The sequence below is a fragment of the Hordeum vulgare genome, chromosome 7H, assembly GCF_904849725.1.
Source record: "Hordeum vulgare subsp. vulgare chromosome 7H, MorexV3_pseudomolecules_assembly, whole genome shotgun sequence".
Taxonomy (NCBI): Eukaryota; Viridiplantae; Streptophyta; class Magnoliopsida; order Poales; family Poaceae; genus Hordeum; species Hordeum vulgare.
In genome coordinates this window covers 25,496,673-25,568,761 of record NC_058524.1, presented here as the reverse complement: position 1 = coordinate 25,568,761, position 72,089 = coordinate 25,496,673, and the positions used below count along the sequence as shown (strand labels likewise).

The 72,089-nt window shown below is 43.7% G+C and overlaps 3 protein-coding genes across 6 annotated transcripts; all 3 read left to right on the top strand.

The window, feature by feature from the left end:
- Window positions 1-26,244: 26,244 nt before the first annotated feature.
- On the top strand, window positions 26,245-30,822 carry LOC123412126. Of its 2 annotated transcripts, XR_006613414.1 has the most exons (5): window positions 26,245-26,404; window positions 28,670-28,959; window positions 29,197-29,420; window positions 29,540-29,865; window positions 29,967-30,822. XR_006613414.1 is itself a non-coding variant. In XM_045105073.1 (4 exons), the coding sequence occupies exons 2-4, from the start codon at window positions 28,788-28,790 to the stop codon at window positions 30,576-30,578; spliced, it is 1,008 nt and encodes a 335-aa protein (XP_044961008.1). In that variant the 5' UTR covers window positions 26,288-26,404; window positions 28,670-28,787; the 3' UTR covers window positions 30,579-30,822. The 2 variants fall into 2 exon arrangements, 1 of the variants encoding a protein (XP_044961008.1); XM_045105073.1 differs by lacking the exon at window positions 29,540-29,865 and having other exon boundaries at window positions 26,288-26,404.
- Window positions 30,823-33,684: 2,862 nt separating this feature from the next.
- On the top strand, window positions 33,685-38,676 carry LOC123413516 (leucine carboxyl methyltransferase 1 homolog). Of its 3 annotated transcripts, XM_045106453.1 has the most exons (13): window positions 33,725-33,922; window positions 34,331-34,419; window positions 34,509-34,645; window positions 34,921-34,968; window positions 35,140-35,221; window positions 36,083-36,185; window positions 36,550-36,670; window positions 36,755-36,802; window positions 37,583-37,666; window positions 37,738-37,802; window positions 37,953-38,004; window positions 38,108-38,146; window positions 38,330-38,676. In XM_045106453.1, the coding sequence occupies exons 1-13, from the start codon at window positions 33,828-33,830 to the stop codon at window positions 38,360-38,362; spliced, it is 996 nt and encodes a 331-aa protein (XP_044962388.1). In that variant the 5' UTR covers window positions 33,725-33,827; the 3' UTR covers window positions 38,363-38,676. The 3 variants fall into 3 exon arrangements, with proteins under 3 accessions (XP_044962387.1, XP_044962386.1, XP_044962388.1); XM_045106452.1 differs by lacking the exon at window positions 38,330-38,676 and having other exon boundaries at window positions 33,685-33,922; window positions 38,108-38,329; XM_045106451.1 differs by lacking the exon at window positions 38,330-38,676 and having other exon boundaries at window positions 33,685-33,922; window positions 36,065-36,185; window positions 38,108-38,329.
- Window positions 38,677-40,038: 1,362 nt separating this feature from the next.
- Window positions 40,039-43,816, top strand: LOC123413517 (proteasome subunit beta type-6-like). The gene is made up of 8 exons (XM_045106454.1): window positions 40,039-40,349; window positions 41,295-41,371; window positions 41,787-41,842; window positions 42,003-42,075; window positions 42,159-42,270; window positions 42,517-42,590; window positions 42,987-43,061; window positions 43,553-43,816. Exons 1-8 carry the CDS (start codon window positions 40,208-40,210, stop codon window positions 43,682-43,684), a joined length of 741 nt encoding a protein of 246 aa, XP_044962389.1. The 5' UTR covers window positions 40,039-40,207; the 3' UTR covers window positions 43,685-43,816.
- The last annotated feature ends 28,273 nt before the right edge of the window (window positions 43,817-72,089 follow it).

The following is a 72,089-nucleotide window of genomic DNA, read 5'->3' as shown; positions in this document are numbered from 1 at the left end:
CTTAGCAAAGGAACCACGTTTTCACAAGAAGACCAGACACATCAAACGACGCTTCAACCTCATCCGCGACTACGTCGAGGAAGAAGACGTAAATATATGCAAAGTGCACACGGATCTGAATGTAGCAGACCCGCTGACTAAACCTCTTCCACGGCCAAAACATGATCGACACCAGAACTGTATGGGTGTTAGATTTATTACAATGTAATTCACATGGTGATGTGAGGGCTAGATTATTGACTCTAGTGCAAGTGGGAGACTGTTGGAATTATGCCCTAGAGGCAATAATAAATATAGTTATTATTATAATTTCTGTATCAAGATAATAGTTTATTATCCATGCTATAATTGTATTGAATGAAGACTCATTTACATGTGTGGATACATAGACAAAACACCGTCCCTAGCATGCCTCTAGTTGGCTAGCCAGTTGATTGATGATAGTCAGTGTCTTCTGATTATGAACAAGGTGTTGTTGCTTGATAACTGGATCACGTCATTAGGAGAATCACGTGATGGACTAGACCCAAACTAATAGACGTAGTATGTTGATCGTGTCATTTTGTTGCTACTGTTTTCTGCGTGTCAAGTATTTATTCCTATGACCATGAGATCATATAACTCACTGACACCGGAGGAATGCTTTGTGTGTATCAAACGTTGCAACGTAACTGGGTGACTATAAAGATGCTCTACAGGTATATCCAAAGGTGTTAGTTGAGTTAGTATGGATCAAGACTGGGATTTGTCACTCCGTGTGACGGAGAGGTATCTCGGGGCCCACTCGGTAATACAACATCACACACAAGCCTTGCAAGCAATGTAACTTAGTGTAAGTTGCGGGATCTTGTATTACGGAATGAGTAAAGAGACTTGCCGGTAAACGAGATTGAAATAGGTATGCGGATACTGACGATCGAATCTCGGGCAAGTAACATACCGAAGGACAAAGGGAATGACATACGGGATTATACGAATCCTTGGCACTGAGGTTCAGACGATAAGATCTTCGTAGAATATGTAGGATCCAATATGGGCATCCAGGTCCCGCTATTGGATATTGACCGAGGAGTCTCTCGGGTCATGTCTACATAGTTCTCGAACCCGCAGGGTCTGCACACTTAAGGTTCGACGTTGTTTTATGCGTATTTGAGTTATATGGTTGGTTACCGAATGTTGTTCGGAGTCCCGGATGAGATCACGGACGTCACGAGGGTTTCCGGAATGGTCCGGAAACGAAGATTGATATATAGGATGACCTCATTTGATTACCGGAAGGTTTTCGGAGTTACCGGGAATGTACCGGGAGTGACGAATGGGTTCCGGGAGTTCACCGGGGGCGGGGGGGGGGGCAACCCGCCCCGGGGAAGCCCATAGGCCATAAGGGTGGCGCACCAGCCCTTAGTGGGCTGGTGGGACAGCCCAAAAGGGCCCTATGCGCCAAGGATAAGAAATCAAAGGAAAAAGAAAAAAAAGGAGGAGGTGGGAAGGGAGGGGGACTCCCTCCCACCAAACCTAGTCCAACTCGGTTTGGGGGGGGAGAGTCCTCCCCCTTGGCTCAGCTGGCCCCCTTGAGGGTCCTTGGACACCAAGGCAAGGCCCCCCTCCCTCCACCTATATATACGGAGGTTTTAGGGCTGATTTGAGACGACTTTCCCACGGCAGCCCGACCACATACCTCCATGGTTTTTCCTCTAGATCGCGTTTCTGCGGAGCTCGGGCGGAGCCCTGCTGAGACAAGGTCATCACCAACCTCCGGAGCGCCATCACGCTACCGGAGAACTCTTCTACCTCTCCGTCTCTCTTGCTGGATCAAGAAGGCCGAGATCATCGTCGAGCTGTACGTGTGCTGAACGCGGAGGTGTCGTCCGTTCGGTACTAGATCGTGGGACTGATCGCGGGATTGTTCGCGGGGCGGATCGAGGGACGTGAGGACGTTCCACTACATCAACCGCGTTCTCTAACGCTTCTGCTGTACGATCTACAAGGGTACGTAGATCACTCATCCCCTCTCGTAGATGGACATCACCATGATAGGTCTTCGTGTGCGTAGGAAATTTTTTGTTTCCCATGCGAGGTTCCCCAACAACCTCCTCGGTCAAATCCGATTCAACTAAAGTTGGAGAAACCGACACTTGCCAGTCATCTTTGAGCAACGTGGTTACTCGTAGCGATGAAACCAGTCTCTCGTAAGCGTACGAGTAATGTCGGTCCAAGCCGCTTCAATCCAACAATACCGCGGAATCAAGAAAAGACTAACACTACAGGAATCACCTTCTTTGCCGTCTGCCATCACAGACGGCAAAGACAAATACCCGGACGGCAAAGACAGTACCACAGACGGCAAAGATTGTCACGGCCGGCAAATTTTCTGCGTCAGCCTACGACGGCATAGGACATTCTTTGCCGTCTGCCCCCCCAAAGCGGACGACAAAGCTCTTTGTCGTCAGCTTCCCTGAGGAGCAGTCGGCAAAGAGCTTGAGATGGCAGCCGAGAGGCGTTGCCTCCGTTAGGGGTTAACGGAGGCTCTTTGCCGTCTGCCTGCTGGTCAATCTTTGCCGTCTGCCCTGTTGAATATCTTTGCCATCTGCCGTGTCCTCCCCTCCCCCTCTCTCCACTCCTGCCCCTCCTTTGTGCCCTCTTCTTTGCCGTCTGCCCCCCCCCCCCAGCAGGCAGACGGCAAAGAGCCTATATGGCCAGCTGCTACTGCCCAGGAAGCACAGCTGGGTGCCATGTGGCACCTTTGCCGTCTGCTGGCTGATGGCAAAGGCCTTTGCCATCAGCCAGCAGACGGCAAAGAGCCCATATTGTCACTGTTTTGTTTATTTTATGTTATTTCACAGCAATAATATATATAATTCATAGCACATATATGATATATAGTTCACAACACATATATGATATACATATAAAGTTCACCAATGTCATTTGTTCATCAATGGACATCCATATATCGAAAGAAACCAACATATACAAAGTTTCATCCATATATATATACATATAGTTCCACATATATTGTTCATCAACACATTGTTCATCAACACATACAAAGAACCAACACATTGTTCATCAACTCAAATAAAAAAGGAAACTAAAGCACTCCAACGCCAGCTTCCATGCATGTAGTACATCCAATCTGCAAAATGGGAATAAGAAAGTAAGTAGAAGAAGAACAACAACATATATGACAAATAAGCTAAATTGAAGAAGAAAGAGAAGAAGCAATAAGAGAACAAGGAGAAGAAAAACAAGAAGGAGGAGGAGGAGGAGAAGGAGGGGAAGGGGAAGGAGAAGGAGAAGGAGGAGGAGAAGAAGAAAAAAGAAGAGAAGAAGAAGGAGAAGAAGGAGGAGAAGAAAGAGGAGAAGAAAGAGGAGGAGGATGAGGAGAAGAAGAAGAAATCAAGAAGAAGGAGGAGGAGGAGAAGGATAGAAGGTCCTTGGCCTTCTCCTCCTCCTCCTCCTCCTCCTCCTCCTTCTCCTTCTTCTCTTCTTCTTCATCTCTTCTTCTTCTTTCTTTTCATTTTGAGCTTATTATGGTAGAAGAAGAAGAAGAAAGAGGAGGAGAAGAAGAAGAACGAGGAGGAAGAGGAGAAGAAGAAGAAATCAAGAAGAAGGAGGAGGAGGAGGAGGAGGAGAAGGCCAGGGGCCTTCTCCTCCTCCTCCTCCTCCTCCTCCTTCTTCTCTTCTTCTTCATCTCTTCTTCTTCTTTCTTTTCATTTTGCCTATTTCTTCTCCTCTTCTCCTCTTGTTGGAGCTAAATTACCTAATTATGTCTTTTTGAGCTAAATATTCCAATTATGTCCTTTTAGAGGAAAAGAAGCTAAGTATATAATATTCATGAGCTAACCAAGGTTCTTATGCCATTTTGAGCTTATTACGGTATTTTGGAGCTAAATGGGCTAACTATGTCATTGTTGGGTTAATTAAAGCAAGGATAATATGAAAGAGGAGAAGAAAGAGGAGGAGGAGGAGGAGAAGAAGAAGAAATCAAGAAGAAGGAGGAGGAGGAGGAGAAGGATAGAAGGTCCTTGGCCTTCTCCTCCTCCTCCTCCTCCTCCTCCTCCTCCTCCTCCTCCTCCTTCTCCTTCTTCTCTTCTTCTTCATCTCTTCTTCTTCTTTCTTTTCATTTTGAGCTTATTATGGTAGAAGAAGAAGAAGAAAGAGGAGGAGAAGAAGAAGAAAGAGGAGGAAGAGGAGAAGAAGAAGAAATCAAGAAGAAGGAGGAGGAGGAGGAGGAGGAGGAGGAGAAGAAGAAGAAAGAGGAGGAGCTTATTATGGCATATTTTCTAATGTTTCTAATCTTCAAGTGCATTGCATTCATCTTGATCTTGTGATCGTCACGCACCTCGGCAACATCCAACTCCAATATCATCTTCTCCTCATCAAGGCTTTTATGGACCTTCGACAACTTATATATAAGCTAATAATAGATCTTTTGCGTCTTTCGATATGCGAAGAGAAGTAAGAAGGTTTACTATTGGGATAACGAAGATATGACCATATTTCTGATCAATTCAACAGACGAGATCGGATATTAGAATAGAGAGAAGGATCTTCTACTTTCTGAAAATGATAGAGAGTCAGGAGAGGGTCTATGTTAATAGTGCTCTTTAGATAGGGAGAGGAAAGACGTAACTAGACCGTGAAAATAATATAATCTTTTACCGCTACATCCGCTGGAGAAGAAAACTCAGCAAAGGATATTCCTATCCTTTCTCTAGTTGAAGACTAATCTGGATATTCCCTAACATGCTTGACTTCGAGTTCTTGGAGTGACAACTTTCTTTGTACACAAGGGTCCCTTACTTTATTACTTTTCCACTTCATTGATCTGAAAGAAGTGACAGAAGAAAGCTACATGCATATACCCCTGCCCTGGGGGAACAAGTGCCACCTCAACAGTTATATTCTAAATCGTTAAGCCTTGCAACCCTTTCTTTTGTATCAGACCTTTCCCGATTTCCTTACTTTCCTTGTTCACTCAAACTTCAAAAATTCCTTCCATGAATCTAGGGACGGAAAACCACCTGTGACTTCGCCAAGTCTCCCTTTCTTTGGTCGAAGGCCTCAGGTCAAGATCCTTTTTCCTATCTATTGAAAATGCATAGAGAGATGCTTCTTCCTCTTCAAGTTGGAAGTGTAAGAAGAAATGCGGTAAATAGGAGTTCCATCTACCACGCACTCGACCCACACTCCAGCTAACTTCAGCATCCATACTCAGCTATGAGGAAGGTGCCGGGGACACTATGAACACACACGTACTTGGTTGACTTGACGTCCCGTCTCACAACCGTGTAAGATCTAATAAACAAACAACTTGCTTGCCCAATCCCTATTGAGAGGATTTCTTGAGCTTGAACTTCCTTTTGTAGCTCCGCACAAAAGGACTTCTTTTCATCCGCAATGAAGCTTATACCACCACTTGGTGAGTAAGGCCTGATTTCGTCCCGTCCATAGCACTTCAGAAGTCACTTTGGCGTGGCGCTGCTGGATACTTCTGTTCAATAGGAATAGGAGGAAAAAAGCTATTGATGAGCATCTATTGGAGTCGATCATTTCCAAGATCTAATTCTAGTTTCTTATTATGTAGTTGAAACACCTCACAATCTTCAGTTTTACGCTTACGCTTAAGGGATGAAATGTTCTTGGTGGATGCAGGACCTAGTACTACAAAAATTTGCATGCAAGATGAGCTTACATGAGTGCCAATCAAGGGAGCCACCAGGCTTGAGAATAAGGTGGTATCAAAGAATTAGTGGCTGGTGAATGACTCATCAAAAAGCGGATTTCTGAGAGGTTCTTTATCGATCTAGTGGCCAATGAATCACTTATCAAAGAGCGAGCAGCCGCCAGGTTTAATGATTTTGTGGACCCTGGATGTAGCGGCTGGTGAACCGCGTCTTCTTCCACAAAGATTCAGACAAAACCGAGCTTGGATAGAACTAAAGAAGATTTGGCGAACGAAGAAAAATGTCAAAGGGTTTAGTATAAAAAAAATCAAAGGAGGTTATTCAGTAGCCATCGCGGGTTTCATTACTTTTCTTCCATTCAAAAAAGCTCTTCACAAAAAAAGGATAGCGAATGATCGATTCACCATTGATAGCATTAAGCCTACAAGGAGGGATATTGTGATAATAGTGACCTCCGGGCTACCATGTCAATTGTAAAAAGTAGTTGATTTGTGTCTTGCAGGAGCAATAATAGTGAAATGAGGACGTAAGCCCCCTAGGTCTTCCTCTTCCTTCTAAACTAATTGCTTTCGCTTGACTCTTCCAGGGGAAAAGTATAATAAGTGGTTGAAGGAAAGCGAAAAGGAATGGCTTTTTCATGTACCAGATCCGTGATCTAGACATCAAGCAAAAATGTACATACAATCAAAGAGAGCAGTTATTTGTAGTGACTGGTGTATTGGTTAGAGATGCAAGGAGAGACTTGGTTATGGTGTGGTAAAGATCTTGCTCCAATTCTCGGATTCAGGTAGAAAGTAAGAGCAGTAGCATATTCGTAGGAGAGATTTTTTACTTGAAATTACTAGTCCTGGTAGTTGGAAAAAAGCTCTGAATACAGATTTAAAGCATCAATATAGGTAGTCCAATCAATATATTTCCCTTTTTCCAGTCTCTGATCGGATGATTGCCGCTTGTGTGAATTTCATTGTTGTGGGTCCCGTGTGTGCTCGAATAATATTATTTTAGGATTCGATTTAGTTGAATTTCTTGACTCCGCGGTGCTGGTTATCGAGTTTATGGCGCCACCGACCATCCAAAAAGTCAAAGATGGCGCCGGCATTTACTTATTATGGTCTCTTCTAATAGTGGTCCCTTGGTATTCAGGTTGTAAAATCCTCATAGGAACGTCGATTTTTATACCTTGTTTTTGTAATGGTCTATCTTATTTAAAAAGCCGAAAGATAAACAAGCTCTTGGAACCGAAGGTATGTCTGAGCATTCTGGGCAGGTCGCAAGAAGCCGCTTTTAGAAGGTTTGGAGCAACCGCAATTTTTCACCATATTACCCGCTTCCAATTTTTCACCATGCCACCGTGGGACCGCTTTCGCGAGCTCTGCCTTCTCCGGTTTGGCCCCCCCATCCGTGGCAGCCGACTGGCAGCCCTCGGCCGCTTACCGTTTACCTCAACGGTCTAGGACTACGCTGACCGATTCCAAGCCCTGGCATGCCACGCGCCAGGCATATCCGGGACTTCGACGCCCTCACGATGACATTCTGGCGGCTGGGACGCCAAATTGGCCTTGGCCTCCTCCTCCTCTTTATGTCTTTTTTGAGCTAAATTACCTAATTATGTCTTTTTTGAGCTAAATTACCTAATTATGTCTTCTTGGAGCTAAATTGGCTAATTATCTCATTTTAGAGGAAAACAAGCTAAGTTTGGAGGAGAAACTTACTGTAGTGGTCATCAAGGAGGAGAAACACCACGGTTGCTCGCGCCGGCTTCGTTTGGAGACGATTGCCCTGGAGAAGGGTCGTGCGATGCCGCTCGGGAGTTATTCTGCAGAAAAGATATTTTGCAATGTCTCAGTTAGCATGATGGCACTCAATTATTAATACTAGTTTATAATGAAACTCACCGTGCCAATCGAAGAGAAGACGGGCATCGGCGGAGGGACTTGACCGCTCTTCTCGCACAGACCCTGAAGAGTGGGTCGTATTAGTTAGTATTGAAACAGACATTACACACATGATTTGGCTAATGTGAAAAAAAACATACCACAAAAAGCTCGTACAGGGCCCGTTGACCCGCCTCATTCCGGGCCCTCTCCTCCTCAAGCAATCGTGCCGTGCTCTGGTCCCTCTCATCAAGAGCAGCCTGAAGAGCAGCCTGGCTTGCCAATCTCTCTTTCTCAAGAGCAGCCTGGTTTGCCGCTCTCTCTTTCTGAAGAGCAGCCTGAAAAACCATTCCTCGTTACCACAGTAATGATCTATGGTGACACACATAATGAAATGGATGAAAGTGTTCTTAGTCCGTACAACTAACCCTAGCCGCGACGGCGCCATCTCACCGGCGCGTCCGCTCCAGCCCTCGCTCCCCTCCTCCCTGCCCTTACAACCTACGCCGGAGGCCCGGTAGGAACCCTAGTCCTACCAATTTAGTATCCAGAGATTCCAGGCTGATCATGTCGCTCCCTCCACCACCGCCGCCGCTCAACACCACCACCGCTCCACTGCCGCAAACCACCACCACCGCCCCGCTGGGACCCAACCCCCGCCGCCGAGCGTCGCCCCCACTACCTACGGGCCGCCGTCGCTGCCGTGGGCCACACCGGCCTTCCAGCCACTCCAAGGAGGGGCGTCGCCACTGCCGCCGCAGCTGCTGCTGCAACACTACCACGCCGCGGGCACTCCCTGGCCGGTGTGGCCGGCCACCACCGCGCCGCTTGGGGCTGCCCCAACAGTCGCTACCGGCCACCACGGCGTAGGCGTCGGGGGTCGGGGTAGGGGGTCGGGGGTCGAGGGTGAGTGTTGTCGGGGGTCGGGGGTCGGGGGTCGAGGTTACCTATAAAACTTTCTAGGTTACCTATAAAACTTTCTAGGTTACCTATAAAACTTTCTAGGTTACCTATAAAACTTTCCAGGTTACCTATACTACTTTATAAAACTTTCCAGGTTCCATAAAAAAATATTTCATGCCGGGGTGTCGTCGAGATGTCTGTTGGGGAACGTCGCAAGGGAAACAAAAAATTTCCTACGCGCACGAAGACCTATCATGGTGATGTCCATCTACGAGAGGGGATGAGTGATCTACGTACCCTTGTAGATCGTACAGCAGAAGCGATTAGAGATCGCGGTTGATGTAGTGGAACGTCCTCACGTCCCTCGATCCGCCCCGCGAACAATCCCGCGATCAGTCCCACGATCTAGTACCGAACGGACGGCACCTCCGCGTTCAGCACACGTACAACTCGACGATGATCTCGGCCTTCTTGATCCAGCAAGAGAGACGGAGAGGTAGAAGAGTTCTCCGGCAGCGTGACGGCGCTCCGGAGGTTGGTGATGATCTTGTCTCAGCAGGGCTCCGCCCGAGCTCCGCAGAAACGCGATCTAGAGGAAAAACTATGGAGGTATGTGGTCGGGCAGCCGTGAGAAAGTCGTCTCAAATCAGCCCTAAAACCTCCGTATATATAGGTGGGAGGGAGGGGAGGAGGCAGCCTCAAAACCTAAAGGTTTGGCCGAAATTGGAGGTGGAGGAGTCCTACTCCAATCCTACTTGGAGTAGGATTCCACCTTCCCACTTGGAAACTCTTTCCACCTTGTGTTTTTTCCTTCTCAAACCTTATGGGCCTTAGTGGGAACTTATTCCAGCCCACTAGGGGCTGGTTTATCTCTTCCCATAGCCCATGAGACCCCTTGGGGCGTGACACCCCTCCCGATGGTCCCCGGCACCCCTCCCGGCACTCCCGGTACACTACCGATGAGCCCGAAACCTTTCCGGTAATGCACGAAAACCTTCCGGTAACCAAATGAGGTCATCCTATATATCAATCTTCGTTTCCGGACCATTCCGGAAACCCTCGTGACGTCCGTGATCTCATCCGGGACTCCGAACAACATTCGGTAACCAACCATATAACTCAAATACGCATAAAACAACGTCGAACCTTAAGTGTGCAGACCCTGCGGGTTCGAGAACTATGTAGACATGACCCGAGAGACTCCTCGGTCAATATCCAATAGCGGGACCTGGATGCCCATATTGGATCCTACATATTCTACGAAGATCTTATCGTTTGAACCTCAGTGCCAAGGATTCATATAATCCCGTATGTCATTCCCTTTGTCCTTCGGTATGTTACTTGCCCGAGATTCGATCGTCAGTATCCGTATACCTATTTCAATCTCGTTTACTGGCAAGTCTCTTTACTCGTTCCGTAATACAAGATCCCGCAACTTACACTAAGTTACATTGCTTGCAAGGCTTGTGTGTGATGTTGTATTACCGAGTGGGCCCCGAGATACCTCTCCGTTCACACGGAGTGACAAATCCCAGTCTTGATCCATACTAACTCAACTAACACCTTCGGAGATACCTGTAGAGCATCTTTATAGTCACCCAGTTACGTTGCGACGTTTGATACGCACAAAGCATTCCTCCGGTGTCAGTGAGTTATATGATCTCATGGTCATAGGAATAAATACTTGACACGCAGAAAACAGTAGCAACAAAATGACATGATCAACATGCTACGTCTATTAGTTTGGGTCTAGTCCATCACATGATTCTCCTAATGATGTGATCCCGTTATCAAGTGACAACACTTGCCTATGGCCAGGAAACCTTGACCATCTTTGATCAACGAGCTAGTCAACTAGAGGCTTACTAGGGACAGTGTTTTGTCTATGTATCCACACAAGTATTGTGTTTCCAATCAATACAATTATAGCATGGATAGTAAACGATTATCATGAACTAAGAAATATAATAATAACTAAATTATTATTGCCTCTAGGGCATAATTCCAACAGTCTCCCACTTGCACTAGAGTCAATAATCTAGTTCACATCACCATGTGATTCCAACGAATCCAACACCCATATAGTTATGGGGTCTGATCATGTCTTGCTTGTGAGAGAGGTTTTAGTCAACGGTTCTGAAACTTTCAGATCCGTGCGTTCTTTACAAATATTTATGTCATCTTATAGATGCTGCTACTACGTGCTATTCGGAAATGCTCCAAATATCTACTCTACTATATGAATCCGTTTCACTACTCATAGTTATTCGGATTAGTGTCAAAGCTTGCATCGACGTAACCCTTTACGACGAACTCTTTAACCACCTCCATAATCGAGAAAAATTCCTTAGTCCATTAGTTACTAAGGATAAATTTTGACCGCTGCTAGTGATTCAAACATGGATCACTCTCTGTACCTCTCAACATACTTTGAGTCAAGGCACACTTCAGGTGCGGTACACAGCATGGCATACTTTAGATTCTACGGCTAAGGCATAGAAGACGACCTTCATCTATTCTCTTTATTCTGCCGTGGTCGGGTTTTGAGTCTTACTCAAATTCACACCTCACAACGCAACCAAGAACTCCTTCTTTGCTGGTCTATTTTGAACTCTTTCAAAAACTTGTCAAGGCATGCATCTTGTTGAAACTTCTATTAAGCGCTTTCGATCTATCTCCATAGATCTTTGATGCTCAACCTTCAAGTAGCGTAATCCAGGTACTCCTTTGAAAACTTCTTTCAAACAACCTTGTATGCTTTACAGAAATTCTACATTACTTCTGATCCACAATATGTCAACCACATATACCTATCAGAAATTCTATAGTGCTCCCACTCACTTCTTTGGAAATACAAGTTTCTCATAAACCTTGTACACACCCAAAATCTTTGATCATCTCATCAAAGTGCTTATTCCAACTCCGAGATGCTTGCACCAGTCCATTGAAGGATCACTGGAGCTTGCATACTTGCTAGTATCTTTAGGATCGACAAAACCTTCTGGTTGTATCACATACAATGTTTGCTCAAGGAAACCGTCAAGGAAACAATGTTTTGACATCCTACGTGCAATATTTCATAAATAATGCAGCAACTACTAACATAATTCTAACAGACCTTTAGCATCGCTACGAGTGAGAAAGACTCATCATAGTCAACTGTTTGATCTTGTCGAAAACATCTTTGCGACAAGTCGAGCTTTTCTTAATAGTGACTTATCACCATCATCGTTTGTCTTCTTTTAAAGATCCATCTTTACTCAATAGTCCTATGACCATCAAGTAATTCTTCCAAAGTCTACACTTCGTTTTCATCCATGGATCCTCTCTCGGATTTCATGGCTTCCAGCCATTTGTCGGAATCTGGGCCCACCATCGCTTTCTCCATAACTCGTAGGTTCACTGTTGTTCAACAACATGACCTCCAAGACAGGGTTACCGTACTACTCTGCAGCAGTACGCGACCTTGTCGACCTAGGAGGTTTGTAGTAACTTGATTCGAAGCTCAATGATCACCATCATCAGCTTCCACTTCAATTGGTGTAGGCGCCACAGGAACAACTTCCTGCGCCCTGCTACACACTGGTTGAAGTGATGGTTCAATAACCTTATCAAGTTCTACTACCCTCCCACTCAATTCTTTCGAGAGAAACCTTTCCTCGAGAAAGGATCCGTTTCTAGAAACAAACACTTTGCTTTCGGATCTGAGATAGGAGATGTACCCAACTGTTTTGGATACCCTATGAAGAAGCATTTATCCGCTTTGGGTTCGAGCTTATCAGACTGAAACTTTTTCACATAAGTGTCGAAACCCCAAACTTTCAAGAAACGACAGTTTAGATTTCCCTAAACCTCAGTCTATACTGTGTCATCTCAACGGAAATACGCGGTGCCCTATTTAAAGTGAGTGCGGTTGTCTCTAATGCATAACCCATAAACGATAGTGGTAATTCGATAAGAGACATCATAGTATGCATCATACCAAATAGTGCGTGGCTATGACGTTCAGACACATCATCACACTATGATGTTCCAGGTGGCATGAACTGCGAAACAATTTCCACATTGTCTTAACTGCGTACCAAAACTCGTAACTCAGATATTCATTTCTATGATCATATCGTAGATAGTTTATCCTCTTGTTACGACGAACTTCACTCCGAAACAGAATTGAACTTTTCAATATTTCAGACTTGTGATTCATTAAGTAAATACTCTAGTATCTACTCAAATCATCATTTAAGTAAGAACATAATGATATCCACTGCGTGCCTCAGCACCCATTGGACTGCATACATCAAAATGTATCACTTCCAACAAGTTACTATCTTGTTTCATCTCAATGAAAACAAGGCCTTGCTCATGTGGTATGATTTGCATGTCACTAGTGATTCGAAATCAGGTGAGTACAAAGATCCATCAGCATGGAGCCTCTTCATGCAATTTATACTAACATGACTCAAGCGGCAGTGCCACAAGTAAGTGGTACTATCATCATTAACTCGTATCTTTTGGCACCAATATCATGAACATGTATAACACTACGATCGAGATTCAATAAACCATTGAAGGTGATTATTCAAGCAAATAGAGTAACCATTATTCTCTTTAAATGAATAATCGTATTGCAATAAACACGATCCAATCATGTTCATGCTTTAACGCAAGCACCAAATAACGATTATTTAGGTTTAACACCAATCCCGATGGTAGAGGGAGCGTGCGACGTTTGATCATATCAACCTTGGAAACACTTCCAACACGTATCGTCACCTCGCCTTTAGCTAGTCTCCGTTTATGTCGTAGCTTTTATTTCGTGTTACTAATCACTTAGCAACCGAACCGGTATCCAATACCCTTATGCTACTAGGAGTACTAGTAAAGTACACATCAACATCATGTATAGCAAATATACTTCTTTCGACTTTTGCCAGCCCACTTATCTACCAAGTATCTAGAGTTGCTCCGCCTTAGTGACTGTTCCCCTCATTACAGAAGCACTTAGTCTCGGGTTTGGGTTTAATCTTGGGTCTCTTCATTAGCGCAGCAACTGTTTTGCCGTTTCACGAAGTATCCCTTCTAGCCCTCGCCTTTCTTGAAACTTAGTGGTTTTACTAACCATCAACTATTGATGCTCCTTCTTGATTTCTACTTTCGCAGTGTCAAACATTGCGAATCGCTCAAGGATCATTGTATCTATCCTTGATATGTTATAGTTCATCACAAAGCTCTCACAGCTTGGTGGCAGTGACTTTGGAGAACCATCACTATCTCATCTGGAAGATTAACTCCCACTTGATTCAAGCGATTGTCGTACTCAGACAATCTGAGCACATGCTCAACGATTGAGCTTTTCTCCTTTACTTTGTGGATAAAGAATCTTGTTTGGAGGTCTCGTACCTCTTAACAAGGGCACAAGCATGAAATCACAATTTCATCTCTTCGGAACATCACTTATGTTCCGTGACGTTTTACAACGTTTTCGGCGCCTTGCTTCTAAGCCATCAAGTATCTTGCACTGAACTATCGTGTAGTCATCAGTAACGTGTATGTCGGATGTTCATAGCATCCACAGACGACGCTCGAGGTGCAGCACACCGAGTGGTGCATTAAGGACATAAGCCTTCTGTGTAGCAACGAGGACAATCCTCGGTTTTACAGACTCAGTCTGCAAAGGTTGCTACTATCAATTTTCAACTAAATTTTCTCTAGGAACATATAAAAACAGCAGAGCTATAGCGCAAGCTACATCGTAATTCGCAAAGACCATTAGACTATGTTCATGACAATTAGTTCAATTAATCATATTACTTAAGAACTCCCACTCAAAAAGTACATCTCTCTAGTCATTTGAGTGGTACATGATCCAAATTCGCTATCTCAAGTCCGATCATCACGTGAGTCGAGAATAGTTTCAGTGGTAAGCATCCCTATGCTAATCATATCAACTATACGATTCATGCTCGACCTTTCGGTCTCATGTGTTCCGAGGCCATGTCTGCACATGCTAGGCTCGTCAAGCTTAACCCGAGTGTTCTGCGTGTGCAACTGTTTTGCACCCGTTGTATGTGAACGTTGAGTCTATCACACCCGATCATCACGTGGTGTCTCGAAACGAAGAACTGTCGCAACGGTGCACAGTCGGGGAGAACACAATTTCGTCTTGAAATTTTAGTGAGAGATCACCTCATAATGCTACCGTCGTTCTAAGCAAAATAAGGTGCATAAAAGGATTAACATCACATGCAATTCATAAGTGACATGATATGGCCATCATCACGTGCTTCTTGATCTCCATCACCAAAGCACCGACACGATCTTCTTGTCACCGGCGCCACACCATGATCATCCATCAACGTGTTGCCATCGGGGTTGTCGTGCTACTTATGCTATTACTACTAAAGCTACATCCTAGCAAAATAGTAAACGCATCTGCAAGCACAAACGTTAGTATAAAGACAACCCTATGGCTCCTGCCGGTTGCCGTACCATCGACGTGCAAGTCGATATTTCTATTACAACATGATCATCTCATACATCCAATATATCACATCACATCGTTGGCCATATCACATCACAATCATACCCTGCAAAAACAAGTTAGACGTCCTCTAATTTTGTTGTTGCATGTTTTACGTGGTGACCGAGGGTATCTAGTAGGATCGCATCTTACTTACGCAAACACCACAACGGAGATATATGAGTTGCTATTTAACCTCATCCAAGGACCTCCTCGGTCAAATCCGATTCAACTAAAGTTGGAGAAACAGTCACTTGCCAGTCATCTTTGAGCAACGGGGTTACTCGTGGCGATGAAACCAGTCTCTCGTAAGCGTACGAGTAATGTCGGTCCAAGCCGCTTCAATCCAACAATACCGCGGAATCAAGAAAAGACTAAGGAGGGCAGCAAAACGCACATCACCGCCCATAAAAACTTTTGTGTTCTACTCGAGGAGACATCTACGCATGAACCTAGCTCATGATGCCACTGTTGGGGAACGTCGCAAGGGAAACAAAAAATTTCCTACGCGCACGAAGACCTATCATGGTGATGTCCATCTACGAGAGGGGATGAGTGATCTACGTACCCTTGTAGATCGTACAGCAGAAGCGATTAGAGATCGCGGTTGATGTAGTGGAACGTCCTCACGTCCCTCGATCCGCCCCGCGAACAATCCCGCGATCAGTCCCACGATCTAGTACCGAACGGACGGCACCTCCGCGTTCAGCACACGTACAACTCGACGATGATCTCGGCCTTCTTGATCCAGCAAGAGAGATGGAGAGGTAGAAGAGTTCTCCGGCAGGGTGACGGCGCTCCGGAGGTTGGTGATGATCTTGTCTCAGCAGGGCTCCGCCCGAGCTCCGCAGAAACGCGATCTAGAGGAAAAACTATGGAGGTATGTGGTCGGGCAGCCGTGAGAAAGTCGTCTCAAATCAGCCCTAAAACCTCCGTATATATAGGTGGGAGGGAGGGGAGGAGGCAGCCTCAAAACCTAAAGGTTTGGCCGAAATTGGAGGTGGAGGAGTCCTACTCCAATCCTACTTGGAGTAGGATTCCACCTTCCCACTTGGAAACTCTTTCCACCTTGTGTTTTTTCCTTCTCAAACCTTATGGGCCTTAGTGGGAACTTATTCCAGCCCACTAGGGGCTGGTTTATCTCTTCCCATAGCCCATGAGACCCCTTGGGGCGTGACACCCCTCCCGATGGTCCCCGGCACCCCTCCCGGCACTCCCGGTACACTACCGATGAGCCCGAAACCTTTCCGGTAATGCACGAAAACCTTCCGGTAACCAAATGAGGTCATCCTATATATCAATCTTCGTTTCCGGACCATTCCGGAAACCCTCGTGACGTCCGTGATCTCATCCGGGACTCCGAACAACATTCGGTAACCAACCATATAACTCAAATACGCATAAAACAACGTCGAACCTTAAGTGTGCAGACCCTGCGGGTTCGAGAACTATGTAGACATGACCCGAGAGACTCCTCGGTCAATATCCAATAGCGGGACCTGGATGCCCATATTGGATCCTACATATTCTACGAAGATCTTATCGTTTGAACCTCAGTGCCAAGGATTCATATAATCCCGTATGTCATTCCCTTTGTCCTTCGGTATGTTACTTGCCCGAGATTCGATCGTCAGTATCCGTATACCTATTTCAATCTCGTTTACTGGCAAGTCTCTTTACTCGTTCCGTAATACAAGATCCCGCAACTTACACTAAGTTACATTGCTTGCAAGGCTTGTGTGTGATGTTGTATTACCGAGTGGGCCCCGAGATACCTCTCCGTTCACACGGAGTGACAAATCCCAGTCTTGATCCATACTAACTCAACTAACACCTTCGGAGATACCTGTAGAGCATCTTTATAGTCACCCAGTTACGTTGCGACGTTTGATACACATAAAGCATTCCTCCGGTGTCAGTGAGTTATATGATCTCATGGTCATAGGAATAAATACTTGACACGCAGAAAACAGTAGCAACAAAATGACACGATCAACATGCTACGTCTATTAGTTTGGGTCTAGTCCATCACATGATTCTCCTAATGATGTGATCCCGTTATCAAGTGACAACACTTGCCTATGGCCAGGAAACCTTGACCATCTTTGATCAACGAGCTAGTCAACTAGAGGCTTACTAGGGACAGTGTTTTGTCTATGTATCCACACAAGTATTGTGTTTCCAATCAATACAATTATAGCATGGATAGTAAACGATTATCATGAACTAAGAAATATAATAATAACTAAATTATTATTGCCTCTAGGGCATATTTCCAACAATGTCGTGTCGGGGCGTCGTGTCGGGGTTTCGGGGCATCGTGTCGGGTGTCAGGGGTGTCGTCGAGATGTCGTGTCGAGGCGTCGTGTCGGGGTTTCGGGGCATCGTGACGGGTGTCAGGGGTGTCGTCGAGATGTCGTGTCGGTGCGACAACTACTATTGCGAGTTGTTGTAATATCCTCGGTGTTGAAGTCGAATATCACCGGTGCCTGAAGGGGGTGGTCCCAACAGTAATGTTTCTGCACCGACCTGCATGGGGGTGGTTGCAGCAGCATCGTTGTTGCAGCACGTGAGCTCGATGGCATAGTAGCCATGGCAGGTGCGTGACAAGCTCACCGACGTTCCCCAACGTTGTGGCTAGTGCAAGCATAGGCGGCGACCGGAGGGCTCTACACGGTCAACTACAAACCTAACAACTAACCTAACACACAGTAGGTAATTAACAACTAACCTAACAACTAACCTAGCTCGAGGGGTAATACCACTAACAACTAACCTAATTACCACTAACAACTAACAAGTAACCTAACTAACCTAATTACCAGTACGTAACCACTAACAACTAACCTAACTAACCTAACTAACAATAGGTAATTAACAACTAACCTAACTAACCTAATTAATGAATTAAACGAAAAAAGGAAAAAAGGACTCACCGAGCTCCGGCGGTGGAGGAGAGGGCGGTGGAGGGGGGGCGCAGGGCGGCGGTGGGGTGTGTAGGTGGGGAGGTGGGGGGGAGGCGGCGGCGGTGGGGCGGCGGCGGCGCTGGGGGCGCAGGGAGGAGGAGGAGGCCCGTAGGGGGGGGGGGTCGCAGGGCGGCGGTGGGGAGGTGGGGGGGAGGCGGCGGCGGTGGGGCGGCGGCGGCGCTGGGGGCGCAGGGAGGAGGAGGAGGCCCGTAGGGGGGGCGCAGGGCGTGCGTGGGAGAGAGAGAGAGCGCGTGGGAGAGAGAGAGAGCGCGTGGGAGAGAGAGAGAGTGCGTGGGAGAGAGGAGAGAGGTAGGCGCGCGGCGACCGTTAACTTTTCGGGGGTCCATCTCCTTTGCCGTCTGCCACTGATCCCCTTTGCCGTCAGCCATGGACGGCAAATCTACTCAGGCAGACGGCAAAGGGGTGGGTGGGGCCGGGGTGGGATGGGGAGAGAGGAGGGGTGGGGTGGGACAGCTTTGCCGTCGGCCATCCCTACCTTTGCCGTCTGTCAGCAGACGACAAAGAGGTGGCTGATGGAAAATATTTATTTTGCCATCAGCCTCCTCTTTACCGTCTGTTTTTTGCCAACACACGGTAAAGAGGTTCTTCGCCGTCCGCTGGCTGACGGCAAAGATTTGGCGGACGGCAAATATAGGAATTCCAGTAGTGTAAGGAGGGCAGCAAAACGCACATCACCGCCAACAAAAACTTTTGTGTTCTATTCGAGAAGACATCTACGCATGAACCTAGCTCATGATGCCACTGTTGGGGAACGTCGCATGGGAAACGAAAATTTTCCTACGCGCACGAAGACCTATCATGGTGATGTCCATCTATTAGTTTGGGTCTAGTCCATCACGTGATTCTCCTAATGACGTGATCCAGTTATCAAGCAACAACATCTTGTTCATAATCAGAAGACACTGACTATCTTTGATCAACTGGCTAGCCAACTAGAGGCTTGCTAGGGACAGTGTTTAATCTATGTATCCACACATGTAAATGAGTCTTCATTCAATACAATTATAGCATGGATAATAAACGATTATCTTGATACAGGAATTATAATAATAAATATATTTATTATTGCCTCTAGGGCATAATTCCAACACATGCTGGCGCGCGTTGCTGCGCCCATCTATTGTTGCAATTTAATGTTAGGTAGTGATACAGATGAACGAAGGTACAGATATATTTGAACATGTTGTTGATTAACTTTTATATTGTAATTATACCTTTATACCTTGTATTGTAGAATTTCTATACTTAAGAATAGTCTGTGATAGGTTAGCCTAATGGTCATTATATGGTGTGATTAATTTGTGTGTAATATTCAAGCATTTATAACTCTTCAGTTATCATTTTGCGCCATATATGTTTTTGTTGCAGGAATTTTGCACCATATATCTGTAGCTTATTAGTAAATATTTTTTGGATAAGTGATGAATAAAGTTTGTCCGCATTTACTGTGACTCCACCTGCGTTCGGAAAAGGAGGTACCATGATACAAGAGAGGAAGGAGCTCCAGGCTTCAATTTTTTCAGTGGTGGGCACTACAGGTCTGCTGCTTTCACTGGTGAATTTAGGGTAAGATTTCTGATTTGTCATATGAATTTAGAGACTAAGATGGTCAGATCAAATGTTAGCTTCTGCTCATGCAAGGAGAAAGTTTAACTCGGAACTAAAAAGGTGCATTTTGTTATGCTAATACAATTTGAGATAATATGGCACGGAGAGTGAAATATTCTTGGTAGAATAGTACTCCCTCCATCCGGAATTACTTGTGTCACCAAAATGGAAATAGATGAATGTATCTAGATCTAAAATATATCTAGATACATCCACTTCTATGACAAATAATTCCGAACGAAGGGAGTAGAATATGAATCGGTGCATTTTTATTATAGGAATAGACACCAGGCTATCGAACCAAACATTATTAAGAGGTAGAATAACCATATGTGTAGAATTGCATGTTTAATTATCCAGGGCACAGAAGACAATGTTGTTCTGATCATGCAGTAGCATTTGTACACATGCGATATATTTATTAGTGGAAAACTAAATCACTCGAAAAGATGGACATATGGAGAAGGTTGTCGTTCCTTTTATTAGCACTTCAAATACTGATCCAAGATCTTTTTAGTATCAATGCATCTTATTTGCTGAAGGCAATTTGTTGGCTTCAGTTACAACCCTGTAATCCACAGAATTGTTTGTAAATAAATATTGAGCATACATGGAGCAATTAAGGTTCTAAGGTGTAGCTTAGACCTTTTGTAGGACTTCTTGCTAGCTGTGGCTGAATCATTTTTGCTTGGAGTTTCAATGTCAGAAAATGGTGATTCTTGTTACTTGGCAAAAGATGGTGCTATGTGTTCCTTTAATTATTAAAATAAAATCACGGTGATAATGAAGTGAATAATTTTAGTCAAGGGTATAACTAAGTAAGAAATGGTAGTACTGTTGCATCAAGTATACGAGAAATCTCCACTCCACTATTCATTTTCATCAGTGTTGTCCCAGTCGTTGTTGTTACTGCTTGTGTTTACCTATCAAATAAATATAGTGATAGATTAGTGTAAATTGAGCAAGGACAGGTAAACGTATTTAGTTATAGTTTTGATTGATTACATTGCTTCCATCCGCAAGAGTGTCAAAGATTGAGTTGGCTATAGCCTCACAATCATGAACAGTGCAATTAGCCAATTATACATTAGGTAAATAGATTTAAAATTTATATATCGCTAAAGCAAAAGTGCACGATGACTTAGTTGATGTGCTGCTTGACCCAGAGCAACTTATTGCTCGAATTCGTCATGCATTTTGGCACAAGGAACCTCACCAGTGAACAAAACAAATTCCATAGATGGAAGAAGAATTGGGGAAGAGGAGATGCATGACCGAGGAAGAAATAAAACCAAAAAAGCTAGTCCTGGTTAGACGTCAGACTGTAATGCATAAACACATGTTGATACAATTAAATCTACGTCGCTGAAAAATAAGTAAAAGAAAAGAATGCCGAGTACGGGATTTTCTCTATGTGCATCTTATATTTCCTATATTAAACCAATGTCGAAATTATTACACGTCTCATTATTTTAATGTAGAGTGAGTGCACTTCTTGTATGCTTCTCTAAAAAAGTTATAAACTGGTAATATTATCTTTGCTAAGTAAACTCCATGAGTCACATAAGCCTTGCTAAGTAATTTTTTAGAAGCAAAATGTGATAGTCTGGCTTATTAGGGATGATAGACTACTCATATCAATAAGGAATTCCTTCTTTTCCGAGAGCCCATTCGAACATAACTCTCAGGTTAAGCGTGCTCAGCTTGGAGTAGTTTTAGGATGGGTGACCGACCGGGAAGTTGATCCCGGGTGCGCATGAGTGAGGACAAAGTGCGCAGAAAAGACTAGTATTGATATGTCGGGCCAGTCTAGATCCCGCCAGGAGTAACGACCGCCGGCGGGTGTGTCCGGGGCGTTACACAAACACGAGGACAATCTTGGGAACGAAAAAAATAAGTACCTTTAGCAAAAATCATGTTTGAGCATTTGTGCTGATTCAAGACTAGTATTGATATGTGGGGCCAGTCTAGATCCCGCCAGGAGTAACGACCGCCGGCGGGTGTGTCCGGGGCGTTACACAAACACGAGGACAATCTTGAGAACGAAAAAAATAAGTACCTTTAGCAAAAATCATGTTTGAGCATTTGTGCTGATTCTTGCACACCGGGATTCACAAATTTTGGGACATTTTGCAAATAAATCGTCCATACCCAAGATATATCAAATAATTTCACATGAAAATGAAGAAAAAGAATAAGAAGAAAAACATGGCACATATCATCCATTAATAAAGCTTAACATGATAGAAGGCGAAAAAACTGTGTCAGACTGACAATAAAGATAGATAACTCCATGGGTACCCACTATTGTTGGGGCTATCAAATTAAAACTCCATATCTATCAGAAAACTAACAAAGCTTGAGAGCCTCTTAAATGTGAAGAAAGGACATGTGAGGAGAGGCCATGTATAGTGATTAAGAGAACTCACTTTTTAGAAGCGGACTCCTTCATTGAACAACCAGGAGGTGGGGGCTTGGTCATGGGATTTGGGATCAAGAACAGTAGGGATGCAGGGGCTCCTCTAGGATCAAAACAAACGGAGGACTTTCTTGCATGTTTTAATGTTCAGTTATTCAGTAACTCTGAAGTAATTCAATCAAATTCTAAAAGCGACCTGATGTATATCGTTGCTATATATAGTAAGCAATGCATTGACATGACCCATTTGCTCGCTACAAATCCAAACTTTACATTCACATATTTTTTTCTTTCATTCTTCCCTACAGATTCACCAACAAAAGATCTTTGGCATAGAAATAATCGTCTTCTTTACTCGATATTTTATAATACATCACACATGAACAATGAACTACAAAAATCCTAGAATAGCAGTAGGATAAAAAATGGGGAAACACGAACCTGAAGTGGACGTGTCGGACATGACCACGCGAGGTGGAGCCCGCGCCTAAGTCCTGCTGATAGTGGCGAGTTCAAGCGGCTACATCCCACAACCTTCGAGCCACTGCAAACACGCTCGATTTTGCCGGCCCTCCTCCTCCAGATCTCGGATGGCAGCTGAACACCGCGAAGAGATGAACCTCCTGGAGAGAGAGAGATATGGCGGAAGGAAGGACGGGAGGAGGACCGGGACAACGCCCAATGGAAGTCGTTGGTGGTCATCGGCTTCCTAGCCGAGCCATCTTCCACGCCGGCTCCAACCCTAGGTATGTCGTCGCCTGGTCGTGAGAGAGACGAGAGGTCGGAAGAAGGAGTCGATCTGATTCTGTCGATCAAGACGAACGACGGGCTCTTGCCTCCCGCGATTGGGGTAGAGGTTAATGGGCCGACAAAGGCCTGATGAACCACAAACCGTGGATCTTTCTTCGGGAGTAGCAGCCCCTTAGAACACAGCATCTAACGGCTAGAAATGACCCTAATGTGAGATCTAACGGCCAGAAATCATGAGGGCGTAAGATTGCTCGGTTTAGGCCGGCTCCAACCCTAGGTATGTCGTCGCCTGGTCGTGAGAGAGACGAGAGGTCGGAAGAAGGAGTCGATCTGATTCCGTCGATCAAGACGAACGACGGGCTCTCGTCTCCCGCGATTGGGGTAGAGGTTAATGGGCCGACAAAGGCCTGATGAACCACAAACCGTGGATTTTTCTTCGGGAGTAGCAGCCCCTTAGGACAGAGCATCTAACGGCCAGAAATGACCCTAATGTGAGATCTAACGGCCAAAAATCATGAGGGCGTAAGATTGCTCGGTTTAGGCTCAGTTTTACTGTCCTAAATGAGGTCCCTTGCTTGCCAAGTGTCAAGATGGTAGGTAGAGACAAAGGGACTGAAGGTATCTCGACGGTGATAGTTTTTTCTCAAACAATTTTTTTGCAATGCATCGCCGTTCCGCACATACAACGCATCATATGTCCAAACTTCACAGACTCTTTTTCAGAACACATGTGGCACCACAGGAACACTTCATACTCCATCCGTTCCTAAATATAAGACCTTTTAAAGATTTTACTATAAACTACATACAGATGTATATAAAAATATTTTAAAATATAAATTCAATCATTTTGCTACGTATATAGTTCATAGTGGAATCTCTGAAAGGAACGGAGGGAGTAGAACGGAAGGGAGAAGATTTTCCCGTAAAAAACAAAGGAGAATATTTATAGTCTTTTTTTAGGAGAAGACAAGATTTATGGTCCTTTTTCCTAGAAGAACAAGATGTATGGTCCAAAGGCTTGTGTGGTTGTTTGGGCGGCACACATGCAAAACTTTCGGCCCAATTCCACATCATCAGGCCTTGTTTGGCAGGAAGGGGTTGAGGAGGATTGTGGAGGGAGGGTTTCCACAGGATTGGGTGAATCCCTTCCTTCCACCCAATCCTCTCAAATCCCCTCGATTGTCAAATCCCTGAGCCACGAGACAAGGTTTCTGAGCCGCGTGGGTAGGAAGAAATCGAGGGGGATTAGAGAGGATTGAAGGGGTTTGCTCACCACAAACCCTGTCCATCAAATGGACATGCGGGGAATCGCGGGGATTCTGATCCCCTCGGGGATAATCCGCTACAAACCTTCTCAAACCCTGCGCGCCTCAGGGTCGGGGGCCCTGTCGCGTTTCCTCTTCCTCCGGCCCTTGTCGCCTCTTGCTCTCCCCTCCCATCCCGGAGCCCCGTCCCCGACGCTGCCCGTCGCGGGCGCCCGATCGATTCACGGATCCGCTCACCGCCGGAATGGAGCCGGTGGAGGCGAGGAGCAGCCCGGCCGTCCTGCAGGCCACCAACGACGACGCCGACGCCGCCGCGAGCAAGTTGTACCGTCCCCCACCTCCTCTCCCTCCCTCCCCACCCCGCCGCGTCTGCCGCTGCTTTCCGCCATGTCCGTCTGTTCTCCGTTGCTGTAGCAGCGGGCGTCTGTGACTTGTGGAAAGGAGCTCGGCTAGTTGGTCGGATGCTCAGCTCGTGTGCTCGCGCGCTTTCCGTTCGTCGAATGTTTCAGCCAGGGTTTGCTTGGTGCGTCATGCCATTTCGTCTAGTTGTCGTCCCCTTTCTGCAAAGGGTTATAAGTAAAACTCTGTTTGTGCTATTGATCATATTATCTCCGGAGAGCACGCCCCTGAACTTGTCATGCCAGAATCGCCATCGAGAATACAATATTTCTAGTTCTAATCTCTCCCTAATAATAAAGCAAATAGGGTTTCTGCTCGTCCGTCATGGAAATTATCCCTAAAGTTTGCATATATTACCCACCATGCCACCGGTAAGTAATAGAAAACGTTTCACAAAGCAACAAATCTTGGACTGGGCCGGCCCATGTAAAAAACTCCTATATTACGCTATGCACGCTCGGAGAATATCCAGCACACCGTATGGGTATGGGCCGGCCCATGCACAGGCGCCTGCTTTTAGTTCTGTTTATTTATTTATTTTCAGTTCCGTTTTACTTTTTTATTTTAAATAATTTAAAACTTTAAATAATCTTTAAAATTTTAATAAACTGAAAATTATAAATCAACATATTTAAAAAATAAAATGTTTGTGACTTCAAAAACTGCCCGGAGATTTGTATAAAATGCTCGCATATACAATAAAATGTTGCAATTTTAGAAAAATATTTGTACAATAAGAAAAGTCCATGATTTCAAATACAATTCCATGTATTAAAAATTATTAAAGGCATTTAACAAAATGCTTTCAAATTGAAAATATGTTAATACATTTAAGTAATGTCCTAAAATTTTAAAAATAGCTAATGCCTGTTTTGATAGTTTATTTTTTTATTTAAAATTTTTCATTCCATTTTTGTTTATTTCTAATTTAAATAATTAAGAATTACATAAACTTTTGCATATTAAAAAATAGGAATTTTGAAATAAAATGTTGACGAAACATAATGTCCATGAATTTAATAAATATATTACTGATTTATAACAATGTCCATGAATTTAATAAATATATTACTGATTTATAAAAATATTTGTTTATTTAGAAAAACTTCATGCGTTTCAAAAAATGTTTGTGAATTTAAAATAAAATACTCCAACATAAAAAACTATGTTCGCCTTTTCTTAAATTGGTTGCCAATTCAAAAGAAAATATTTAAACCCGTTCGAAATATAAAAAGTATTCACGATTTTTAGTAAATGTTTGTAAATTGTAAAAAATGTTCTCGATTTTAAAATTGTTCCCGTATTTGTAAAATTATTCACGAAAGATCTAATGTATGTAGTTAAACATTAATGCTTCTAAGTCTTTGCGGCAATATAACTGTGTGAATTTTGAAGAATTAACTGTTGGATGGATCGAATTATTATTGTATGTTTTCTAGTTTTTTATATTAAAATTCAGAATAAATCTTTGAGTTACCAAGATTTTTGACAACCATGATATATATTTTTTGAAAATGTAAAGATTGCTTCAACTTGTGAATAAATTTAAAAGAAGAAACATTTTCTTGCGTTTGTGCACAAAATTTCTAAATCAAACGATGATATGTGAACATAATGTAGTCACCATCATTGAAGATTATGTTTTTTTTCTTCCGTGCCATTTTGCTAGTAAAGATAAAACATCTTCCTCAGGCCTCGTTTGACAGAAGTGGATCGAGGGGGGTTTTCAGGGGATTTTTCTCGCGTGGCCCGCAACCTGCGCAGAACCCTGCCGGCCCGTTTGGTGCGCGAGGTTCCACAGCCCAACCCCTCCGATCCCCCCCTTTCCACGTGGTTTTCAGCCCTCGAGTCCCACCTCGAGGATTCTGCAGAGAAGACGCGGCCGTCGCCGCCGCCGCTCGCTGAATGCACCGCCCGACTCCTCCTCCTCAAGATGCCACCGCCCGACGCCTCGACGCCGGTGTGCTCCTACGGCATACCCCGGCTGTAAGTACTCGTCTCCACTCGCCTCGCCTCCCCCAGTTCCCCTTGCATCTAGGTTTCTTCCACCCCAGCCATGGCTGCCGCCGCGTCCATATTCTCCATTCTTCTGGAGTTCATGAACATCAGTCACTGTGGGTGAAAGCTGATGTATAGTAAGCATTGATGCAAAGCTTGCTGTATAACTTGCTGCAAGTACCAGAAGTACAACCATCCATACACGCAACACAATTCTAGGTAGAAAGCGTTCCAGATTCTCCTCTGCACAAATAACATTCAAGCTTTATTAAGACACTGAATAAATTTGAAAGCTGGAACACTACAATGCACACCATTTTAGGACTTGTCAGAAAGCATATGCAAATTTATTTAGATGATTAGTGCAAGTTATGCCATCAGTTTTTAACTGATTCAAACAGAGGATACTGTCTACAGAATTTTTTCTCTGTAGCCAAGTGAAATTATGAAGAGCATGTGCAGTGCTTAATCTCTTTCCAGAAGATACAAATTTGGGTTAGTTCATTTTCTCCCTCTGATTCTTCATACCGTGTTTCTGAAGAATCATTAGTTAGACGAATCAAGTTTTTGTGTTGTTGAATTTTGAAGAAAAAACTAACTACAATAGAGTCCTAGAGATGTTTAGTCAGATCAATGTAGTGCCACACATGCTTTCTCTATGCGACTGAAATACTTGTTCAAACTTCTACCAACATCTAAGAAACTGTAACGGTGCTCAACTCTCTTCAAAAATGAAGAGTACTGTAGTCGCCAGTTGTTTGAGTGAAATGCGACCATGCACATGTTCATTGCCATTTAGATACTCTAGCAGCCAGACAACAACTCCTGTGTACATAAATAATAGGATGCTGCCAAACCACAACTCATCCCTACTCCAGATTCTGTGTATGGTACAGTGAAGTCGACATACAATAATCTGTTGTATCCCTACTCCAAGTTCAGTCTTGTTCTCTTTCCTGTTGAAGATTGTTTGGATTCTGAAGAAGAAATAGTTCAGAAACAAACACATTCAGCTTGGCTTATCATACATTCTGCCTGGGCCTCCTCTTTTAGTCTGAATTTTCTGCAAAAAAAGAGCCATTCAGTCGAAGATTGTTCAGATTTGGTTCACAAATCGAGCCTTTCTTTTGGCAGGCTGCGTTCCAGCTTTTGAGCAGATGTTTTGTATTTGGATTATGCGCCTTGCTGAAAAGATCGCTTTGTCTGCCCTTTCTTGGGGTGAAAATTGTTCAGACTGAAAAAAGCGAATGATTCAGACAGAAACACATTCATCTGCTCAAAACTATGAGCAAATATCATCTACATACTGAATTTTTTTATTAACTGAAGGTTCTACAGATGTCCTGACCAAACACTTCATGCATCTATCTTTTCATCTAGCTAGCGTACCTAACTTGGTCCATTTCCGTTGAACTTAATCTATGTAATGGACCTTGCTAACCTGTTCTCCCTTCATTGACCTTGAAGACTCTTCCACACTCCGCCACCATCAGATTCTCCCAGGGAGCTTATTCATCTATTTTTGTTTCATTAGGTCCATCTCTTTTTGTTTCCCGTGCATAGGTAGCACCCCATGTTCATCTCTTTTTGTTTCATCAGGTTCTAGGCACCCAAAGAAGCAACAGTAAACAAGTTGGATGGATAAAACTTCTTGGACACTCAAAAGCTGGATGATCACAAATGTGTTGTATTATCCCGTGTTGCATTATCTTTGTTATCTTTGTTGGACACTCAAAAGCTGGATAAAACTGATCATGAGCAATTGCACAAGTACTCTGTGTTGCTGGATATAAATATTTTGTGGCTGTGTGAAATTTTGTTGTTGTGAAAGATGACACATGGCATGTTCGATTCCAAGTAATGATGTTAGAAAAACTTATGTTGTCGTTGTGATATACTCCATGCATGTGATGAGATATCGATTCAAATTCATGCAAAATTGTGTTGTTGGTACAAAATTACTCCCCTGTAGCAGTTCACATTTTTATTTGGAGACCTTTATAATTTTGTAGCAAGCTCTTCTTGATAAAAGATTACATTTTTAGACGTTTCACAATATTGCATTCCCTGTCTACCAAACGTTTGATTCCTATGAAGAGGATTGTGATTGGAAGGGTTTGAGGGGTTTCAAGTGGATTTGAGGGGATTTGGTGGAAGAGGGGGATTCACCAAATCCCCTGAAACCCCCTCCCCTCTAAACCTCCTAGATCCACCTCTACCAAACAAGGCCTCATGGAGCTTGTTCCCTTTCAGGTGTGAAGAACATGCCTGAGATACTGCTCAGGCTCAGCCACCGTCAGCACAAGCAGTACATGAACTAGTTGATTCATTCTCAGACCAACAGCTGGATGCTACAGAAATAGAAGAACCGATGCACCGTGGGATCGAGAAACAAGCAAAGAACAGCACGATCTTTAGCCCCAAGCAAGTTGGAGGCAGATCATACACGGAGATGTTGGCGAACGAGGAAAGATTGGTGGCTTTTTGCCGTTCTTCCTGGGAACACCTTTGGGGCCACACATGTGGTTCCTTGGAAAACTACAGTAATAATCTACTTATGTGATTCATTCATGCTCTACTTTTCATCTTACTCTATTATGTCTCAAGCAAATCACATTGTTCGTTACCTGTAGCTTGCTTGTGCGTACCTTGATTTATGTCTTCTACTTAGTAATAAACTAGAAAGGGGATCTTTTTTTGGCCAGTTTTATACTTCTGGCCTTAATTAAGAGACGTGACAAGAGCTAATTGGTTGTATCTTTCCCTTTGCTTGGCTGCAGCGTTTGTGACTCCTATACTCTATGCATACGGAACCATCCCAGCACATGCTGGACCCTGCGCCCTCTTGCAGATCTTCTCCATCAAAGTCATGGAGAATGAAGAGTGGAAAATCAGGTGGCCAGTGGAGGTATATGGCTTCATTGCTGCTCGAGACACTGTGGATCACAATCGCAACCTTCTGTTCAGCCGTACAAGGGATGATCCCCAAATTCTCATTCAACAGGTATTTTTTTTCTTCTTGGTTCTCTTGCTGCTGTTACAAAAATAAACTGCCCTCTGCACTTGCATATCTTTTCCATACTAAGGGCGTCCCCCTCATCCAGACTTGACCTGTATCTGTAGACACATGCCAAGCTGGAAATCTTTCTGGCTGCCTGCATATGGGTGGAGAAGGGATGGGCGGTCGGTTGTTAAGTCGGTTACTTTGTTTCATTTTCAAATTCAAAATACAGTAATGTTTATGGAATAAATACATCCTACTCTATCAACTGTTTAACAGTGTATAATTTCAACCATGAACTGACAAAGTGCCTGCTGTGCATCCTCTACCTATTAAAGTGTGAACACAAAAACCGTAATGCTGAATCCACCCCAGTTTTATCCAAGGTGGTGGTGCCTGTGTTGCTCAGACATGGACACATGTATCTTACTAGGATGAGTACTTCCAGGTGATGGTCACATTGTCCAAATATGAAAAAAAAAACTGACTCTAGGGTGGTCGATTAATATTTGGATATGGTCGACTAACTTGTAACAAATGGGCTTGCAGGATTCATTTTTGAAGTTGACTGGCCCGTGTCGCCCGATTGCTTTGATCGACCCTGTTGACTTTGAAATTCAACTGAAAGTGAAGGGCACAACAGAGTCTGAAGATGAAACACTGATGGCACGATGGTTTGAATATTCCCATGGTTTTGGAGAGTATGGTGAGCTTGCCTGTCGTCGCTGGGACGGCAATTTTTGCACACTAGAGATCACCTCTGCGCTACTTGCCAGAACGGTTGTAGCAACTATTATCTCTGCTGATATTATTGAAGGGTCATGGCCTGATGGTTATAGAGGTCGTGTGGTTGCCCGTACTGCTGCCATAGATGAGGACATTCTGCTGCTTGACTCTGGAGAAGGACCATTGAAAGTGGATCCAGACGGTCGTGTGACCCTTCAAAGAGGTGTTGTTTGCGTGGAACATCAGGGGATGCTCACGGTTTCTATGGAAGCCTACTCAAAGGCAGATATTTGTTATGCAGATTGTGTTGAATTCAGGCCCAAAAAGTCTCTCACAAGTATTGGTATTTGCGACCTTGGATTCTGCACGGTGCAGTTCATTGTTGGTTGGTCCCCAATGGCAACGAAGTCTGATCTGATGTACTTTGGCAACTGAGTTGAAGTGCATCTACTATTTAGTGTTCCCTTCCCAGTGGTGTGTTTAAGATGCAGAGCTAATTATGTCCATTAACAAGACATGCTTGGTCAAGTGTCCAAACTGTGGCTATGTAAGTGTCCAGACTATTTATGAGTCATGTTTGGCAAACTATGGCTGAGCTTGGCTAACTGCTTATATGCACTAACTCCTTGCGGGTTTATTGGTCGTTTCGCAGCGATTTTTAATAATTTTTTATGTGTAAGAGCATCTCTAGCCGATCCTCAAAACCACATAACTCCTCAATTTTATTTTATTTTAATGACTTAAATCGGACCTAGCCAAACCTTTATCCGGTTTAACTCCACAAAAAATTATAAACGCCACATCGGCTGGCGCTTATATTCGAGTGGTTGCAACCTAGTCTCAGGATAATTTGATCGACATAGTCGGGTATGTCAAGATCAACGTCGCATGCTTGGAAGAGGAAACTGGTTGTGATCAACCATGTTTGAGTGCGGAAATGAGGGAGTTGGGCAGTCCTATTTATAGCAAAGTTTTGGCAAATTTCAGACCAATTTACCCCTTCAACGACTAAACTTTTGAAAATTCGCCAAAAAAGGCTAAAATAAGCCGCTTCCCCACGCGTGCCTAATGGGCCATCCTTTGTCGTGCCATGGTTGATCCCCTAATAATTTTTTCGTGTTGGGACGACACAAAGACCTCGCCTAGACGCCCAAGCATGGTCGCAGGCGTGCCGCGAGCTAGGCATGGCTCGTTTAGCCGTGTGCCAGGCCAAGCATGCCACGGGCCGCAAAACGCGTGCTCACGGGGCATGGGCCCGTTGGCCAAGTTTGGTTGCAGTGGGCGGCGAATTATGGCGCGTGGTCCTACTTGACGCTAATTGTGTCACAGTCGCCTTTTGCATAAGCAGCGATCCACTAAGCCAAGCCATCAATGATTTAGGGCATGCTGGTTTTTTATGTTTTTCTTTCTTTACTATTTCTTCATTTTTTATTTATGTGGTTTTATTATTTCTTATTTTCCTTTTTTCCTTTTTTATATTCCAAATTTGTTCCAATTTTTTAGAAATGTTTGAAAGTTTGAAAAGTATACACAATTTTAAATACTGTTACAGTGTTAAAAAAATTGCATTGTTCTTAAAAAATAAAAACTTAAAAATGTACATATTTCAAATTTCATTGGTAATTTCAACAAATGATTTGTGTTTGAAGAAACATATATTCAAGACACGTACGTGCTTTCAATAAATATTTAGAAATTCAAATTTTATTACTATTTCCAAAGAAGTGAATATTTCCTAAAATTTTGAATATTTTAAGAAAATAAAAGTTTTTCAAAATTCCAAACTTAAAAAAAAAATCAAACAATGCTGGAACAAAATTTGAAAACAACATTTATCTAAAAAACATCTAAACAGTATTGAAAACAATTTTTTTAAAACTCCAAAATTCCTTTTGAATTTATGAACAAATAATTTTAAAATGGGAACAAATTTTGATGGATGGAAATATTTTGCAAACATTTCTTTTTTACAATTTCCAAAAGTTTTGCAAAAACAAACCTTTTTGAATTTATGGAAATTTGGATTTTTTGAAAATTTCTGAACGTTTTCATGAAAAATAAAAATCAACTTGAACAATAAAACTAAAAATGGAAAAGAAAAGAAAGAAGTAATAAAACAAAAAGTATGAGAAAATAACCAATAAAGCAAACAAAAAAAAAGACCCGCTTAAAAAACTTTCTAGAAAGTTTATGAAACCGACAAAAACCAGGGTTGGAACCTTCAAATCATAACCAACCTACACATTAAACGGGTCATCTCAACGGATCGTCTGCTTCCCCTTTCTTGTGCGAACGATTGATAGTTTGACCATTAATGCATTATTAATTAAGGAATTATGGTTATTGATGTTATACTATCACGGAATTCTGAAACCTTAACATAGAAGTATTGTACGCGTGGTGGTGGGAGAGCCTCGGAATTAGATACTTGGATGAGTGTGTGTCGTGAGTCGATATCGTGGCAACCATACGAGACATACACGGACCCAAAGTTTTGTGTGTTGATCAGTGTCAAAGTTTGAAAGAACATTTCCTGAGAGCTCAAACCAAAATCAAACACTATGCCGATCATCAGAGGAGTGAAAGGAAATTACAACTGGGGGACAAAGTGTGCTTAAAGTTGCAGCATTATGCTCAACTCTCTGTGGCTAACAGAACATGTCGTAAGTTGGCCATGAAATTCTTTGGCCCTTCTGTAGTCCTGAAAAGGTGTGAACCAGTTGCCTAAAAATTATAGTTATTAGAGAAAACTCTAACACACCCGGTGTTTCATGTCTCTCATCTCGAAGAATATGTCTCACACCACACTCTTGTCTTCTCTGTAGTACCAACTCAGGTACATTTGGCAGAGAGTGGTGGCACTGAAGAATTTTTTGAAGAGACGACTGGTCAAGAAGAGTAACAATGTTCATCTATAGATCCTAGTGAAGTGGACAACTTATGAGCGACAACAACAACGTGAAAAGTCTATGATGTACCGAGAACATACTATCTAGTGGCATCAGCTTGGGTACAAGTGGGATCTTCACGGAGAGCACCTATCAGCATGGCGGCTACCAACCGTGCAGCTAAGAGGGGTCCGATAATGTGTGAGACTGGGAGAGTTGTTAGGCCAATCCCGTAGTGTTTGATTTGTTGGACTGAGCCCATGGGTGAGTGTGTGCATGTGTGGCCGATGGCCGAGTCAGGGGTTTATAACCCGGCGTGTATTGCTTTAGTTCGACAACTTGAATGAATCAATTCATAACTCCCTTCCTTCTTCTTCTTCTTCCCTGCGAAAACGACACCTACCCTATCTACCAACCCCTCTGGGGTCATTGTGAGGTCTAGGCATATCGCAGATGCAATGCATTATTTGTCTTGCATTGCAAGGGTAACCTTTAACTAGTTTTTTTTCAGCCCAATCAGCGTTCTTTTAGGGCTGGAGGGAGAAGATTTCACTGGTTGTTTGGGCTGCACACACAGCAGAAACGTTCGGCCCAATTCCACACCCGTAAGGGAAGCTAGGTCGGGGGCCCACGTCCACCACCCCCCGTGTGTTTCCTCTTCCTCCGGCCCCTGTCGCCTCCTCTCGTGCAAGCACCGCACCGGGCTCTCCCCTCCCTCCCACGGATCCCGGCGGCCCGTCCCCGACGCTCCCTGCCGCCGGCGCCCGCCCGATTCGCCGATCCGCGCACCGCCCGAATGGAGCCGGCTGAGGCGGGAGGCGGCATCGCCGCCGCGAGGAGCAGCCCGGCCGCCGTGCAGGCCACCAACGACGACGCCGCCGCGAGCAAGCTGTAACGCCCCCACCTCCTCTCCCTCCCCTTCCTTCCTTCCCCACCCCGCCGCATCTCCCCGCCTCATTTTCCACTGCTTCCCAGCTCGTGTGTGTGTGTGTCCTCCGTTGTTGTAGCAGCGGGCGGCTGTGATTCATGGAAATCGTTTCAGCCAGGGTTCCATATGAAATCTGCTCTTAGCTTATCTGTCCCCCAATTCCCATTTTGTCCGCCCCCGTTCTGCAAGGGATTAAACAGAGCGACAGAAATGCCATTATGCAAGTAAAACTCTGTTTGTGCTGTAGATCACTATTGGTTGAGTTAACTGATGACCTGAACTGGGGTTCGCGCATAGTGGACAACATTGTAGGCTGCAGACTTGGGGTTAAACTTATGTTTGCTGTGTGACATAATCATCCTCATTCGCAGGTCCTGCGTTACCAAAGGATACATGAAGGATGACTACGTGCACCACTTTGTTAGGAGGACGACAAAGAGAGCGCCCATAATCAATCGTGGTAAGTAGTTTATTACGATTTTTAATACAGTTCTCTGAAAACTGTGTGAAAATCCTTAATTTTCTTTTGTTCAAAATGACTTTGCAAAGGCTACTATGCCCGCTGGTCTGTTCTCAGGAAGCTTATGCTCCAGTTCCTAAGTGCTGGGAATGGCAGTAATGATCAGAAGAAGAAACAGATATTATCTCTTGGCGCTGGCTTTGACACGACATTTTTCCAGTTGCAGGTTAGTTTTCAACTCCATCCTTCATGTACATTACAAGTTCATGCTTACCGCCCATTTCCTGACCCATTTAATATGCCTCGACAAAACATTTAAGTTAAACCTAAACCCGATGTGCTTCATTTTCATTAACTAGCTGACAACGTTCCGGTATTCCCATGGATGAACTGTTTTGTGTTTTGGTTGGAGGAAGTGGTGAAGGTCAAACTACATGAATTGTGTTGATGCTTTTATAATATTGATTTACCCATTTCTTTTTCTGCTCTGTATTTGTATAGGATGAAGGGCTTGCTCCATACCTTTATGTAGAGCTGGATTTTCAGGAGGTATGGAAAATGTTTTGCTTTATGCATTCAAGTGTATCTTACTACTTCACACAGTATCATTTCTGGGTTAAGATTCACTATGCTGGTCAATATATCGTGTCTTCCTTCCAAATACCAGCTACTTATCTTTGTACAAGCAAGTAATATCTGGCAACTTCCGACGTTTGGCAGGTAACCAGCAAAAAGGCTGCCATCATCAACCACTATAATGACATGAAGGAAAAATTAGGACCTGATGCTTCAATTTCAATTGGTAGTCCACTCATTACTCTAAATTTTAATGTCTGCTGCCTGCCTGGCCCTATTTGCATCTAAGAACATTCCTAATTGTGCCACAATTTCCGCATCATGTGTTTGGTTCTGGTCATAGTTGTAGCTTGCTACTCTTAATTTCTATATGGCTCATATGTCACTGACACAATCATTTACCAACCTTTCCATACTTGTGGCTTCAATTTTGTTGGTCACATTCTCTACACACTGCCTGGGCTTAGCCGTGGCATATTAATCTTGAACCAAACATGTTCTAAACTTGTCCACTCATGCCACTACAATTCCTTTTTATGTATATCTTGTGTGCATGTTATCTTGGGTGATGTATCTTTTGCAGAAATATAATGTTGTTAACAACAAGCAAGAATGATTTTTGTTTTGTTTTGTACTCCCTCCGTTCCTAAGTTTTGGCAGTTCAATTTGAACTACCAAAACGTCATATATTTGAACTACCAAAACGTCATATATTTAGGAATGGAGGGAGTAGTCAATACCAGATTTGATAGTTTTGAATTTTTTGGTTTATTTATCCAGGTTTCTTTCAAATTCGGCAGTACCGTTGGTTATAACATGATATGTGTTGGCTTATAGTGAGTTAGTTTTATGGTAGGAAGCATGGCCTGTTGGTTATTGTAGTAGAAAGTTTCTGTTATACTTCCATCTTCCATTCTGTCTGGAAGAAAAATTTCCTTTGTTAGAACTTCAACGGAAAATGTATCAGTCTTAGTTCTAACAATTGTAAGTTCAACTGTTGAAGTGGTCATTCCTTGTCGCTGAATTTGGCATTTATCCATTCTCCATGTGCCTGCACAATAATTGACAGTGGCCGAATATATTTCAGAAAAAGGCGAAGTGACGAGTACAAATTACAAGCTATTTTCTGCTGATATTCGTGATATACCGAAGCTAGATGCAGTTATTCGCATGGCTGAAATGGACCCTAGGTATGTTATATGCATCCTATGTTTTCTTCCTTTTTTATTCCCTTTATGCTGTTCGAAGTGGCCACGTTCTGTTAGCTCAATCAAATTTTCTACCCTGCATGATGCTCACATGTTATAACTAAATTTATGTCATGTTTATATTAATGTACAGTCGTAATGTCACATCAGCTGAAAAAGTGGGTTTCCTATTGTTGTTTATTGAACATGTCTTGGTTCACTTTTGGATTAGCTTGGATGAGAATCTATTTTATCTTCTAATGAAATTTTGATTGGCTTGAGGTTATGCTGCAGAGTTATTTCCATTCTTGACTTGAATCATAAGCCAGCTTTTCAAGCTTTTGATAAATCTTTCTGTTGTCATCAGCTTGCCGACCTTTATAATTGCAGAGTGTGTTCTGATTTACTTAGATCCAACTTCAACCGATGCTATTGTTAGTTGGGCATCCGAAAAGTTCTCCAGTGCAATTTTTTTCTTATATGAGCAGGTTGAACAATTCTCTCATTGATGTACTCTTTTGCACGCTTATATTTTATAGCTTTTGGCACTGTTGACTCGTATGTTGATGCAGATCCATCCAGATGATGCATTTGGGGAGCAAATGATTAGGAATCTTGAGGTACCTTTTTTACCTGTGCTTCACACTTCCATTGTGGTGCATGAACCATCCGTCTTGAGGAATGATTGAAAATTTTGGTATATTGTTTTATGTAGGAAATATATGCTTGAATACCATTTCTATTTCTATGATAAAGTTCAGCTAATTTGATGACACCAAAGAAATAGCTTGACTACAGTTATGTGCTTCCAGTGATCAAGAGACCTCCTTTTTGTTAATAAGAGGAACATATATCTTATAATAAGAAATATCATATCGGTTAGTTAGTATCTAGACACTGAACGAGGTCTGCAACTGAGTGTGGAAGTAGTCAGGTACATTATTTAGGGTTCTCACTTGAACAAATGTAAGTTGTGGCCTTTGTTTATCATGGACTATTTCTGTGATTCATTCACCATAACCTATGTAATGGCTTTTTAAAACTATGGAAAGACTGGCCGGTAGCTGTATGGCAATTAAAGGAGAGAGCATATGGTGTTATTGTATCCATAACTGAAGAATGAGAAGGCAAACTAAAATTGCAACATGATGGGAACTGTTCGTTTAAAGTCAATTGCCATGTTGGTGTGTACGGTCAAATATATGAATCTATTTGCTATAGTATCTCGATTGACGGAGCACATCTTACTCGTATAAATGAAAATAGATGGTACTCTTGCTGTTGGGTAGCACCTGTTATTTTCTCTGCTGTGCATATATATATTGATCACTGGGGTATCTGCCACTTCATCTGTAGCATTGATGCATAATTTAACTCTTTTTGTTGTTCTACTAATGCAGAGTAGAGGATGCCCTCTCCTTGGCATAAATGCTACACCAACATTAAGTCATAAGGAGAAACTTTTTCTTAATCATGGATGGAAGGTGTACATTTGATTAACACTAAAACTTTAATATTGCTAGTCTTTATGGGGATCTTACGATTGATTTTTCAGAGAGCTGTTGCATGGGATATGCTGAAAATATATAATGATTTCATTGATGGTGGAGAAAGGCGTAGGTAATGTTTCTGGTAGTCTCTGAAAAATAAATTTATTGCTCCATAGCGTTTCACATATGATACTGACAGAGGGGTTAAGTTCCGGTTTATGTGACTTTGCACTTGCTTTGTTTTGTTGCCGCCATAACTGATGGAACTGAATGGTTGTAGGATTGAGCGGCTAGAATTGTTTGATGAGTTTGAAGAGTGGCATATGATGCAGGTAATGTACTATCAGTCTTTGAGGAATCCCGTTTCCCATACAAATATCATTGCTAATGTATGTGCTCTTCTGATCTCTTGTGGGTAACATTTTCTGTTTCCAGGAACACTATTGTGTTGCGTATGGGATAAATGACACCGAGGTTAGCATTTCACCCTTTCAGCAACCAACCGCTGTACCTAAACTGGAAAATGCCCACAGGCATACTTGTCGATCTTGGAATATACGTTTTATAGATCCGGTTCAAGGAGTAGCACTCCTCCGCTTTAGCAGCAAGGCTCGAACTGCATTCGAGAGGACTAACAGCTCAGTCTTCAACTTTTAGGGGATATTCGATGATTTTGGGTTCAAGGAGTAGCACTCCTCCGCTTTAGCAGCAGGCGGGCAGGCATCAGAAGCATGCGAATGCAAGGCGATTCGAACTGGAGAAGCCCCACAGGAACTTGTACTTGGACTGCGATACCTTTTTCGGTTTACAAGGAATGATGGCTGTAACATAACATTGTACTCCCTCTGTAAAGAGTACATATTATCTGCAAACCCATCAACTTTTTCTGGTAACTTAGTGGCACGCCTCGCTTCATAATCTGTTCAATGACCGTTGTCAGTAGCTGGATGCTGTTGTTAGTCTGATTATTATGTGAGAAAAATGATGACACATGATGTGTGGCATACTGGCATGTGTTTGGTGCTGTGGAGCCTGGCTAGGCCTCGAATATCCCGAATAGAGGACGGGTTACATGAAGCCCGTTTAGCGTGTTTCTTTTGCACACACCTGTAAAAAAATACACACCTCTGGCCGTTGGTTTCGTTTCTGACTGAAAATCACTTATGACCGGTATAATACACCTGTAAATTTGACACCTTTGTATTACAATACACCGCATCCAAGCACGGCCTAAAACAACATATTTCCACAGCCCAAAAAAAGTTAAAAAAAATATACATATAGAAATACATGTATAACACGTTCTAGAAAAGTTGGCATAGACAAAAAAAGATAAATATGTTCATGGTAATAGGCCAGTTTTTTTTATTCTTGGGCGGGATTTTGTTCCTTTTGCACAGCTTGCAAATCATAATATTTTCGAATGGAATTTTACAGATCCGTCATGAATATATATAAGTTTTCACACGATTTGTTTTGATTTTTTTTAAACTTAAAAATATCAATTTTGATTTTTTTTTTGGAAAACAGGCTCCAAGAAGCCCGTCCTCCAAAAAGTCCCTTGCCTGGATGATGGGAACCAAGTGGGGAAGAGGCAGAGATAATATTGTGCCAAAGGCAGCTATAGGGTCCTAAGTTTGTTAGAACATCTCCAAGAAATGATGTAGATGTAAAATAACTAAACTTTACATCACGAATGCACTAAAACAGTGTGTTCAAAAGATGATGTAACAAAAATTACATGAAATATTTGTAGTAGATGCATTTGGTGATGCAATTTTGCATCACCTGATGCATCAGTAAAAATGTAGCCGGCCACATGAACACCCCTACCGATTGAAACTTCATTCTCCCCATTCCGTGTGACAGCAGCGCGACCTCTTGTCGTCGCCGTCGCCGTCGTTACCAAAACCCACCTGTTGCACTGTCCATCCCATCCCCTTTGCCGTCGGATTCGTCACTTCCTCATCGCCAAATCAGACGAATCGGCCGCCGCAAAGCCACTCCGTCGCCGCTGCAGCGTCCGAATTTGCTGTCATCCCGTCTTAGCTGAAATGATATATTATACTCATTTCGTTCCTAAATATAAATTTTCTTTTAATTTTTAACTATAAATTACATATGAATATATATAAACATATTTTTAAATATAAATTTATTATTTTATTTCGTATGTATGTAGTTTATAATGATTAGGGGCCGTATGCATTGTGTTGATGCAGAGGCCGGAGATAACCCTCCTTCTTTAAAAAAAAAATGTACGTAGTTTATAATGAAATGTGTGGAAAGACTTGTATTTAGCGATCGAGGGAGAAGAGGAAAACGCTGAAGAGAGGTTGGTTGTCCTTTCCTTTGTAGCCGGACTGGAACATAACGCCTACCCGCTGAGCCGCACCGCGACCTGACTCCGACCCCCCGACGCGTCTCGCATCCTCTCCCCTTTCTTTCTTGAGGCCAAAGCCGCAGACACACACGCCGTCGCCGCTCCCCATCCCGTCCGCTCGCTCGCTCGCCGCTGCGCCGATCTCCGCCGCCATGGACGCCTCCTCCTCGCTCATGGGCGGCCCCGCCTCCGCCGACGCGCCCACCGACGGGGAGCACCGGATGGGCACCACCATCGTCGGCGTCTGCTACGACGGCGGCGTGGTCCTCGCCGCCGACTCCAGGACCAGCACCGGTACGCCACCCCCCCTCCCTCCTCCTAACCCTTGACGCGGCCTGCTTCTCCCGTGGACGCAGTGGCGGTCAGGTTTGTGCTGGAGACGGCCGCGTCGGGGGCCCGATTCAGCTCGTAGATCGCGGGGGGAAACTGAGGGATGTGGCTGCTGCTGCCGTTGCCATGTTATATTTGTGGCGCCTCTACTGATTCGTTATTCCACCTCCCGAATAGTTGCGAGATCAGCGGAAATCGTCCGCGTCTTCAGTCGACGGGAGTAATCTGATTGTTAAGTAATTAGGGGGGGGGGGGGGGGGGGGGGGGGGGATGCGCCCTTTACCTTATAATATAGGTTTGGGAGTAGCACCACCATTTGTGGTTTAGCGAATCAGAGCTCCAGGTACTTGTTAACATATATGCGAAATTCGAAATTCCATGGACAAACCTTGTTTTTCTTGCCAGATGCAAACGAGTCTGGGGTTTACCAGAATACTACTCCCTCTGTTCTTAAATACAAGTCTTTTTAGAGATTTCACTAGGAGACTACACACGGAGCAAAATGAGTGAATCTACACGCTAAAGTATGTCTATATACATCCGTATGGAGTCTTCTAGTGAAACATCTAAAATGACTTGTATTTAGGAACGGAGGGAGTAATTATCACTGGAGCAGTGAGAATTAGATGCAAACAATACAATTGCTTAGTAGGATGTTCTTACTGAGCCATAGAATTAGATGCAAACGAGTCTGGGGTTTACCAGAATAGTAGTTATCATTGGAGCAGTGAGAATTAGACGCAAACAAATCAATTGCTTAGTATGTTCTTACTGGGCTACTAGACAACATGCCTGACGAAGTCTTGTGCTTACAGTCGAATTGAAGGAAGCCAGCATTGATTTGTTTTGCTCTCTGGATTTATTTGCTTAACGTAATACGTTGTGCTTTTGCCTGATCTTAACTCGCAGGAATGTATGTGGCAAACCGTGCTTCGGACAAGATTAGTCAGCTCACAGATAATGTCTATGTCTGCCGCTCCGGATCTGTAAGCGCTTATGTTTATGCACAAGATTGGGCACACTCTCATGTTGTTATCACGTGTTACTGTGACATTCAGTTGTTTGAGTAGGCACCATTCAGTTAGTCTATTTCATAAGTTAGTCTTACTTTCACTTCTTAATTATTCCCTGAATCAATGAGCAGGGTATGTTTGATTGCTGGTGTTGATAATAAACAAAACAAACAAAATATAACAAGACAAGATTTTGTGTTTTTCTTTTGCATGCCGCCATTTTGTCGTCGCCTTATCATTGCTTGTCTCGTGGAAGAGTGGAACTCTTGAGTTGTGACAGGCCATCATTTGTTTTCATAGGCTGCTTTAATTTTTGGTAGTCACACATCCCATTTTCTGCTTATAAGTTCTATGTCTCACATGTAACATGCTTCTCATTATCTTGCAGGCTGCGGATACACAAATTATTTCAGATTATGTACGCTATTTTCTCCACCAACACACGTAAGTACTATGTGCAAAACACAGTTTTTGCTTCTAAATCAGAGTAGGATGGCACTGAATGAATCGAATGGAACTTAGATTTCAATTGTCAATATGATTGCAGTCAGTTGAGTGTTCGATATGCAAGTTGGCTGATGTTAAATTTGTCCTCCTTGTACAGAATTCAGCTTGGGCAACCTGCTACCGTGAAAGTTGCATCCAACTTGGTTAGGTTGCTGGCCTATCAGAACAAGGTATGTCCTTTGTAGCCATCACAAGAATGTTCACCTTCTTGATACACAGCATGTCATTTCTGATATTTGTTATCACTGTCCAGAGCATGTTGCAAGCTGGAATGATAGTTGGTGGATGGGATAAGTACGAAGGAGGCCAAATTTACTCAGTCCCTCTTGGTGGGACAATTCTGAGGCAACCATTTGCAATTGGAGGTAAGGTTTCCCAACAGAAGTGCATGATTCCTTGCCTATACTTGAATTGACATCCTTGAGAAGCTTCTAGTACTCGTTTGCAACAAACCTTTGTGCACTCTGTTAATCACACTTGTCCTGGTTGACTGTAACCTGGCTCTGCTGAGTGCTGAGGAACACTGAGCACACCATTGTGTTAATCCAGCTTTAGTGTACGCTATACCAGGTGCAGGTTCTCATACTTCTATTATCGCTGACCTTTTTCAGGATCTGGTTCCAGCTATCTGTATGGATTGATGGACCATGAATGGAAAGAGGGGATGACCCAGGAAGAAGCTGAGGTACGTCATTTAGTGTCTTCTGAGGAACTAGAGAGTATTCTTTGATCTTTTCTGCTAAACAATGGAGTAATGGGACATAGCTTGTTTAATGTGTGAGGCACAGTCCAGTCTAAAGCTATGTATAATTCTCATCTTGCGGCTATCATTGTTTCCTTGGTTGGACTCCTAATTTTTATTGTAGTTAAATGGTGCTCTTATATTTCCTTAAAGTGGAATAAAGCTTTCTGATGTCTCTTCTGTCAGTTTGGCGCATCATTAGCATCGAAAAAGTACTTTGTAATATTGATTGTATATTAGTTGTGAATCGTTGGACGGAAACATCTTTACTCATTAATTCAAGCTTTGAATCCTTGCAGCGCATCTCCTAACATGTTCTTCTTATCCTTATCTTAACAGAAGTTTGTGGTGAAGGTGGTTTCCCTTGCTATTGCACGTGACGGTGCTAGTGGAGGGGTTGTTCGCACCGTTACTGTAAGTGTTCTTTTCATGCAAATTTCATGCTTAGTTTCCTTTGGTTCAGAAATAGACAACATCATAGGAACTTGAACTTGTTGATTTGGATAGACTTTATTTCTACAACATAAAGATGATAGATACAACCTGGCATGGTGTCTCTTGTGATTGCTTTAGAAACCAACCCAGTCATCATAACTCAAAAGGAAAACCAATATGTGACTTAGTCCCTTGTGATGTGTTTCTGAAAAGAGATCAGTAAAAATCTCAAAACAAATTTCTGCTGACACTATAATTTGGCATAGGTTAACACCAAACTGTGCCTAGATGTTCCTTATGTCCTGTCTTTTTTTGTTGTTGAAAAATCTTGTATGTGCAAACTGTGCCTGTTGCTGATTAAACCATCACATTGAAATGTGGTTCCCTTTTAAACATGGATGTGAAGTGTCGTTTTTTGGGGTGCAAAACCCTTGTCTGCTTGGACGTACTGATTTGAGACCATCGTGCAGATAAATGAGGAGGGCGTTAAGAGGAGCTTCCACCCTGGTGACAAGCTGCCACTGTGGCATGAGGAGATGGAGCCCCAGAACTCGCTCCTGGACATCCTCGCGGCCGGGAGCTCTGATGCCATGGTCCAGTGATATTTGCGTGCTTCCCACTACTGTACCTGATGATGACTTGTTCTAGATTTGAGCTGAATGTTGTTAAGAGATTGTGCCGAATTGTTCCACACCAACTTATTTTCCTTGTTATTACGAATTAATAGCACTGTACATTCCTTGTTCGATTGACCCGTGCCCTCCCGTGCAACTCAAACCCTCTCGGAGTACTCTTCGTCGGTTGCTGATTTTTTTAGAAAAGAAAACACCCGTGAAACCTGATGCGACGTCAATGATCAATGGTGAGATGTGAAGCGTGATTCAAACAGAATGATTGGAATGCTGCTGGTTCGATCTGGTTTGTCGCTTGCATTTTGTTTCTGCGAGTCTGGCTATGCTACCACAGAGAGCAGCATGGCAGGGCTTAGTTTGGAGGCTCCCAGGTTTTGGATTTATGAGAACGACCCTGCTAGCTCAAAATCTGCACATCTGGCAATTATTTTAGTACTATCATTAATTCACTATGCAGCATGGCGCAACTCATCATCAACCAAAAAAAAGAGACACAGATGTAGCACAAGTCTGGGTGAACTCTGAAACCGGACTGTGTCATACAAGCGGCCATGAACAGGCCATGGCTAGAAAGTGTTTCTTAAGCGTGTGTGTGGGCGCGCCTTTGATGTTTTCAAAAATGAAGGTGCGAAGATGAACTGGATGAATATCATCGTGCCATAAGCATTCAGATGCGTTTTTGAAATATAGGATGTGTTTGGTTGTCTGCATACAGACTAAGCAGAAATCGCATGAAAAAAAACAACTTGTTTGGTCGTCTAGGTTGCATTTTTTTGGCCTGCACGAAACCTAGAGCATTTTTGGGCCCGCATGTGGCGAAACGGTTGAATCGGCCGTTTTTGACGAGCCAAGCTCGCTTGAGCCATGCGTGCCCGTCATCTGCATACGTCGGAAAGCCCGGGAGACAACGTGACGACTAATAACCCCCCTCACTCTCTTTCCGGTCACCTTTCACGCCCATTCACATCACAGTCCCTCTCTCCCCCTCACCGCCCCTTCGGTCTCTTCGATGGCACGCCCACCCCTTCCCATCTTTGCCTGCAGCTACCCAATCAAGACCATTGGGTGACTGTCCTCTCCTTTAGCGGTATTGACGTCATGGCGGCCGTTCGTACGCCGTCCCCCTTCTGCACCAGGACGCAACCACGGGCGGCTCCGGCTCTGATTTTGGACCTAGCCGTTCCGAGTTCGACTAATTTAAATCATGGAGATCACAAATTGCACGTCGATCAAAAATTAAATCACGAAGAAACGAAGAGAAGGTACCTTTGGCCGGTAGCAAATCCGTCGGCCGAAAGCAAATCTGCGTCCTCGTACTTCCTCACCATCAACTGAAAGAAAATCAGATACCGCCGCCCCCAACTATCGCTATGATCCTACCCGTGGCATCGGAATGCGTGGGGTTGTGACAACGATGGTACGGCTCAATCACGACTAGATCCGCCCATAACAAGGCACCGTGCCAAGCTCCGGGACAGATCCATGGCGTCGGCGATGGCCACAAGCCCGTGTAAAAGATTGGCCTCTCCCGAGCTACAAACTTGATGGAGAAGATGCAGAAGGGGGCGGCTGAAGAAGTCGACGACGCAGGATGACCGGGGGAGGAGGGCTGGCAAATATCGTCGGGGATTTGCGACGGAGGGCCGCAAGCACAGGTTGAAATTTCCTCCCGCCAACGCGCGTGAGGGACAAATGGAACGACAAAAAGGGGCGAAGAACTGGAGATTTGACGGGCACGGAACCAAATATGCAGCTTTTCACTATATTTTTTCTGGACGAGCCGTTTTATGGGACCTTCTCATAACAATTTTTCGTTTCGATCACGTAGAACAGTTTTTTTGATAAACCCTTAAAACAGTGGTTTTATTTTTTGATAGACCACAGGAGATTCTTTTTTTATTAGATAAAAGGGACCTGATGGCCCACATTTTCATTACAAAAATAGGAGTACGGATACATCAGAATGTAACAACACATTTTGTCAAACCTGATGCATCACCGCATGAGCCGATCAACAATGTACATTCTAGAACATATATAGGATGCAAAACCACCCACTACAGAGGAGATAATAGATTCAACCATCTTTACATACTGCACATCCATCAAAACAAAAGAGAAGACTACAATCTGGACACATCGTGAAGGCGTCCAATACTCGGGTATAAACAAAGTAGATTCTTTGAGAAGAAGGATTCCACCCATGTGCTCTTTTGTAGACTTCGTTTGCTACTCGAGCTAGCCTCTTGGAAACCTCCTTAAGCATTTTTTGCACTCCTTTTCTCTATAGAATCACCCATGAATCAAACAAAGAACACAAGGTAAATATTAGATTGGTAGCACTCGAAATGAAGACACGTTGAAAACAGGATTTGTTCCTTGTCTTCCAGATTGTCATCAAAGCAGCAGCACCAATAGGATCAACAACTAGGATAGGATGGTATCTAGTTTTGACACAAATCAAAGAAAGACAAAGGTAACTTTAGGTATGTATGTAGCCATATTTTATTTTATAACGTGTATGGGATACCTATAATAGTCTTATACCCTTTTTCATATAGCCGGGTATATATATGTGCATACACATTGGTTATACTGTTTTATTTTTTTAGTTCATTGAGTATATATTAAAAGATTTATGTGAGCATGTCGTATAACATATTTGGGTATACTAGCTAGGAGTTCATTAGGTATATTTTATGTAACCGAGTATATGTGTAGCCATATTTTATATGGCCTGTTATATACGTACCCGCGTATATACATAATTTTGTTATCAGATACCGGATACTAGTATTAGGTAGTTGGGAAATAAATAAATTATTCGGTATATATACAACCCACGTATGTGTATTATTTCATTAATGGGTCTTCGATGTCCATATTAGATAGTTGGGAAAAAATGAAATAGTTCAAAAAATATTGTGTATATACGTTGGTAGGTATTAGATACTTGCATGTATTAGATATTTAGGAAACCAAAATACGCGCATTAGATAAACATAGCAGCTTAAATAAAATAAAACATTAATACTATTTATTGTATGGCGAGTCTTGCATGTCTAATAGTTAGGAAAAAAACAGAGTCATAAGTATGGAAAGTCTTGCATGAGGAATAATTAGGAAACTAATCAAATATACCACGGTTTTTAAAACAATCAAGGTGCCGAGGCACCTAGGTGCCCTAAACATTTGACCTATATATATAGGTAAAATGTTTGGGACACCTAGGTGCATGGGCACCTTGATCGGGTCCAACCCGTTAGTGCATTCTTTATAAATTCTGTTTTGTTTCCTACTATTTACATGCAAGACTTTTCATGTATGAGATGGAATCAAGTATTTTAAATTCTCTAAATTAGTACATTTTCTTTTATTGCTTTCCTTCTCTCATACATTTTAATGCAGACGTGTACATTATGTATGTGCGGTTATATAGTGAAATTAATTTCGTACCATGCCCTTATATTTGCGTAGAGATACATCTAGAGAAAAAGTTAGGTATCATACCCACTTTGTGACTACATATAATACCTATATATTATTGGATAGGTACTCATAAAGTTTACGCCGGATTGTGTACTTGTAGAAAAATATGATGTATCGTATCCACTTTATGACTATAGATAATATCTATGTATTATTGGATATGTACTCATAAATTTTACGCGAGGGTATGTACTTGTAGAAAAATATGATGCATATGCACATACCTAAAAATATATTGAGTACTCTTACTTCCGCATATCCATAAATGTATTGGCTACTATCAATTTCACATCATTTGACATATCCAAACATAATATACTCCTTTTGAATACATACCCATAAATGGTATACCCGGAAATAAAATACACATATATGCCTTGGACACATATCCATAAATGATATTGGTGACATACCCGTAAATAATATACCAAAATAAATACACTACCGTGTTCTACTATGTTCTAAAAATTAAAATGGTGTAATTTTAACGCCGGCATACCCAGAAATAATATAGTATTTTTTAATACATACTTGTAATTGTATTGGATAAATACCCATAAATAATATACCAAAAAATAAAGTACACGTATATGCCTTCAACACAAACTCGTAAATGATATTGGGGACATACCCGTAAATAATTTACCGAAAAGTAAAATGAACGTATTGTGTTCTAAAAAAATTGCATATTATTTACGGGTATGATGTTGAAGACATACCAAAAAGAAAAAAATACATGTATAGAAAAAAACAAAGAAGGAAAGAAGGGCACGTATCATGGAGTATGCACGGTCTTAATGGACCATTAACTATTGATTTTCTCTCTCCTATCTAATCTGGGTATTAATTGTCGATAACACGCAATAATTACCAATAATGGTCCTCTAAAAAACAGCTAACAGGTTCACCCATTAGTATTAATACCAGTAACACATGCACACATCTTAATGTAATCCAATGGTATATAGGCAAGGTGCCCCAAACGGGCGTTATATATATAGGGTCACGCTATTCGTCACCCTGGATGAGGAATAGTTATTCTTCACCCCCTTTATTTTTACATTAATACAACGTAATTTTACGTTTCTTAAATTTTAATCTGATCTCATACATAAAAATAGACCGTAAAAAAATAAATAGTCACCGTAAAAAATATTTTATGTCACGTAAAATTACAAACATAAAAACATAGTGTAAATTATACATAAAATGCCATTTTTCTGGTCTTATGATCTATATTTTTGTTTTATTATGGCAAATTGTCCGTAGTTAATCAATATAAATGTATCTATTTGTATTTCAAATTTAATTTATTTATGAAATAGTCGTAAAATTACCTCGAGTGAGGAATAATTTATTCTGCACCCTGGGTGATGAATAGAGTTTCTCTCTCTCTCCCTGCACCCTGGGTGATAAATTGTCTAGGGCACCTAGAAGCCTGGGCACCTTGATCGGGTCTAACCCGTTTGTGCATTTGTATAAAAGCAACCAGCCACACATTTAATTTCTTTCTAATTTGACCAGCATGCAAGACATACCATGTATGAGATGGTTCCAACGGATGGAAATTGCCTAATCAAGTGCATATATTCTTTATTGATTTCCTTCTGTCATAACTTTTCAAAAAATACTAACTAGATCAGTACATCATGTGGATGTTTTATACCCACCCAACTTTATACGACATACTCACCTAAATATTATAGTATACCCAACAAACTTAAAGTGAACAAATATACCTAAAAATAAAACACTAATACGTACAGCTATAAAATGATATACGCAAGTCCCAACATACCTATTATTAGAACATATGATTTTTTACAAATGATATACCTCTAGTGGAAATATACCCAATGTGTGTGCGCATGTATATACCTGTCTATGTGAAAAAGGGTATAAAGTTATTGTAGGTATCTAGTTAACATATATACCTATGTAGAAATGTGGTTACGTATATGTCCGCCTACGTTGAATATGGCATCCCTAGGTATTTGACTATCTGAACAAGGTATGATGTCATGCATGGTATTTTTTGTTTGCCAAAGAAATCGGTCACGGTTAATGCCATCCATTTATATGACCTAGAAATACATATACGTACATACATCTCCGGCTAGAAGTCATGAGGTATTAAATTATGTTCTCTCTCCTATCAACCAATTAAATAAGAATATAAATTACCATTACCAAATGAATGCTAATTAACTAACCCATTAATTATTATTTCCATACCAGCAAGTGCATTCAATTAAATTGGTAGGCAATCACATGACTTACGTGGGCAACCATATTTCAATCAATGTATGCATGCAAATGTTTTTTTGGAATGTGTTTGTTTGATGCGTGTGGATATGCCAATGCATATAGGATGATCGTTTGGGGCACCTAGGTGACCAGGCACCTTGCCTAGATTCCGTTCGATCATGTGATGCTTTCGTTTTTTAGATGGGCAGATTGAGTATTGGGTTTGACCCGTTAACCATTTCACTGCATAATAGGGTCGCGCTATTCGTCACCCTGGGTGAGGAATAGTTATTCTTCATCCCCCTTTATTTTCACATTAATATACCGTAATTTTACGTTTCCTAAATTTTAATCTTATCTCATACGTAAAAAGAGACCGTAAAAAATACATAGTCACCGTAAAAAATATTTTATGTCACGTAAAATTACAAACATAAAAACATAGTGTAAATTATACATAAAATGCGATTTTTCTGGTCTTATGATCTATATTTTTGTTATCTTATGGCAAATTTTCCGTAGTTAATCAATATATATGACAAATTTTATCTACCACCGGTGATAGTTACCACGACTTTCGTTTTGTATGTTGTCTGTAGTATCTATCAAATCGGAGAGTATGTACGCGTACTATGTAGTATATAATAATGTTTAGGTAGTATATATACTAAATTTTTGGTAATATGTATCATATTTTTTGTATGTTCTTTTTTACGTACAAAAATATATGTATTTCACAAATATAATAAAAACCATGGGCTAACTTGTAATTTTTTCATGTAACTCATTTTGAAAAATCTTATATAATATATAAACATAATAAAAATGATAAATTAATATATATATTACCGCATGATAGTATATGGAACATGCATGTGGGGTAATTACCCCTGGGTATATATATATATATATATATATATATATATATATATATATATATATATATATATATATATATCGCACACACATATATATGTATATATATATATATATGCGCGCGCGCGCACACACACACACACACACACAAATCCATTGCAATTAATTGTTAGTTTAACTCAAATGTCTAAGATAAATATTTCTGTGACTCCAAAAATATAGTTTAGGTTTTTCCTCTTGCCAATATTTTCACACAACAACAGGAACATTTTTTTGGAGTCAGTTGAGGCAATTTTATCATGGTCATTTATGTGAAAATGGTTTTCTGAGGCTTGCTAGATCCTCAATTCAATTTCAGTTGAATTAAAATGCATGCATGAAATGCAATGACAAAGCAAGCTAAAGCTAGGGATGTGACAGGACGGCCGTCATCGGAATATACAAGCCAAATTTAAAAAAGTGATTCCTAGTAGCATCAGAATGATACAACATGAGACTCTCTATTGGGGATATAAAAATGCTTATGTGCAACACAACATTTCATGTCACGGGGTTTAGATGCACCGTGGAAAGTTACACCAATCCTCAAGGTGAGAATGGGCGGTGCACGATACGGAAGAGGCTAGCAAATATGAGGAGGTGATAGTGCACATGTCCATTGTGTCATATTAGTCATGAAGAACTCATATACTTATTGCAAATTTTTATTAGTCTTGCCACAAATCAAAATACTACTCACATGCTCCGAGGGAGAGGGCTGGTGGGAATTAACCACTGCGCGACTCTGACTCAAAACAACACAAGGATTTCAACGAAGAATAGACATGCTCACACATCATCATCATGCCTTTTTAATTTTTTAGATAAACAAGAAGTTTAACATCTCTTAATATCGACACCTATTGGATTAATAATAATGAACTCACACCTTTTTCATATCACCATATCAATATCATTAACCCACAATTTCTCTATATGTGCTACATGATGTTTTTTTTATCATCATTCATTGAATACTCATTATTTTTGATCTAGTCTTATGACCCATGCAAATTATCATCACTATTTGTCCAGCTCTCAAACAATGATTGTGTTAGACTGAAAGTAAAAACAAACAAAAGCAAACGACACTTCAAGCAAAATCCATATCATGTGACGAATAAAAATATGGCTTCAACTAACATACCGATAAGCTCAAATACATAAATGAATTTAAATTTGCATGATTTATTTAGAATTTTTCCTAGCAAATATGGTGCACTATCTATTTAGTACATATACAGCTAATTAAAAAGGCAAGTGAGATTCTTTGTACCGGACCATAGGGCATGTTGATTTTACCTGCATGCATGCTTTATCAATGTATATTGATTTGACCTGCTTGTTTGGCTTGGATGCATGGACAGGATATGCGATGCGCCGTAAGCAGTTAGACAAAATCCACGTCCGACTTGTAAATCGTACTCTAATATATCTCCACAGTCCATACACAAAGCGGCAAGAGTCCCTCGTCAAACAGAACCCTAGACGAGGGTACTCGACCGATCTCCTCTCTCACGTGCCTCTGGTCCGCGATCAAAGGCCGGCGCCGCGCGCGGGAACCATGGACCAGACGGAAGCCCTGCCGGACGACGCGCTCGCGGCCATCCTCGGCCGCCTCCCGCCGCGCGACCTCGCCGCCTGCCGCTGCGTCCGCAAGGCGTGGCGCCCCATCGTCGACGCCCTCGGCCTGCTGCTCCCCCATGTGGTCCCGCTCACGCTCCGCGGCCTCTTCCTCAACTACGGCAACCGCGCGCGCCCGCGCTTCTTCGCCCGTCCGGCCGCCCCCTCCACGCGGCAGCCGGCGGTCGACGGCGATCTTGGGTTCCTGCCTCACTACGGCAGCGGTTCCAGACGGATCGTCGACCACTGCAACGGCCTCCTGCTGTACCGTGACCGGAGGAGACTCTCCGTTGTCAACCCCGCCACCAGCCGTTGGGAAGACCTTTCCTGGGAGGACGATGACGGCTGCCACGACGCGTGCCTCGTGTTCGACCCTGCCGTGTCCCTGCACTACGAGGTGTTCTCGGTCAGGCTCGAACCCCGGAAGGTGATAGGGAACCCAGCCGAACGGGATCTGATTGAATGCCCGTGGACGCTAGATGTATTCTCATCCAGCACAAGGCAGTGGCAGAAGAGGTTGTTTGTCCGCGAAGCCGACGCTCCAGAGACGGCGACTAATCTGCAACTAGATCCAGGAGAGCCAAGATCAATGTCGTGTTCCAGGAGTGTGTATTGGCGAGGATCACTCTACCTGCTGCATTGTTGTGGTGCGTTTGTTGTGAGGTACACACATCATATATAGCACATCTCTGCAAGATCACCTTTTCAACTCATGTACTATTAGCTCTCAATGTCATGGGCAATTTTCTGATCATATTTTGACAATGAATTGACCATTAATTTTTGCAGGTTATCTTTATCAGACCGGAAATACCGAGTACTAAAAACCCCAATAAATATCGAGGAATGCAAACAAGCACGTCCTTACATTGGAAAATCGAAAAAAGGGGTGTACTTTGCATCAATGCATGATCGTTTTCGACTCAAGGTTTGGACACTCATGGAATCAAGTGAACGGGTATATTGGATGTCCAAGAACCATATCGATCTTGAGGCATGTGCAACTATAAAGTCGCATGGATCGCACAATATGGAGGGAACCGAAAAAACTTGGGTTTTAGATGATGATGACGATGGCAACAACGCAAGGACAATGAGAGAAAATTTGGATTGGGACTCTGATGATGATAACATTGTGAATATTGAAGATGCTTATGAAGGTATCTGCAATGATATCTGCTTTCTTGGGTTTCACCCCTACAAAGAAGTTATTTTTTTGGGGTTAACATCATCGAAAGGAGGAATAGGAGTAGCTTGTCATTTGAATAGCTCAAAATTTCAGTATCTAGGCATACTAAGCCAACACACTTACTGGCTTGGCATACAAGGATCATTCCCGTACACCCCTTGCATTACGGGGCATCTTCTAAAACGCTTCAGAGAGTAGCTAGTGTAAAGAATGGCACCCTGGTTTTTCGGCCCTTTTTTGTTTATGATTATTTCTATAAAGATTTGAATGCCCCAGTAAGTATGTCACTCTTAACATATTTGGATCACTTTTCAGCCGCTGTTTTTTTCTATTTTTAGTATCTATCTACATACGAAAACCTCTCTCTTTACTGAACTGCACATGTATGGTACTGTATAAAGTTAACTTAATCCAACTATTTTTATCCCAGCGGTTCCAAATCAAGAAATGTTTGCTACATATCGCAATGACACCAAAGACCAACGTACATCAGTCTCAAATATTTTTGTATCCCACATATATCTATATAATTTGTGTTTCGAATAAACTTTTAAGATGCACCATGTTTATGTCTCAGACTTGGCTTTATACTGGATTCAAAATTTGAGGGTGATCATAACGAGATTATAAAGCTTAGTCGGATAAGTATCAAACATAATTTTATTGGGATCAAATTTTGACTGATGGGGCTAATGTTCTGGATTCCAGATGCAAAAATAATCTCGTGGGTGACACAAGGATTTTCGTTTACCGCTTAACTCAAAAATATCGGGCGTCGATCAACTGTTCTTTTGAATACCCGGCAGTAACATAATTTTCTGCTCGGTAACCAAATACCACATGCTGACTGTAACAACATTTTGATCAATATTTTTGTACTACACACGGTCTAGAACATAACAATGATGTTAAAATGGGACATAATAATCAAAATGCAAGCTCCGTTTACTAGTAGAGGGTGCCTAATATATGTGCGGTACTATAGTTAAGTGAAACATCTTTATGACAAGAAAAAGACGAAGGACTTACTAGTTGGGGATCCTGTGAAAGGTAAAAGCTATTATCCCCACTACACCCAGCATGAGGCCGAGATCGCGCCCCGGGTCGCCCCCGCAGGCGATAGGGGCGTACCCTAGTGCTCCGCCACCAGAACCTCCCCTCGCGGTCTTCCTCCCTTGCCGCCGTCGGGCTAAGCCTGGTCGGCGTAGGTGGCGGCGGGGATCTCGTTCCTCTCCGCATGAGGTTGGGCTGGCGCGGGACGGCTCCTCAGGCGGAGGCATGGGGCTACCGCGGGCTCCTCGATGCGGCGGAGAGCGGGCAAGATGGCAGCGTGTGAGTCCTTGGGCAACATGATGGCGTGTTGCTGCTCCTTCAAGGCGCGGCGGCTGCGGAGGGTTCGTTTTCGGCTGCTGTGTGCAGGTGGCTCACTGGCCAGGTCGGCCGGATCTGGCCCCGGGTGGCGCACTCGCGATGCGGGAGGGAAGTCTTGGCCGGGGCGACGGCCGATCTCGTGGATGAGGCTCCGGTCGGGCGGCGGTGTTGCCCTGGCCCATGGCAGCCGCCATCTAGAGCGAGGCGGCATGGCGGCAGGCCGATGACCCAATGGTGGCCGTGGTGGGTTGGTGCGGTGGCGTCAGATCTGGAGGTTCCCCTTTCTCTTGCTACATCTCTCGTTGTCCCGGTGGTTTGCGGCTGCAGGCTCCGATGATGGTGAGCCCTGGTGCTGTACCTTGGGTCCAGGGAAACCTCGGCCGGTATGACCACTCTGAGGGCCCAATCTATCCACCCCAATTTCCTGCCGGGTGAAAACCTTCAATCCTCTTCGGATTTGGCAGCAACGGCGTTGTTCGTGTCGTGACCTTCCTGGAGGTGCCGTCAGGGGCCTTGAGGATCGGTTGGGAATGCAGAGGATCTGCAGGTGGAGGGGATGGAACAGTGGCTGTAGGTGGTGTTCGAGAAGGATGAGCGGTGTTGCATCTAATACGTCGACAACTGCGGGTCTCAACGGTATGGAGCAGTGGGGTTTCGCCGCTGTGTGTGTGTGTTGATGGACGAGCGCAAGATGGTAGCGTTGTATGGTGTCGTGGTGGCGTCGACGACAGCTAAGCCGGACAAGGTTGATGTGTCAGTACAGCTGTGAAGATGGATCAGAGGCAGGTGGCGGCGGCGACCTCTATGTGTGCGCCGGACTGGTGTGTACCCCATACTGGGCAAGTGGCCTGGCTGGGGCCTCTGGTCTTAGGTCTTAGATGTTAGGCTTGGCAGCAAGGTTTGTTTGGTATTAGGCCCAGACTATAAACATCCCTTCATCAAGTGAAAAGGAAAGCGACATATGTTGCCTAGACGGTGGCTTCAAACTTGCTGTTGTATCTCTTTGTAAGGTCTTTTGTGAATAATTAATAAAATTGCTGCATGCATCGCCCAAATGCAGAGGCCGGGGATCTTCCTCATTTAAAAAAAAACACCCAACATGAGGCCTCCAAATCTTGACAAGGGAGTTGCCACCACTAAAGCCACGTTGATAATGCCCACCACACCTCCCCTCACTACCCTCATGGCCAAGAGGATGCGCCTCCACCAATGTAGTGATGCTCGCTACAAAGCCATCGGAACAACTTTCCCATACGGGGCCGTCATCCCGGCGTCCAAGAATGACACAATGCTGCAGCCAGAACCTCGGATTGTCAAAAAGCCGATACCTTGGCACATACCACACATGAGCGGTACAATCGTGTTGTAGCACCACCTCAGTCAGAACCGGATATCACCAATGTCGGCCATGCACAAAGGGAGTCGCCGACCACAAATGTCAGATCTCAGCTGGATACAATAGCCAAACCTCATCCAAGGACAAAGAACTACGGAGACGACCAACATCGTGTCACAGGCGAGAATCGGCCGATATCCTGCCAAATGAGGTGTCGTGAGGCCCGTTGTCTCCCATCCCGAAGCTTCCCACAAACAAGACCAGGTATCAAATCCCTTCCCAAGACATGTTGTGCGTCCCTAATAGACAACACCATCCCCAAACATGCCTGAACCCTACGACGATGAGAAGCAGCCATCCCATGCCAATTACAGCCGAATCTTGTCCAAGACTGCACCCAACTACCACCACCGCTAGGAGCCCACCACCCTGTTGTTGCACCCTAGGTGTTGGGAATTAGCCCACAAATGCACTTGTGATTAACTGAAAACTGCAACGGAAACAATGTAATGTCAACACCACATCCTGTACTAACTCAAGGATCGTTGCTTAGCATGAAAGGAAACATATGAAGCGACATATATGGAAGGGAAAATGTTACTCAACAGACAAGACACTCCTCAGACAAATGTCTTGTGGCAGGAGTAACTTTCTCGACAGCAACAAGCATCAACAAAAGAGACACCAGATTTTTACGTGGAAAACCCATCAACTTGAGAGGAAAAACAACGGGCCAAATCCATCCAAATCCTCTTTTACTATTATCAAATGTGGTATACAGCAAGTTTCTTCTCTAGGTAGCACTAGAGGATCTCATATATCAAGATTTCTGAATCTTGGATGAACACAATAAGATTTGAGTCTCAAGAGCTAGGGATTGGAACAATCTCATCAAAGATGATGGAACGGCAGCTTGAAGGAGACAAGGTAGTGGATCTGGATCATCACAACCTTGGGGAGTAGCACCCTTTGCTTCTTCCTTTTATCTTTCTCTTATTCCCTTTCTCAATTGGTTTTATCTCTTCTTCTCCAATGGAGGCTGAAATGATTTTCGTCACCATAGATGGTGCCTGTTGGATGGAGGGTAAAGCATCTCCATCCACTCACGTGCAAAGACCAAAATGACCCTAGGTCATAACCATAATGGGTAGTGGGCTTCTGCACCTATTTTGGGCTGCCTAAAAGGCCTCAAATGGTCATCTCCTCACAGCCCACACGAGGAGGATATCCCAACAAATCTCCCCCTCCAACTGATGAGAGGGGCGGCGCCATGCCCGCTACCATGCAATATCCTTGTAGCTTCTCGTTTGGCAATATCTTGCTCATAGTATCCGAACCATTGTCGTCAGTATGGATCTTCTCAAATTTCAGCAACTTGGAACTCACAACATCTCGAATCCAATGATACCTCACATCAATGTGCTTGGTTCGAGAGTGATAGCTTGAATTCTTAGCAAGGTGGATAGCACTTTGACTATCACAAAACAGAACATACTTCTCTTCCTTCATGCCGAGCTCTTGCAAGAAGTTCTTCATCCACAAAACTTCCTTGCCAGCATCAATTACTGCTATGTACTCAACTTCTGTAGTTGATGTATAAACACATTTCTATAATCTTGATTGCCATGATACCGCTCCCCTTGCATAGTTCATGAGGTATACAGGTATGGACTTCCTACGATCCTTGTCACCTGCATAATATGGATCTGTATAGCCCTGCAGTACATGATCGCCACTTCCAAAGCATAAACAAGATGTAGAAGTTCCCTTCAAATACTTGGGAATCCACTTTACTGCTTTTGAGTGAGCTTTACTTGGAATTTTCATGAACCGGCTAACAACTCTAACTGCATAGGCAATATTAGGCCTCATGTTGTCCCTGTCTTTCGATGAGATGGTGATTATCATTTTTGGTGGAGTAGACTTTGATGATCCGATTATGAACGTGTGATGACGTCGCACCTTAGCAATTGCTAAACCAACTCCGAGTGGTTATTGGCAACGCGGGAGCACAATCAACCTGACCATGAGGGACTGTTTCCTGCACACAAACAAAGAACAAGCAAGAAACTGAAATTGCAATCTGGATATAGCAAATATAAGAGGAAATATTTATTGATGAAAGTGGGGTTCTATGACGCCTTTGTGTGGTCGTGGAACACAAATGAAGAACGCGAAGTTGCAACTATGGAAAACTTGTAATATAAACAAAACCCAAGCAAAAAGCTACTAGGTTAATCTACTTATATAGGAGCAAAGGGTGGCGGACAAGGAGGTGGGAGGACGTCCCAAGGCAGCCTAAAACCAACCCTAGGTCGTACAAGGCCCATGGGCCCAAGTGGAGGTGATGCAACACCTTTGGAGTTATAGTTTGACTCAGATTCTGATGCAACCTCAGATTGTTTCGTCATTATCTCCAAGGTCCACACAAATTTTAAAGTTGTTCCAATTGGTCTAGAACTTAGATAAAATCTACTTTCAAACAAAAAAAGAATCACCCAATTCAGAGTGTGTATGCAAACGTTGTTGACGTTTTGAGACAGGTGTGTCTGTGCAGTCCGAATCGGAGTCCAGAACGTGAGATACTTGGACTATATCTTCTCTTGGGCTAAAAGTGACGTGAGAGAACTTCTTGAACAACCCCTAAACATTTCTTTTTTCCTTACCTTCATATGTGCATTGTACAAGTGTCCGACAGTTCTGCAATTAGGCATGAAATAAAAAGAGGTGAACTACTTTTGTTATGTATAGCATAAATAAATTATTGCATAACTTTTATCAGAAATCACCTCAAATAAATACGCATATGCCATATTTATGATCATATTCAAGGTAGGCATGTCCTCATCATCCTTCCCTTCTTGAAAACAAAGTCGTCCTCGGCGTCGCCTAATCTGAAATATGACCAATAAAAGAGACAAAGCTTACATGTTGTATATGTATATGTCATCCATTTTTACCGTCCTTGTTTTTTGCACATATGACAGATGTATACATGAGTAACTTTCATATGTTATGAAATATAAATTCAAAATATTATCACAAGAAATAGAAGGCATGAAAATATTGCAACTCAGTTTGCACATATAAGTGAAGTCCTTATTCATATCAAATGATTGACAATGCTCATCATTAAGCCATCCTAAAATTGGTTTATACACTTTCATTGTTTCAAATGTACATGCTACAACATGCTTAAATAAACAAACATGCAACAAGTCATTTGACATAGAATCATCACCAAGATTAGAGGTCATATCAAAATGATTAAACATTAGCACAATTATTTTGAAAAATATTTGATGCAAATTTGATTTATCCTCATCAACAGTTAATTCAATGGGTTCACTCAACATTGTTGATATTGTAGTTATTTGATCACATGAAAAAGTCAAATCATGAACATAGTCCTCTAAAATAGGTGGTGTGACCAAAGTAATGGGTAGCTCATCACATGGTACATTGTAATTGACAATGCATTCATCATACTCATGTGGAGGTGGAAGATAAGTACCTTTGTCATTATTTCTTATGATTAACTCAGATGATGTAGGCACTCTCGATGGTAACGTGTCACATGGTGAAGGTGATGTATCCCTCACAACAGTTGATGTGGTTATCATCGTACGCCCAGTAATTGAAGGAACAACCATATCAACTCTTGGAATAAGCACCTTATGCTTGTTCTCCTTGGGTAACACATCGTTTTATTTCCTGTTCAACGTTGCAAGCAAGGCGAAACAAACGATCCATAGGATAACACTTTTCATGAATTAGTATCTCCTGAATGTCATGGTTTAATTCTCCCCAAAATCTATCAAATCTTCGCCACTTTCATCTAATTAGGAATGCAACAAGGTTGTTTGTAAATCATCATAATATTATGTTACGGTGTCACTACCTTGTTTTAAATGTTTTAACTTTTTAATCATGTCACAAGTATAATAAGCACGAATGAATGTGTGTCTCATGGCAAGTTCCAAATCATCCCAAGTAGTAGGTATATAATGAGGGTGTAACCGACAATATCGGCTCCACCAGACTGAAGCATAACCGATGGAAGAACCAACCGCGACCTTAACTTTCTTATTTTTCAGCAAAATTATGGGAAGCAAATATATCATTTATTTCAAATTTTCATTCAATATATAAAACAGGTCTAAAACGGTCATTAAATGGTGATATAGAAACATTAACCTGATCATGCGCATTTGGATCTCTATGCACCTCTCGTAACAGTTGTTTTGATGAGCACTGACATCATAATGAACTTCCGCTTCATGCACAACCAAGGAGGAAGGTTATGCTTGCTGCTCTGCTCCCCAAAAGGGTTAACGCCATCTGCACTTAAACCAAACCATACGTTTCTTGGGTCACCTATAAAGTCGCTCCAATTTCTCTCGACCTTTCTCCACTGCGACCCGTCAGCGGGTGCTCTCAACTTCCCGTCTTTTTTACGGTCTTTTATGTGCCATTGCGTCAACTCGGCATGCTTTTTGTTTCTGAACAGACGTTTCAACCGTGGTATTATAGGAGCATACCACATCACCTTCGCAGGAACCCTCTTCCCGATGCGCTGGCCCTCAACATCAATAGGTCATCTCTTCTGATCTTATACTGCAATGCACCGCATACCGGACATGCGTTCAAGTCCTTGTACGCACCGCGGTAGAGGATGCACTCATTAGGGCATGCATGTAACTTCTGCACCTCCAATCCTAGAGGGCATAGAACCTTCTTTGCTTCCTATGTACTGCCATACAATTCGCTATTCTTTGGAAGCTTCTTCTTCATTATTTTCAATAGCGAACTAAATCCCTTGCCAGATACACCATTGTCTGTCTTCCATTGCAACAATTCCAGTGTGGTACCGAGCTTTGTGTTGTCATCTTCGCAATTTGGGGACAACCCTTTTTTGTGATCCTCTAACATGCTGTCGAACTTCAACTTCTCCCTTTCACTTTCGCATTCTCTGTGTGCATCAACAATGACCCAACGAAGATCATCATAGGGCACATCATCTGGTTCCACCTGATCTTCAGCTTCCCCCATTCCAGCATCACCGTATTCAGGGGGCGGGTACTTGTCATCATCCTCTTCTTCTTCCTTGTCTTCCATCATAACCCCTCTTTCTCCGTGCTTGATCCAAATATTATTGTGTGGCATAAAACCCTTCTCAACCAGGTGGAAGCGAAGGGTTTTAGAGTTGGAGAAAGCCTTCGTATTCCCACAGACAGTAGATGGACAATGCATAAAACCATTTTGCTTGTTTGCCTCAGCCGCTTCGAGAAAATTATGCAGGCCCTTAATATATTCGGAGGTGCGTCGATCACCATACATCCATTGCCGATTCATCTGCGTGCGTTATATAATAAAGTGTATTAAAAACCATTACAACATATCATAAATAGAGAAGTGACCAAATTAATAGAAATTCAACATCACATTAAAGCCAAAGTACAGTAGTGACCAAAATAAATACAAAATGTTCATACATAGTTCTCATTATTGAACAAGATATAGCTCTCTAGAGCATCTAATTAAAACATACATTCAAACTACAAAATTTAAATGCAACAACAAATGCGATCATAACCGCAACTAAGGTACCAATTGATCCAACAACATAATGATACCAAGCTTCAGTATGAATAGTATAATTTTTAATCTTTCTAATCTTCAAGCGCATTGCATCCATCTTGATCTTGTGATCGTCGACAACATCTGTAACATTCAACTCCAATTTCATCTTCTCCTCTTCAACTCTTTGTAATTTTTCTTTCAAGTAATTGTTTTCTTTTCAACCAAATTTCACTTCTCGACAAGAATTTCTATGTCGGTTGGAATTTCCGGTTCACATACCTCCTAGATTTAAAAATCTACGTCAAGTTGGTCGGCATAATTGACATAAACACCAAATAAAAATATATTTATAAAAGATAATATATACCACATCCGAATCATAGACAGAGCGAGGGCCGACGGAGGCGGATACCAAAACCATCGCACTACATAATAAAAAACAATAATAAAAGTAAGAAAATTACACAAGTATCTATCTAAATCATACAAGCAAGAACTTTTTTCTTTTAGAAAGAAGATAAGAAGAAGAGGCTAACCACGGTGGTGCCGGCGCCGAGATGGGCGCGTGCAATCGACGGCGGTGAGGACGGGGACGGGAGAGGAGGGACCGCCAAACCTAGACAAATCTTGAGGAAAATGAAGCCTGAAGAAGGAGCTTCGAAAGGATAAAGCTTAAGTATGGCTCGGGCATTTCATCGAACACCTCATATGCATAGAAGGTGAGCTAGAGCACCACAAAGCTCTCCCACAGACGACCAAAAAAACAGAGAAGTGCACTGCTCTGCTCGCGGGCGGGGGGTATATATAGGTCAATCATTGGTCCTGGTTTGTGGTTGGAACCGGGACTAAAGGACATCATTTGATCCCGGTTTCAGCCACAAACCGGGACTAATGGTTGTGGGCCAGGAGCGAGGCTCATTGGTCCCGGTTCGTGTCTGGAACCGGGACCAAAGGGGTCAAACGAACTGGGGCCAATGGCCTACAAGGCCCGGCCGGTGCCCTGGCATCACGAACCGGGACCGGTGCCTCCATGGGTCCCGGTTCGTGAGTAAACCGGGATTAATGGGATTTCAGGAATGGACCGAAACTCTGTTTTCTACTAGTGATCGAACATTTTCTTAAACACAATAGTATTTCAAATTGTGACAAAAATAAAAACAAGAACATTTTTTAACCTTTGAACAATTTTTAAAATGCGCGAACATTTTTTAAACTTCATGAATTCTTTTGTGCTATAGTGGGTCGGTGCAAATTCTCGTCCGTGAGAGTAGCGGGTTATCCAGGTTAGGGTTGTAGTATTTCCACTGAACCAAAAATGTCTAGGATCCAAAATAGATCGGATTACAAGTTGGATTCAAAGTTCAGGCTTTGGTTGAGCTTTTGTTTATAACTTTAAGGTATGTTTCATACTTTTTCAACACAAATATGATGAGTCAACTTATTTATAGTACTATTAATGTGCCCTTTTTTGTTTGACATGTCCTCTCGCCGTGCTAAGATACACAGCGGCATAGTGACTCATTGATAGGGCAGTGAAAATGCCTCCAATGGAAAACATTCAACTCCCATCGCCCCCACCCCTCCACCCCGTCTCGACCCCCTCCTCCTCCACACCCCTTCTCGTCGTCTATGGAGGTAACATGCGTGCCTGGGTAGCGCCCCCGCCGACGAACGTCCCTTCCCCGCATGCTGGGAGGTGGAGTCGTGTCTCCTTCCTGTCGAGCGGCGATGCTGCTTGGCTGGCGGCGGGTTCCGTGAGCCTCGAATGTCCTTGACGCAGCGGCGTGGCCGTTGGTTGCGGGGTGGCACGGTGTGCGGCACCCGCTCGACCCAGAACTGGGCCCTTTCGGGCTCCATCTGGGATGGGGCAGGCCGGCGGTTCAAGGCGCGGCTCCCTGGTGATGCGGCGAGGTGGCTGTGGCTGTGGTGTGATGGCTCCGACGACCGGCGTGCTGAAGTGTGGCAGTTGGGACTGTTCGGACCCGTTGGGGTCCAGCCGGGCCTATGGTGGCCTGGCAAGTCCCTGTCGTTACGTCTGGTCGGCTACGTGCGGCGGTGGAGGTTCTCACCTCCTGTCGGTTGCGGTGCGGTTGCCCCTGAGCCCGGTACTTACTCGTCCTCCCACTAGGCCTCGTGTTGGTGGCCTCAGTGAGACGGTGAAGTTGGTGCGGTGACCGTGGTGGCACAGGCTGGTGGGCGGTATGTTGGACGATGCATTTTTGATTGTCTAGGGTGACGGTGGTGGTTTTGGGGCGGGAGAAATCCCTGGCGGCTCGTCCGTCAAGGGTGCGGCAACGCCCATGGGCGTCGTCGGACCTTTGTGAGGGGCGTCGGTGATACCCCCTTCTGCACTGCCATCCACGTATTGGAGGAAACCCTAGGACTTATCCGGACAACAACGTCGTTGTCATCGCATGCCTTCATGAAGGTGTTGATTGGTACGTGAGGCTTCAGAGTGCAGGGCATGCGGTGTTACTTCTCGGGAGGGTGCAGCTGTTATTGGCCATCTTCGCTTATAGTTGAGATGTCGGCGTCGACATTTCTTTCTTTCTTTTTTCTTTTGCGCTTGTTTGTGCTGCGGCCCCAACGAACTAGTTGTTTCGATTGGTTGTTGCTTTTATAATATACTAGCAAAGGAGCCCGTGCAATGCAACGGAAGAGAAAATAACACATGCTCTGAACGTAATATATTTTCACATGGCATCACATTTGTGTTGCCGACGATGGCTTTAGTGCTCACACAACGAAAACGCGCTTGAATGTACAGTCACTCGAAATAAGATGAAAAATATGTTGTTTCTTCCCACGAGGTTTTTCAAAGGTGAGCATGTGTGGTTAACGATGTTTTCTTTCCTCTCAATTTGGTTTTTCTTTCCTCTCAATTTGGTTTTAATTCAATGGATGTTTATTGCAATCCGTATCGTCGTCGGAAAGAGAGAAAAAAAGGACCGTACACAACAGATTAAGTTTGCACCAAAAATAATATTTAAGAAGTATTCAACAACTAAAAATAACATCCTATTTAGATTCTACATATTTTTTTAATCAAATTTCATATATAACATGTTAAAATCGAAGTTACGGTTTAGAAGATATGGATAATTTTGTTTTAGATAAAGTTTGGATTAATTAACTAAAAAGTTAGGTTTTTTTTTTTGTTAAAATACGAAGGGCGGGTTGATTATCTAAAACATCAGGGGGTTTTCTGAACAATGCAAAAAACAATTCATTTTCTGACTTAAATCCGGACTGCGGGTTGATTTTAGAAAACGTCGGGGGCTATTTTGTAAAAGTGGCACGACGAAACATTTTCCTCACTTAAGAAAGGACTGCTGGTTGATTAATTGAAAACAGAGGGACGTTTTCGCAAAAATGTCACGACGGACTATCAGAAACCGTATTTGCTTTATTATTAGGAAGAGAAAGGGACAAACTCTTTTTCATCGACAAAGATGATTTAAATTGTCGGGTTATGCTGGTTAGCGTCCGCTCAGCCAGATGCTATAAAATGCTATAGCAGAGGGACAATGAAGCTAACTCCCATCTAGCGTTTTTCTTAAATCATAAAAGAAAACAAATAAATAAGTGTACAGCCAAGTATCATACATGACATATCGCATATACTTCACATATAGACATGTTTGAACATCAAAATCCAAGCACAATTCAGGTGTCCTAATTCAATGCACCATATGTGTAGGAAACAAGAACTAACAAGGAATAAAATGTGGTCCTTGACACTTGATGCACCACATTCTTTCCACATTTTTGACACTGGATCTCAATAACTAAATGGTTGGTTGCATCAGATACCATACCTCATGAGGTCACCCACTTTGGGCACGAGGCAGGACCAACCAACGACGAACTCAACCGTGCAGAAGGCGAGCTTGCATACGCCGATAGTGGCGGAGGACCTCTTGGGCATCAACTCCGTGACCCCAGATTTCTCGTACATGCATCCGGTCCTCTTGCTGTAGGCCTCTATGCAAAGTTTCAGCCTCCCGCCCTCCTCCACGCACACGACATGCCTGGTAAGGCCGATGATGCCGTCGGCGAGGTCCACGCGAAATGCGGCATCTCTAGCATCAAGCAGTAGGATGCCTTCGTCGTCGTCTGCGCCGCCTGTGCCAGAGACGACGATGCGGATTCCCAAGGTTTTGGGCCACCTGCCTTTGGTGACCTCGGCGGAAATGACGGTGGCCTCGATGACCCTGGCGACCGGGGCGGCGGCGACCTTCAGCGAGCAGAGGCTGCTGGAACAGGTGGTGCGCGCGAGGTGGCGGTTGCTTGACACGGCGATATTGTCACTGCCGAAATCGCGTCCGTAGACGAGCACTTTGGAGATCAGGTCAATGTCTTGGCGCTCCGTTGTTGTGCCCTTCAGTTTCAGCTGGACCTCGACGTCCACGGGGCCGGCGAACACGACGGCGCGGGACGGGCCGGTCAATTTCAGAAACGGATCCTGCAGTCAGCAGTTGCACACGTTAACAGATGAACTTCAACTGATTGCATCCGGAAAACAGAATACCACACCAATGTCAGCTACAGTCTACAGATGATGGTTGAGAGGAAAAACAAACCTGTTGGGTGAGGACGAGGGAGGCGTCCCTCCTGCGCCTGAAGATGACGTTGCGATTATGGTCCACCGAGTCTCGGGTGGCGACCATGCCGTAGACCTCGAGCGGCCACTGGAGGCCCCCGCTGAGCTCCGTGACCTCGACGGAGAAGATCTGCAGGCAGGTTTCGGGGCCTGCGTGCACGGGGATGGGCTTGCATGTGAAGATCATGGCTCTCACGGACGCTGCAGCCAAAAACTCAGATCAGCCCAGGGTTCACAAGTTTAAGGAAGAATTATATATTCTGCTGGTTGTTGTTGGCACTGATCCGTCGTTAATGCAGCGATCCGCTGATCTGATACCCTGCAGCACACAAAGAGCAAGCAAGCAGGCTACCTGGTGGATGGATACTTCAGGTAGTACTAACACTTGTACGTACCCTACGGCACAAAGAGCAAACACGCAGCCTAGTAGCTGGATGGATTTTACGCTGGCTAGGATATCTGTAAATTTCTGTCGTCCCAAAGACTTGGTCAGGATATCTGCAAGCTGATCATCGGTGCAAACGTAGTTGACTTCAATCTTGCCTTCTTCCACGCACCGCCGTATGTAGTGATACCTTATATCTATGTGCTTAGTCCTGTCATGATGCACTGGATTCTTACACAGGGCAATCGCAGACTTGTTGTCAACATTGAGCACCACTCTTTCTGGTTCTTTAACTGTGAGGTCACCGAGTAGCCTTTCTAGCCGCACACCTTGACCCGCTGCGGTTGCAGCTGCTATATACTCTGCTTCGCAGGACGATAATGCGACCACCTTCTGCTTTTGTGATAGCCAAGTTACTATGCTCCTGCCCAAGAAATATGCCAGGCCCGAGGTACTTTTACGGTCATCCACATCTCCTGCCAGGTCGCTATCACTGTAGCCAAGTAGCTCCACCATCTCCTTCTTTTTCTCTCTCAGATAGACACAACCGAAGTTTGTTGTCCCTTTGATGTACCTGAGTATATGTTTGACAGCTGCCCAATGTTCAGTCGTGGGTGCTTCCATGAAGCGACTCACTATGCCAACGGAATAGGCCAAGTCCGGTCGTGTATTCACAAGATACCTTAGGCTTCCGACCACACTTCTATAATCCGTTGCATCAACCGCAGGGGCTTCACTCCTTTTGCTAAGTTTAAGCCGAGGCTCCATTGGAGCATAAGTTGGTTTGCAATCCTCCATGCTACAACTTTCAAGTATCTTCTTTGCATATGCCTCTTGACATATTGTGATCCCGTTCGGCTTTTGTTGTACCTCGATCACGAGGTAGTATGTCAAGAGCCCTAGATCACTCATCTTGAATAGCTCCTTCATTTGTAGCTTGAATCTTGCAATCTCTTCTTCGTCTGCTCCAGTTATCAAGAGATCATCAACATAGATGCCCACTAAGAGACGATCCTTGCCTTTACCTCGCTTGTACATAGCATGTTCGAGTGGACTTTTCTCAAAACAAAGAGAAATCAATGTACGGTCAAGCTTGATGTTCCATGCCCGAGGAGCTTGATGTAGCCCGTACAATGCCTTGTGTAGTTTCAACACCTTGTGTGTTCTTATCCTTCTTTGATGTACCCCGGTGGTTGCTTCACGTATACTTCTTCTTCCAACTCCCCGTTCAAAAATGCGGATTTTACATCCATGTGATGTAGCCTCCAAGATTCTTGAGCTGCGAGAGCTATAACTAGCCTCACCGATTCCATCCTTGTGACTGGAGCGAACACTTCCTCGAAGTCCACACCTTGCTCTTGCACGAATCCTTTAGCTACGAGCCAAGCTTTATGCTTGACCAAGTTTCCTTCAGCATCCTTCTTGACTTTATACACCCACTTGAGCCTTATGGATTTGTGACCGTTGGGAAGATCAGCGAGCTCCCATACTTTGTTGTCTCGTATTGATCCCAACTCTTCATCCATAGCACGACGCCAACACTCCTCAGTATTTGCTTCTTCAAATTTTGTCGGTTCCTCGATGCTAAGCAAACATTGTCGTCCTCTTCTTATAACTTTGACAGGATTAATAGTTCGAAGTGCTTCCTTCGGATATAAATCCACCACTGGTCGAAGACGAACTGGTGTCGGCGGACGTTCCCTTGTCTCCTGTTCTGTCGAAGACGAGGAATTTTCATCTTGTGGAGTTGCCAAACTCCTGTTTTCTGGCGATCTAGGTTCTCCAGAATTAGTTGCAGGTACATGTGAACCTTCAAGTCCACGTGCATGCCTTCCTGTCTCACAGCTAGCTTGAGTAGGAGCCAGATTCTGGCCACGTCCAGGCTGTGGACTTCCAGGCGCAGCTCCCAGGCTGCTCCCCTGTGGTACGCAGTCACTTGGTCGAGCACTTCGAGCATTACTTGGTGTGTTGCTCGAGCCATCGCATGCCTCGTCTGCCGTGTCCTGTTGCGTGCCTTGGCGCGCCTCTATCCCTGCTTTATCTGGCGCGTTCGGCTGCACTCCGTTGTCGAGAGAATCACTCGGCGTCGTTGTAGTCTCTGGTTGATTATCGGCATGCTCGTATTCGTTGTAAACAACGTGAAAGATTTCATCAGAGATCGGGTATACCGGCTTGGTAGAGTTCCAATTCCATGACCTTGCTTCTTCAAAGACCATGTCACGCGTCACAACCACCTTATTGGTAGAGGGGTTGCACGCACGGTACGCCTTCGAGCCTGCTTCATAGCCAACCAATATCATTGGAGTACTCCGATCCGCCAACTTACTTGTATGCCCGGCCACCGTCTTCACATGCGCCACACACCCGAAAGTACAAAGATGATCAACCGCGGGCTTATGTCCGTACCATGCTTCGTACGGCGTCATCCCAACCACACTCTTGGTTGGAGCCCGGTTCAGCAAATAAACGGCTGTATTGACCGCCTCACCCCAAAACTTGCCCGGGACCCCTTTGCTCATCATCATGCTTCGTGCCATCGCCACCACGGTTTGATTCCTCCGTTCCACAACACCGTTTTGCTGCGGTGAATATGGCGCCGTAAGATACCGCTTGATCCCATGTGCTTCGCAAAATTCTGTGAATTCACGAGACTTGAACTCACCCCCCCGATCGGTACGGAGGGCCTTCAGCTTGGCTTCGGATTCTACCTTGGCCGCCATCTTTACTTTCCTGAAGGCTTGCAAAGCTTGGTCCTTCGTCTTCAACAACACAATCCACATGTATCTGCTGAAGTCGTCGACGATGAGTAAGAAGTATTTGTTCCCAGCTGGGGTAGCCGGTGTAATGGGTCCGCACAAGTCTCCATGGACCAACTCAAGAGCTTTACTTGGTCTAAAGTTTCCCTCTCTCGGGAACGAGGCCCGCCTTTGTTTCCCAACAAGGAAACCGTCGCACACTTGCTCAACATGATCAATGCACGGTAGGCCACGTACCATCTCCTTTTGTCCAAGTTGCCGAAGAGCCTAGAAATTTAGATGACCGTAGCGCGCGCGCCACTTCCATGCCGAGTCCTCCATGCTTGACAAGAGACATACTGGATCCACACGATCCAAGTTGAGGACGTAGAGTCTGTTTGGCGACCTCTGCACCTTCATGAGCATCCTCTGACGGTCATACCCCCATAGATAGCCATCTTCGAGCACAATCTTGCAACCACGCTCCTCGAGCTGGCCAAGACTTATGATGTTGCTCTTTAGCTTGGGAATATAGTACACATATGTGAGTACCTTGTGACCGCCATTCTTCAGCTCAAACAGGACAGTACCTCGCCCTGTGATGTCAACGGTCCGCCCGTCACCGAACCGAGCCGTGCCTCCAACCGAGAGATTTAGCTCAGAAAACTGGTCCTTGTCACCGGTCATGTGGTTGCTTGCTCCCGTGTCGAGGTACCACACGTGCCTCGCCGTGTTCACCCTCTTCTTGTCATGAAGGTAAACCTTCTCTTCGTCGAGCGTGACAACCTCGGTAGCCGGTGCCTTCGGAGCTGGACCATCCTCGTCCATAAGCTCGCATACTTCGACCATGAGCATCATATCGCTATCATCGCCTCCCTTGGCCATGAGAGCTTTTTCCTTCGGTGGACTCTTGCAATCAGACTTGAAGTGACCGAGGATTCCACAATTGTGACACCTTACTTTTTTTATGTCAAATTTTCTCCTTGGTTTTCTAGCCTTTTCTTCCTGTCCAGCGAGGTCCTTTTTCGCCGGGCTTTGCTTCTCCTTTGCTTTACTACCGCTTGTGGATCCACCTTGCTTTCCTTTCGACAGGGCCATCCATTGCGCCATTGTAAGCATGAGATGCTCACTCTCCTTCGAATCGCCGAAGCTGAGACGATTTCTCTCGTCGTGGGCCTTGAACCTTCCGACGAGATCCTCGACCGTGAGAGTATTAAGGTCAAGACATTGCTCGATCGACGTGACGATTTGGATGTAGCGTGCCGGCGCGGCGCGCAAAAATCGTCGGACGATCGCAACTTCTTCTAGAGTTGAACCATAGCCGCGTATGCCGTTGACGAGGGTCTTGAGACGGGAGGCAAACTGATCAACCGTCTCGCTTTCCTCCATCTTCAGGCACTCGTAGCTTCTCATGAGGGACTGAAGGTTTGCTTCCTTGACACGGTCATGACCCTGGTGCAGGATCTTGATGGTCTCCCATGCCTCCTTCGCCGTTTTCTTTCCGACGAGGTGTTGCAGCACATCCTTCGGCATGGCGGAGTAGATCGCCGTTAACGCCTGACGATCCGTCCGGTACTTTGCCGCGCCCTTCGCGTACTCGGCGCCGCCGGGATCGACAGCTTCCCAGAATTCCGCTCCCTCCATCGCTCCCTCCATGTTCATCGCCCATAGTGCGTAGTCCTCTCGATCCAGCCGGGGGAATTGCGACCCCCCCCCCCCCAACCATCGGCATCGGTGCTTTAGCTCCCACCACAACGATCTCCTTGCCCGGGTTTGACATGATCCTTCGATTGCTTTCCGAAGATCACGCTAATAAACCAAGCTCTAGATACCAGTTGTTGGCACTGATCCATCGTCAATGCAGCGATCCGCTGATCTGATACGCTGCAGCACACAAAGAGCAAGCAAGCAGGCTACCTGGTGGAGGGATACTTCAGGTAGTACTAACACTTGTACGTACGCTGCGGCACAAAGAGCAAACAAGCAGCCTATTTTATCCTGACTAGCTAGCTTCGATGGAGTCGCCAGAACACACGAGGCTAAAACATACTTGACGCGAGTTGATTGCCAGAGGCTCGTATCGAGCCTTTGATTGTATTGCTTTGATCTGAGATACAAGGGGTAGCTTACATGAGTATATAAAGAACTAAAGCTAGCCTAATACGAAAGCGAGTCGGTTGATTGTTCCGGTCCAAACCGGACACGGACAACTTGGTTATTTCCAACAATCACCCCCCTAAACACGATGTCCTCACTTCACAGCTTGGACGGCAGGACTTGAGGCGTGTGGCAGGAGGAAGAAGAAAAACAAATAGAGAAAGTTTTGGATGAACGAGCAGATGAATACTACTTACCGTAGGATTCGAAGGAGCCGGACTCGGCGCCGTAGGAGGATTCCCACTCGCGGCGGTAAGAAGCCAGGTCCTGCTCCTCCGTCGAGATCTCCATCTCCATGGCCATGCCCGATTCTGATCTTGCTGTTGGTCGACCTCGAGGTTCGAGCGGCGGCCGGCGTTCGTACGTGTAGATCGATCGATGCTGGCTATGCAACTTGAGCAACTCCGAACTGATCCTCGAGGCCCCAAGTGATAGATGATGAGAGTAAAATATGCTCGAGTTGTTTCTGCCCGTACTGAGTTCGACTAGCACTCGACTATTTTTGATTTAGAAAGGCAACTTCCTTTCCCTACCCCGACCGGTCGGTTCGGTGACACATTAGTTTTTTCTTCCTTTCTGCAGCGTCAGATTTTACCAGGTGACATATGAAACAAAATAGGTAAATCTACACTCTAAGTTATGCTTATATACATCCGTATGTAATTCATTAGTGAAAACCACTAGAAAAACTTATATTTAGGAACGGAGGGACTATAAGAAAGAAAAGAAAAGAAAATCGCCA

Coding starts and splice junctions, on each gene's coding strand:
- LOC123412126 (XM_045105073.1), top strand. CDS start 28,788: ATGCACCGTGGGATCGAGAAACAAGCAAAGAACAGCACGATCTTTAGC. Junction 28,960..29,196: donor TGGTTCCTTGGAAAACTACA/GTAATAATCTAC, acceptor GCTTGGCTGCAG/CGTTTGTGACTCCTATACTC. Junction 29,421..29,966: donor CCCAAATTCTCATTCAACAG/GTATTTTTTTTC, acceptor ATGGGCTTGCAG/GATTCATTTTTGAAGTTGAC.
- LOC123413516 (XM_045106451.1), top strand. CDS start 33,828: ATGGAGCCGGCTGAGGCGGGAGGCGGCATCGCCGCCGCGAGGAGCAGC. Junction 34,969..35,139: donor TAGAGCTGGATTTTCAGGAG/GTATGGAAAATG, acceptor GACGTTTGGCAG/GTAACCAGCAAAAAGGCTGC. Junction 35,222..36,064: donor TGATGCTTCAATTTCAATTG/GTAGTCCACTCA, acceptor AATAATTGACAG/TGGCCGAATATATTTCAGAA.
- LOC123413517 (XM_045106454.1), top strand. CDS start 40,208: ATGGACGCCTCCTCCTCGCTCATGGGCGGCCCCGCCTCCGCCGACGCG. Junction 40,350..41,294: donor CGACTCCAGGACCAGCACCG/GTACGCCACCCC, acceptor CTTAACTCGCAG/GAATGTATGTGGCAAACCGT. Junction 42,076..42,158: donor TGCTGGCCTATCAGAACAAG/GTATGTCCTTTG, acceptor ATCACTGTCCAG/AGCATGTTGCAAGCTGGAAT.